This window comes from Durio zibethinus, chromosome 11 (genome assembly GCF_047325235.1).
Source record: "Durio zibethinus cultivar Kanyao isolate XHJ-2024 chromosome 11, ASM4732523v1, whole genome shotgun sequence".
In the NCBI taxonomy this organism is placed as follows: Eukaryota; Viridiplantae; Streptophyta; class Magnoliopsida; order Malvales; family Malvaceae; genus Durio; species Durio zibethinus.
The window spans coordinates 4,393,022-4,453,969 of NC_143172.1; the positions used below are offsets into that span (position 1 = coordinate 4,393,022).

At 33.9% G+C, this 60,948-nt stretch overlaps 9 protein-coding genes across 19 annotated transcripts in view; 6 read left to right on the forward strand and 3 right to left on the reverse strand.

The window, feature by feature from the left end:
• The window catches only part of LOC111289731 (hydroxyproline O-galactosyltransferase HPGT1-like), a 5,259-nt gene extending 2,566 nt beyond the window's left edge, over nt 1-2,693 (forward strand). For both annotated transcript variants that reach the window (XM_022881004.2, XM_089767789.1), the window contains exons 8-12: nt 1,136-1,223; nt 1,349-1,399; nt 1,680-1,751; nt 1,822-1,934; nt 2,308-2,693. In XM_022881004.2, coding sequence (XP_022736739.1) covers nt 1,136-1,223; nt 1,349-1,399; nt 1,680-1,751; nt 1,822-1,934; nt 2,308-2,330 — 347 coding nt within the window. In that variant the 3' untranslated portion in view covers nt 2,331-2,693. The remainder of the gene's footprint in view (nt 1-1,135; nt 1,224-1,348; nt 1,400-1,679; nt 1,752-1,821; nt 1,935-2,307) is intronic.
• A 1,101-nt stretch (nt 2,694-3,794) lies between these two features.
• Nucleotides 3,795-7,119, forward strand: LOC111289729 (BTB/POZ domain-containing protein At1g63850-like). The gene is made up of 2 exons (XM_022881003.2): nt 3,795-5,640; nt 5,919-7,119. The coding sequence occupies exons 1-2, from the start codon at nt 4,612-4,614 to the stop codon at nt 6,858-6,860; spliced, it is 1,971 nt and encodes a 656-aa protein (XP_022736738.2). The 5' UTR covers nt 3,795-4,611; the 3' UTR covers nt 6,861-7,119.
• A 2,000-nt stretch (nt 7,120-9,119) lies between these two features.
• Nucleotides 9,120-11,730, reverse strand: LOC111290877 (phosphoglycerate mutase-like protein AT74H). Of its 4 annotated transcripts, none has more exons than XM_089767790.1 (5): nt 10,942-11,730; nt 10,151-10,270; nt 9,847-10,060; nt 9,667-9,747; nt 9,120-9,594 (listed from the first exon to the last, which is right to left on the reverse strand). In XM_089767790.1, the coding sequence occupies exons 1-5, from the start codon at nt 11,435-11,437 to the stop codon at nt 9,585-9,587; spliced, it is 921 nt and encodes a 306-aa protein (XP_089623916.1). In that variant the 5' UTR covers nt 11,438-11,730; the 3' UTR covers nt 9,120-9,584. The 4 variants fall into 4 exon arrangements, with proteins under 4 accessions (XP_089623916.1, XP_089623918.1, XP_022738113.2 ...); XM_089767792.1 differs by having other exon boundaries at nt 9,120-9,591; nt 10,942-11,729; XM_022882378.2 differs by having other exon boundaries at nt 9,120-9,520; nt 10,942-11,698.
• Nucleotides 11,731-25,304: 13,574 nt separating this feature from the next.
• On the forward strand, nt 25,305-29,324 carry LOC111290634 (homeobox protein BEL1 homolog). 3 transcript variants are annotated; one of them, XM_022882027.2, is made up of 5 exons: nt 25,305-25,571; nt 25,751-26,835; nt 27,245-27,627; nt 28,084-28,144; nt 28,362-29,324. In XM_022882027.2, exons 2-5 carry the CDS (start codon nt 25,912-25,914, stop codon nt 28,986-28,988), a joined length of 1,995 nt encoding a protein of 664 aa, XP_022737762.1. In that variant the 5' UTR covers nt 25,305-25,571; nt 25,751-25,911; the 3' UTR covers nt 28,989-29,324. The 3 variants fall into 3 exon arrangements, with proteins under 3 accessions (XP_022737762.1, XP_022737763.1, XP_022737764.1); XM_022882028.2 differs by having other exon boundaries at nt 25,802-26,835; XM_022882029.2 differs by having other exon boundaries at nt 25,808-26,835.
• Nucleotides 29,325-35,055: 5,731 nt separating this feature from the next.
• Nucleotides 35,056-39,623, reverse strand: LOC111289493 (uncharacterized). The gene is made up of 3 exons (XM_022880586.2): nt 38,314-39,623; nt 35,606-36,148; nt 35,056-35,362 (listed from the first exon to the last, which is right to left on the reverse strand). The coding sequence occupies exons 1-3, from the start codon at nt 39,298-39,300 to the stop codon at nt 35,261-35,263; spliced, it is 1,632 nt and encodes a 543-aa protein (XP_022736321.2). The 5' UTR covers nt 39,301-39,623; the 3' UTR covers nt 35,056-35,260.
• A 4,401-nt stretch (nt 39,624-44,024) lies between these two features.
• Nucleotides 44,025-48,107, forward strand: LOC111289491 (pentatricopeptide repeat-containing protein At3g09040, mitochondrial-like). 5 transcript variants are annotated; one of them, XM_022880584.2, is made up of 3 exons: nt 44,048-46,017; nt 46,123-47,069; nt 47,376-48,107. In XM_022880584.2, the coding sequence occupies exons 1-2, from the start codon at nt 44,238-44,240 to the stop codon at nt 46,656-46,658; spliced, it is 2,316 nt and encodes a 771-aa protein (XP_022736319.2). In that variant the 5' UTR covers nt 44,048-44,237; the 3' UTR covers nt 46,659-47,069; nt 47,376-48,107. The 5 variants fall into 5 exon arrangements, with proteins under 5 accessions (XP_022736316.2, XP_022736319.2, XP_022736318.2 ...); XM_022880583.2 differs by having other exon boundaries at nt 44,053-45,114; nt 45,208-47,069; XM_022880585.2 differs by having other exon boundaries at nt 44,056-45,416; nt 45,540-47,069.
• Nucleotides 48,108-49,588: 1,481 nt separating this feature from the next.
• LOC111290428 (uncharacterized) lies at nt 49,589-51,281 on the forward strand. The gene is made up of 6 exons (XM_022881728.2): nt 49,589-50,343; nt 50,420-50,534; nt 50,630-50,711; nt 50,793-50,844; nt 50,943-50,997; nt 51,103-51,281. The coding sequence occupies exons 1-6, from the start codon at nt 49,972-49,974 to the stop codon at nt 51,279-51,281; spliced, it is 855 nt and encodes a 284-aa protein (XP_022737463.1). The 5' UTR covers nt 49,589-49,971.
• Nucleotides 50,999-52,593, reverse strand: LOC111290429 (uncharacterized). Its single transcript, XM_022881729.2, has 2 exons — nt 52,454-52,593; nt 50,999-51,540 (listed from the first exon to the last, which is right to left on the reverse strand). Exons 1-2 carry the CDS (start codon nt 52,488-52,490, stop codon nt 51,350-51,352), a joined length of 228 nt encoding a protein of 75 aa, XP_022737464.2. The 5' UTR covers nt 52,491-52,593; the 3' UTR covers nt 50,999-51,349.
• A 6,785-nt stretch (nt 52,594-59,378) lies between these two features.
• LOC111290724 (protein SPIRAL1-like 5) lies at nt 59,379-60,192 on the forward strand. Its single transcript, XM_022882172.2, has 2 exons — nt 59,379-59,685; nt 59,779-60,192. The coding sequence occupies exons 1-2, from the start codon at nt 59,449-59,451 to the stop codon at nt 59,851-59,853; spliced, it is 312 nt and encodes a 103-aa protein (XP_022737907.1). The 5' UTR covers nt 59,379-59,448; the 3' UTR covers nt 59,854-60,192.
• Nucleotides 60,193-60,948: the final 756 nt, after the last annotated feature.

Sequence of the window (60,948 nt, forward strand, 5' to 3'; positions counted from 1 at the left end):
TGGATTGAGGGGAGAGGAAGGAAAGGAAAGTAAAGTAAAGGAATGTAAAGGAAACAAAACCCCCCTTCCCTTGTTTGGAAAAATTTTTAATTTAAAGAAAGGGAAAGAAGTGGAAACCAAATAACCTTTGGTTTCCCTTGCAAACCTAATTTTTTTAATACCTCAATTTGGAGGAAAAGCTATGGAAAGGAAAGTTGAAATTTTTTTTTTATAAAAGGACTATTATGTCCATCTTTTTATTAATATTAAAAACCTAATAAAAAAAACCTAAGTAGATCACAATCATCTTGTCATTTTTTTAAAGCCATTTCTTTTTTCAAGTAAGTTTCACATATCTTTTCCAATATAAAAATTTTTTATAATTTTTTGGTGATTTGATTTTGATGAATGGTTGAATATGAATAGATATATTTTTTGGGTTTAAGAGATGTCAGATTAGCTCAAAATCCATCAATGCATATTTGTAAAACATCTTCCTGTTTCACCTGATTAAAAACCATTGATATAGCAGTAATTGTGAGGTCGGACAAGATAGCAAATATATCATAGTCCAAAAATGTTCTAAAATCACAGGCAATGAAAGGTTAAAATTGAAAAAAATTATTATAATGAATCATTTCTTTTCTTTTTTCACTCTTTATCAAAACAATGGTTGTTAGAATTCTTTTCTTTTTTTTTCATTTATTAATTTTAATTATCCAAACAAGGGTTACATGTATTCTTTCTTTTCCTTTAAAATTTTTTCCTTTCCTTTCCTTTCCTTTATTTATATTTACCCAAACATAGCGTTAGGTAGTGTATTAGGTACCACCATGTGAATATATTGATATGATTTCTTAATATGGAAATTTGCTTTCTCCCTCTTTCTCTAGAATTTTCTCTTGTAATATTTACTAGTATCAATTTCAAAAGGCCTTAAATCCCAAAATAATTGTTCAGAGTTGTATCTAGTCATAAATACGAAGAATTGTTTAAGAAAATATGACAGTTATTGATGCTCAGAAAAAAAGTGTTGTGGTGCAAGAGTTGTCTTACTTGGTTCATTCAGAATACATATTGCTATGGAACTAAATAATTAGTTGCAGCCTTTACTGATATAGCGATATTTATAGTTAGTCCTTTGATTCTTTTACAGATGCCCTAGGAGCAGCACTTTCTACTCATTTGGATAAGCCTCGTGTTTATATGGGGTGTATGAAATCAGGAGAAGTTTTCTCTGAACCGTGAGTATACTGTGATTGTTTTCATTTGATGATAACTTATGTATGGAGATTGTGATCACCTCCTTCCGGACATTCCTTTCCATAGATTTATGAGCCCTTATATTTATGTGTTATACATTTTATAGGACTCACAAATGGTATGAACCAGACTGGTGGAAATTTGGCGATGCAAAATCGTGAGTAACAAAGAATCTTGTTTTTTTTTCCTCATATACTTCATGGAATTTAAGTAATGATTTAATAGTCTTGTTTAAATACACACATGTTCAAACTCCTAGTTTTTTATAAACTATAAATACAATGACAATTGGGCAAATGCTCAGTGTTTAGTTCTTGAAAGTCATTATATAATCTTCATGTATTTTGTATTCTAGTGTTTTTGCAGCTTCTTGTTCCTGATATCATAAGTTGGTGTATATTTTCATTTGCATCTTAGAATTCTTGTGTGTGGTGCAGATATTTTCGGCATGCCTCAGGTGAAATATATGCCATTTCACGAGCTTTAGCACAGTTTATCTCAATTAATAGGTAAGTCTTAACACCTTTCACCTTGGCTTTTAGATTGCTCTGAGTTGACCTTAAATTTTCCTCTATGCAGGTCTATTCTACGGATATATGCCCATGATGATGTGAGTGCTGGGTCATGGTTTATTGGGCTTGATGTGAAACATGTTAATGAGGGAAAGTTTTGCTGTTCCACCTGGTCTACAGGTCCGTCCTCCTCTCCTTTTTGCATATACACAAAGATGCAGGCATGCTTGCACTTACATGTGTCCACACATGTATCATGCAGAAGCAAGCCACACATCTTTTAAATAAATCATATGGTGCTAATGTGATTGATTGGTTAAGATGAGGTGAAAGTATTGTACACGTGCATCCATCCCTTCTTAACATTGTCCTCTTTGCATGTTACATACTTGACTCTTTATATTTGGCATATGATGCCATCAAATTGATTGATAATGTTCTGTCGAAGTACCTAGTATTGTTATATCTTTTTCATATTTGAACTAGATGAACTTTCTATTAAACTTGGAGTCAGGTACATCATATTCATAAAATTTTTTCCCTTGTGTGTCAGGTTCGATATGCGCAGCTGTCTGATCTGACAAACCAGGTTTATATAGCAATGCCATTCGAATCCTGCATCATCATTTATGTTGTTCTGCTACCAACCCAGAGCTCAAACATTACCCCCCAGACAATGATCTCTGTTGTGCCTGGAGTGTGGAATTGCCGAATTGTTGACATAAAGATTTCAGTCAGAATTGATTCTTTTGATTGAATTCTGGTTCTTCCGAGTTCCAACAGCTGCAGATGCAGGCATCATATTCTTAACTCTTAAAGGCACAAGAATTTTTCACGTCGCTGATGTATTATAGCTCTGTATATTCCAAATTCATTCTTATATTTGATTGATAAATTTTCCAATATTTCAGATGAAATGAAGGATTTTTTTCAGCACTATTTCATGACTCAGCTTTCAGCATCCACCATTCACTCTTCACCACTCAGTTTGCAGTCTCCAAAATGATTTAGCTGGTGGAATCTCTTTAAAAGCAAAGGTGTTAAAATAAGAGTTTAATTAAAGAATCAGAACTTTGACAAACTTGCAAGTTTTGCTTCTGGATTGTGGTTGGTTTGAGCAAAATGAGAGGGATACGAATTATGATGACTACTAGATCAGGCTGATTTCATATGTGCCCAAGCTTTTAAATCAAATCCACTAAAATGGGAAATTTGCAGGCCAAATATTGATGATTTGAAAGGATGATTTTGCCTCTATAAACAATGGTTCTCTCTCAGTTCCTTCATTCTTGATTTTGCCTCTTTAAAAAAATTTCACTTTTTTGGCTCTAATGTCTTTTATTATATCCATACATTTCTACTACCTAATCAAAATTTGGATTCTATCGTTAAATCAAGGATAGGCTGTCCTCAGCAGTAGTACAGCCAAAAAGAGGGGGAAAAAAAACTAAGAAAATAATATTAAATAAATCAAATTCACATGGTAACCACAGGGTAAAGTTCTGTGTTTCTTTTTAACTTTATATATATATATATATATATATATATATACATATTTATTTCTTCAGTGGAGTGGAGAAAGGCAGAAGGGATAAGAAAAAGTGAAATGGAAGGAAAAAAAAAAAAAAAAAGACAAGCTGTGATAAAAAAAGAATTTATATAAAATAAAATATTATGCAACACCTCATTTGTTCTCCTTTAGGGTATAGATATGTTCATTAAATTCAAAATTTGCCATGTACTTTTCTCCTCCACATTTCAATTAGTCAAGCACAAATCTACACTTTTCCATCTTGGCTTGGAATTCTAAAATTTGGGAACAGCTGGTCCATAATTGTCATAGGGTAGTGGAAAGCAATGGCAATCTTGATTTATTTGTTTTGAAAGAGAAGATTATTAGGTTCACACATAAATTTAATTTGTCATAAAACATGAGAATTTGGGTTTGGTTGGATCAAAAACAAAATGAAGTTGAACGAAATCAAGAGGTAACATAATGTCATGTGCAGTCATAAATTGAAGTAATAATAATAGTACATTGCCTTGAGTGCAAGCTTCCTGAGTCAGTGATTACTCACTGCTAAGAGAAAACCTCAATAAAATCACAAAGGATCATTCATGGTTAATATTATGATTGATGTTTCGTCCAGGTGGGGGATAGTGTCCCAAGGAGAATAATACCAAAAAGAATCACAAAAATCCCAAATCAAAGTCACAACTTAGCACAATACCAATCCTGCCAAGTGAAGCAATGACTGTAATTGAGAAACAAAAGACACTCACTCTTCCCATCCCTATGCATAATAACATTATAAAAGGAGTTAAACCATAACAATGGTGGCCCCCCTTTTGGTGGGGTTTGCCCCTGCTAGCTTTTGCCTCTCTGTACTCTTTGCTTTACCTCTCTCCCCCTCTTTTTTAATCTCTATAACAACGACAATAACAACTCTAAAAAAGCCCCCATCCATTGCCCCCAACACCAGGTTTGTTTATTTCATTTTCTCCCAATCAAATCCCAATTCCCCTTCTATCCAATAGCAACTTATTTGGAAAGAAAGAAGGTAAAAAGGAAGTCCTGAGCGGCTGAACCTTCCCAAGGCCAAAAACGCAAAACAAAACAGAACCGACGATAATTTGTTCTTTCTCTCTCTTCTGTTGCATTAAATGCCCCATTCAGACAGACTCAGGTCTTTTACTTGAATGGTATTCCTACTTAACTGGCCAGCTCTAATTTTTTTTCTCGTATCCACCGCCATTTTTAATGGTACAATCGCTGATGCCAATGCTGCATGCTAAAAGACAATAAAACACAGGCAAAAATATAAAACTATAGAGGGGACGCATTCAATACCATTTCATGGCAACAGCAACAACCACAACAACATCAATTTCTACAAAACCATCATCTGCTCAGCTTAAAGTCCAAGTCCAACCCATCAAGCCCAAACGCCGCAAGTGTAAAGAAACCACCATATCTTCCTCTGCTTCCACGGCTGCTGCTCCTGCTGCTACCACTGCCACTATAAACAACTACTCAGAGTCGGATTTTTCTGGTGTTTTGGCCCGGAAAGTTGACCGACCCACCATTGTTTCCCCTGATAGCTCTTGGTGCTGTCCTGCTTCCAAACCCCTTCCAACTCCCCCACCTCCCCCTCCTTCTCCTCCTCCGCTTCCTCCGCAAGCCCGCCTTGTTACGCATAAGGGTTTAACGGATTCTTTACCGGGTTTCAAGATCCGATATTCTCCAGGCAGTGTGTCACCCGTCATGGACTTTACGGGCGGGATAACGCTCTCCAATGGTCACTCTCCTTCGAGTTTCACCAAGTTCAACTCTGCCCTCACGGCGGGTCTTTTAAACCCGATGTCCCCGCCGCCTCCAATGGACAAGATACGATCCAGCCCGACCCTTTTCGAAATGATGGCCAACGAGCCCGATATTCACCCAAGAACCCAAACCCAGAACCAAGTTCAAACCCAAGTACCCATTTCAGCTCCAAGACAGAATCAACCCCCGCCTGTCATTGATAAGCAGGCATTGGCCATGCAACGAATTTCGGATCTTTTGTCGACCCGGAGCCCTGGGAACCAGTTTAACGATCCGGGTTCGAGTGATATAAAGCTGACTTTGAGTTCCAAAGATGGGATTAGTGTGTCAATGAACGTGCATAGGCAAATACTGCTGGCTCACAGTAGGTTTTTCGCAGTAAAGTTATCTGATCGATGGGCAAAGCAGCAACGGAATGGATCAGGTGGGCCGTACATTGTGGAAATAGCAGACTGTGATGACGTGGAGGTTTACATAGAGACCTTGAGATTGATGTATTGTAAAGATTTGAGGAAGAAGTTAATGAGGGAGGATGTTTCTAAGGTTCTTGGAATTTTGAAGGTGAAGTTTTAGTTTTTTTTTTTTTTTTAATTTTAATTTTCTTAATGTTTTTAAATATTTATGATTTTTTGGTTACTTGGATACTTGAGAATTGGCATGATAATTAGTGGTAACAGTTTCAATTATCCATTGAAACTGAGTTTGTGACATAGATTGAAAGAAGTTGAAAAAGTGTGTTTTGCATTCTTTTGTTTCATAGCAACTAAAGCAAGGATTAGGGCTTTGAGTATTTTTAAAGTGTTGAAGTGGTTGTTATTCTGGTGTTTTTGCTTTGTCAGGTTTCAGCTGCAATTGGATTTGATGCTGGGGTTCTGTCTTGTTTGGAGTACTTGGAAGCCGCTCCTTGGGCTGAGGATGAAGAAGAGAAGGTGGCTGCTTTATTGGCAGAGCTCCGCCTTGAAAATGTTGGAGCTGGGGAAGTTTTGAAGAGGGTTTCTGTTGAAGTTACTAATGGAACTGATGAGGGTGGCGATAATGAAGAAGTGCTTCTCAAGCTTTTGCATGTGGTTCTTGAAGGCAAAGATGAGAAGGCAAGGCGTGAAATGAAAGAATTGGTCTCCAAGATGCTTCATGAGAATTCATCTCAGAATGATCTTCGGAAAGAGTCCTTGTATTTAGCCTGCGATGGCTGTCTGGAACTGCTTCAACAGCATTTTCTCCGAGCAGCTTCATCTGATTTGAAGGATGTGAGTCAGATTGCAAGGCAAGCAGATAATTTGCACTGGATTTTGGACATTTTGATTGATAGGCAGATTGCTGAGGATTTTCTAAAATCATGGGCTTCTCAATCTCAATTATCTGATGCTCACTCTAAAGTCCCAGCTGTCCATAGGTATGAGGTCAGCAGAGTTACTGCACGGCTATTTGTGGGAATTGGAAAGGGGCAGTTATTGGCATCAAAGGAAGTGAGGTTCCTGCTTTTACAAACATGGTTGGTGCCATTTTATGATGATTTTAGGTGGATGAGGAGGGCATCAAAAGGCCTTGATAAACATTTAATTGAGGATGGTCTTAGTAACACAATTCTCACTTTGCCTCTGGCTTGGCAACAGGAAATTTTGCTTGCTTGGTTTGATAGATTCTTGAACTCTGGTGAAGATTGTCCTAACATTCGAAGAGGTTTTGAAGTTTGGTGGAGGAGGGCTTTCTGGCGACGCAGTAATGAACAAGAACTACCAAGGCAATTACAAGTTACAACTGCAACCGTTGAGAACCAATAAAGTTCCTATTTCCATGGTGCAGAATCGGTACTTTAATGGTTCTGTTTCTTGTTCTGTTTTCGGAATGCTTTGGTCTTCATTCTACACTGATGGCTTATTCATCTTCTTCCTCTCTAAACCGGGCTCACAATTGTTTGTGGAGGAATTGAGTTCTCATAGGTTGATAATGTGTTTGTTTAACAGATCACAACATCCTTTCGGTGAAACTTTCTTATATTGAAATTGAAAATAAACCATATAGAAAGCAGTTTTTATGTTATCTCTTTCACCGAGGTATCTGTTTGGTTTCTCTTTGTATTGGAGGGTCATATAGATATGAACTAGGAAACTAGAATCAACCAAAAGAAGACAATTTTTTTAGCCAGGTTCGTGGTACATGCCTTGGATCGGAGAGGATTTACTTTTCTAATTGCATCATCAAGGTAGAGAAACTTCAAAATCTTTTTGGATGGTAGTTAATGTGGATATGGTTTCACTGTTAATTTGTTAGTTATAATAGCCAGTTCTCCCAATATAGGGGACAATGAGGAAATTATGCAACTGTATGTAATAGATCAAGTAGAATAACATAGTGTAATTTGACAGATAGGACATTCAATTTCAACAAAATGCTTTCAGCAGGCATGTTGTCGAGATATACATGCTGTCGGTTGGCAATTTTTCACAGTTCATAACAGTAGAAATGTTGATAGAATTGGGGAATGGTTTTGGGGTTTTTTTTTTTTCCCCCTTTTGTTAACCAAATGAGGAATGTGAAAGCCATTTAGCAACTAAATGAAACGCAGAATGTCTCACTTGGAATATTTAGGGTGTGGAACCGAAACTCAGTACTGGCTTATTGCTAGGACTTGTATAATTCGGGTGATGATTGAGAGCCTTGTGTTCTCCTTCAATCCTTGTCCCATTCAATGAACATTTATTATTTCAACGAATGCTGTATAATTCTTATCCTGATTTTGTCCCTGTATAGATTTCTAATCAGTCAAGATACTGAAATCGGCCTTTCCATTACTTCATGTGGCTTATTTTAACAGTGTCATTTTCAAAGCTGCTGGTTGTGGAACCAAAGATCTATGCCACCTTTTGTTCAAATTTTTGTAGAGCTTCAGAGACAAGTAGGCCTTTTTGCTCTCGTAATTAAACATTAAAGAATGAGGCTTTTAATTTTAGCCAGATACACTAGCCAAGATGGTGTATTCATATGGCTTTCTGATCTTAGACTAATGTGAAAATCTTGGTTGTAGAATGCAGTGCATCTTCTAAGATGACTACTTTTGGTGGCTTGCTGACACTTATTTAAGAGGTGAAAGCTGAAACGTGAGCCCAACTCTTTTATCATTATTCTAGGGAAAAAAATGATGCTGGGGAATGACCTATTTAATGGTTTTCCTGTGGGAATAACCTAGGAAATGGTTTGGAATAACTTCTCTTGTGGGAACAATATTAATGTTCTTTCCTTCTTTGTCGAGGATTTTGGTTTGAACTTACTAGAAGACATTGGCTTTTAGATTCCGAAACCTGGTAGATGCTGTTGAAAAATATATATTTCATGTGATTCTAAGGGATCTTTAATTGCCTTTGAAGAGTTAACTTCACACAGTTTTCTGAGCAAGCGTATATGCAAATGTAAGACTGTGATCCATCCTTTTTCAGCCCTTTGGCCGTTTGTCTATGAAAGCACTTGTCTCTACTGGGGAGGGGACAGATTGAGAAAAGGCTTATCATTTATCTGCTCTAAAAATGCCACATCCATTCTCATTTGAAGCAAATGGAAATCAAAAGAAGTGGAAAAGTTATCGTCTGGGACGTGCTCCACTTCCATCATTTCATAACTGCAGCTCTTCTCTCGATCCAGTGAGAACCAGCTTTCCAAGATCTTGTTTCTCAAACAAAAGTTTGTCAGCGCAATTATTGATTAAAAACAAGTTTTTTTGAATCTAATATTATTAATCCAATAATTCTATTTTCTTTATATCTTGCGGTGTGTCTTCACCTATGACAGCTAGTTAACTTGAAAAGGAAATTAGAAGGTGTATCGAAGGAGGCTCCAAAGACTCTTCAGCACCATTTTGGGCCCTATCACATATACTATACGCATAATGCTGTTTTCCTCTTTGTTAATTGAAAATTGTTCATAATTCAAATAATAGACCAAACAGATACACCCAGGATAACTATTTGTTAACCATGAGTCCCAATTTTCAATGGACAACCACAGTTTTATTCTAAATTGCTACTCATTTTAGGGACAAATCAGCATGTAAAATTTCTCTTTTGTTGATTCAATGTCCTTCCTGCCAAGGCCTTTTGCTACATTGTCCTAAGAATAATGGCTATAGCACGCTGGCATTGCCTCTCATTTCATCAAAATCCCTGCAAGAATGACTAATATAACATTACAATCATCCCTTGGCAGAATCATGATGTTCATGAAGCAAAACCCTCCGCAGGCTTAAGGTCTTTTGCTCAGATTGTCTGGCCTTTAGTCTGTCTAGTAATAATCTTCAGCTGCTTCCCGTTGTATGGTGAAAATTTGAATGCTAATAATTATATGTCTTCCCTTTAGTCATGTTGTGCAGCCCTCATCTTCAAAGTGAGTGAAGAAAGAATTTACCACTGGACAGTCATAATTCAGTTCTCCTGGTCTTGCAGTCTTTTGCCTAAATTATCATAAACCAAGGAACTTCGAAGATCAGCATTTCAAGGTTAAGGACCCCACACTTTCTATCTTCTGCTGAAAAGTTTAACATCATTATAACTTTAGAAACACCAACATTTGAGAGTGAGACATCCTCTTAGGACTTACCATTCTTGATCAATCAGCATTTCATCTGTCAATCCAAACTCTCTTAGCTCTTCTTCACTGCGATGCATTAACAAGCTGTATCTGAAGATTTTAGAAAGTGCCAAAAAGTCAGATTGTTTCCCAACTCAACAATGGCTTGAATTTTTTTTTTTCAATTTCGACCAAAAAACAGACGATTACCTTCCACCATAACCTTTTTCCATGACAATTAAGTTACCATTGCCCATGTTATTGAGTCTTTCAAATTGTTCCACAGTCCATTTATACCACCTCATCAGAAACACACGCAAAGCTAGGCCATGTGACACAATAATCACGTTCATGTTTGGGCTTCGCTCGCCTGGTGGCTGAAAGCGTCCAATGTCAATATCTGCCCTAAGTGTTTCTCTGAATCCTGTTTCATTAATACCATCAGTTACACAAAATTCCTTTTTGGTTTAAGTTAGCAGATCACTTTATCAATGAACAAGGGTATTAGTATTACCTGTAATTCTGTCATAAACATCTGCTGCAGATTCTCCATTGGGAAAGCGGTAAAAGAAACGACCATAACGCAGACGAAGAGCTTTGTCAACTCTCATTTTCTCTCTATCCTGAAAATTCCCTTTCCACGAAAGACATAATTAAACAGGACACATTTTGTTAAAAAGAAAAATACAAAGGGACAAACTCTATCCTGCTCGATTGATATGCCAAATAAACTTGGAGCTTCAAACAAAAATGAAATAGCATACAAACTTTAATCTTAAGCAGGTTAATAGTCTCGAATTAACGTTCTTTTGCCTTTTTTTTTTTCCTATTAAAAGCCAAGTTTCTTCGAAGATGCAATAAAGAAATTAATCTGATCTGCTAAAGATTTTCTTCTTAAGTAGTTGAGTTCCAAAGGAGGACAGTAGAAATGATTGAATAGTACAAGTGAATTAAAAACAATTCAAACATCCCAGGGCGGAGTGGAAGTGCTTAAAAATTTCCATCATTTATACGTAATGTTATTCTCTCAATGCTTCACGTGCCATTAGTGGTTGCAACTTTATCTGATATATATGGATGTGTGGTGCAAATGAAGAGGGGACCCTTCAATTCTTTCTTTTGATATGTTTGAATAAGTCCAACAGTAGAAACAAAACGAAATAATGCAATGTATCGAAGTTAGGTGCATACCTTACTCCACAATGTTCATGGTGAAAATGAGTGAGTAAACATTTATGGCAGTTATCTAGGGGAGAAATCAGAGTTGAGACTATCAGAGAATATATAGAGAAGAGAGTAACCTACCAAAGTCCTGCTCGCGGATACGAGGCTCTTCTCTCATGCCAGCAATTCTCGAACGCTCAAATACACGACCCAAGTGCTGAAGTGTTTCAAGTGTTCGTTTATATGGTGACACATAGAAATAGACCTTCCAATCAGCAGCTCCATCTTTCTGAATCATTTCCTTTATTCTCCAACCACATTCCTCAGCCTCAGCCTTGCCTTTCTCGGTCAACGAAATCTTTGGATCAGCAACTCTTGTGTAGACACTCTCATCCACGTTCCCTTCACTCTGTCCATGCCTTACCAAGATTATCCGACGAGGCCTAGGAGGAGGTGATGATGTCACCGGGCGTGTTAAAAGACCCTTTTCAGGAAAACTAGTGGCATGTCCATTACTAGAGATCTGAATGGCCTCTTTTGGAGTCCCAAGGCATTGAATAGGATTGAAACTAGGTAGTTTTCTTTGCGAACGATGGAGATATGATGCTGGGGATGGTGCGAAAGTAAGAGTGGCCATACTTACCAATATGGAGGAGAATTATAGCTTTTTCAAACGCGATTTAAGTGTTATAAAGTTGTGGTCAAAAACTCACAATCTAATTTAGGTGAACTTGGCAAATTTGATCAGCTCGTTTGGCAAAGAGGACCATAGAAATTTATTGGAAACGTTGATGAAAAAAACGGTGGCCTAGCCAGGCAGCTTGGAGTGTACAATTCAAAACTTGTCCAGGCTCCTGGACGGAGCTCCTGTATTCTTCCATCATTTTCAGAGGATATGCCATTCATATTCAAGGCTTTAACTCCACGTGCCCGCATGCTGCTACCATTTCCATCTCGTGGCTATAAATATGTTCGGTACAATTAGGAAGAGACTTTTCTAGTCTCTTATGTAAATTTTAGTGATGAATTGTATGTATCACTGAGAGAGAAAAGAAAAATCAAATGCAATGAATCAATCAAATGAGTCGAGGTGCCTTCCCTTTGGTAAATTTTTATTTTCATTCGCAAGGCGGCTGGATCAATTGGTTTGTGAATATTCAACATCCGAATCAAGTTGTAGTGCCTTTCTTCCGCAAAAAAATTGAAAATTTCCTTTATAAACCCTAATATTCTAACATTAGTAAGATTGCTTGGCTTACCATTTTTAATGGTTATTGATGGTAGGAGCGAGCAGCATTTTGTTTAAAGTGTGGGTGCAAATTTCTTTCTGATTTTCACTAGAAATTGGCCCCGCCAGGTAGGGGTTGATTTTTTTTTTTTAATATATTTATTATTATTTTAATATAAAAATAAAAAAACTTAATTCACTCTAAATTTTATAAAAAAAATTTAAAAATTAAATATAATATTTAATATGTTGTGATTATTATTTTTATTCTTGACTTTTCGTGTTATATTAGGAGCATTATAATTTTTAATTATTGGATCAATTGTATGATAGTTTCAATTTATCGCATATTACAAATTTAAAAATAAAAAATAAAAAAATACAAATAGTAAAAATATATGAATTTTAATAAAAATTTTTTTATGTATTTTTATATTTTTACTTATTAATATATTTTATAGATTTTAATTTTTTATTTATTATAAAAAATAAACAAAATCTTTATGATTTGATTTTTTTAATCAATTGGGTATTTCAATTGGGAATTGCCCTTAATTGTTATTATTATTATTATTATTATTATTATTATTATTATTATTAATTCATTGGTGATTATTAATCGTTGATATTTTTTATTTATTTATTTTTATATTTTTTATGAAAAATATTTATTTAAAAAATTAAATGAGAGAAAATTAAAAATCTCAAATATTTCTTTTTTTAATTTTATCTTTTCCTTTCCTATTTTTGAAACTTTTTTATAAAAAAATTCTAAGAAAATGAAAGAAAAAATTTTAAAAATCATTAATTTTCCTTTTTCTCTTTTCCCTATATTTTCTATTTTTTTTAAAACCACCCCAATACTTTAAAAAATAAAAAAAATATATGTACGACTGATTGAATGAAAAATATCATTCAATTAAATTCCAATTAATCCCAAATTTGAAAACGGGCATGAAGCGATTAACATACCCCTAAAAACATGATTTTAATAGTAAGAATATTGATTTAAAAGAAAGAAATTGGGCTTACTAATTGTTTGAGTTAGAGACGAGGTTGCAGCCCATTGGCCGACACTTGGACCCTCTCTTTAGTCGTTATTAATTGGTAAAAGTTTTTGATGGGCTCAGCTCGAAGATCGATCAACTACAAATTACAAGTTGACTCTGAAAAAATCTGTAAAGACAGTAACTCTTTCTTATAGCCCTCATTAATGCCATTGTTCAACGGTTCGCTAGTGCTTGTTTTGTTGGCTCAACGAAATCCATAAATTTTCAATAGGCAGAAAGACATGCCACAGCCACACCCACACCCACAATTTTTGCCCTAAATTCAGATCATGTTTTTCAATCTCAAGTCATTAATGAACTTGGGTCATACATACTTTAATACTGCTCTTTTATTTTCCATGCGAGATTTGGGATCTATATATGAACAATTTTGTTTCTATATATCCTGTAAACCTCTGAAGAATGATACCACAAGACTTGATATATACACTTGGTTTTGAGTCGGCCTAGCTGTCTCATGGTTAGAAGGAAACTGCATGGAAAGTGTTGAATTGTAGCCTTCTGGGTTGTGATGAACCTCACTAGGAAACCATTGTTGGATATTAAGTTATCTTTTCCAACCAGTTTTCATCCATTTTTTTGTCATCATCCAACATGCCATAGGCTGCCATGTGTTTAAATCACATTGGCTTAAAGGTATATCTTTACCCCTTCCATAGATAATAAAAAGAATAGAGGAAAACATTTAAAAACTCCAATTTGATTACTTAAAGGTCAAGGGAATATGTCCACAGAGATGATTAAGAAACACTTTAAGAAGATAAACTATGAAGGAATGATCATTATCTAAGATTAAACAAGGTTTCTGACAAAAGAATGTCAATGACTTTGAGGATTAATGGTTAATTAGGGGACCCTTGTGAAAATGATCGACCGCTGCAATTACCTATGGCCTAAAGCCACCTCATGGGAATCATAATCTCCTCAGCTTTGGGTTTATGGATTCTCTGAGAGTAGTAGCTTAAGGGTAATTACTCTCTAGGTTGACCTCAAAAGCAAGTTCTTTTAAGATTCTTGTGAATCAATGAACCGACTATTCAGTTGGAATTTCGGAAATGTGCAGCAGGAATCAGAGTTAAAAATACATGGCAGAGTCGTGTAGATTTTATGTTTGAGAAAACATCAAGGAAAGAAATTTCCGGAGGATAATGAAAGTAGCACAAAACAATCTGTCATCAACCATATGTAAAGTACCAATATATATACTTGTTATCAGCTGTCTTTGTTGTAGTGCTTCGCTGAAAATTCTAACCATACAAAGTAACAATGATTTTTTCAAACAGGCATTTGAATAGTCTCTTGCAGCATAATTATACCATGAACGATCAAATTGTAGTCTTAAGCAGCTTGAGCTATCAGCAGATGTCCTTTCCTCCAGATACCGCTATATATCGGCCATAACTAATTGGATTAATTCCCAACAATTTAGATTTAGATTATAACTATTTAAAGATATGTATTTACCAATTAAAAAAAAAAAGGAATTCGGGTTTTCTCATGAAAAATGAATTAATCGTTGAGAAAGCTCAACTTGGCCTCATGGGATGAGGCTTAAAGTCGTATCATAATGGAAACCCTAGAAAAACACAATAAAACCAAACTAACCTTTACAAAGCTACCGTATAATAATGGAAGTGAATGAATGCTTAGATGTAAAGCCTTATTTGGTCCCCGGTGTGAATTAAAGTACCATGGAAATTGGGGGTAATTTGTTTTTCTTGCTGGTACCGACCATACATGTTCTCTTTCTCTCTCTTTTATTTTTGTCATTTAGTTCTTCCTATTTTAAGCCACCAAGACCCGTCTTCAAGCAGTTTTCTTATTAGTAAATTAAGATTATATATATTAACATTAATTAGATAGAAAAAAATAATAATAGAGTAGCTTTCAATTGATTTGTCTCTTATTGAAAAGGGTTTGTTAATCATTAACCAATGAAAATGCTGCTAGCCTTTTTTGAAAAAACTTCTTGTGATTGACAATGCAAGAGATTATTTTTTTATATTAAGCATACGTGCAAGCCTAGGGTTCATATTTGAAAAAAAAAATGTGAAAGAAAGTGTCAGGAAACTAGTTAATTGATCTTTATTCAAAGGTCCCAACCTGGGGCAAAAAATTTAAGGCCAATACATGTTATTTGTTTTTTCTGCTCTTGTCATTTGCATTGACTTTAGTCATTTCGGTGACATTTTTTGCGTGGGTGAAGGAGAAGATGATCAATCGTCCAACATACTTACAGAATAATACACTATAATTTTGATTCATTAATTAAATAACACTAATTACATGGCTAAATCTCCCTCTTTGGATTATTTGATTTATTTACATTATTATGATTGTCTATAATGAAGTCATGATAGAAAATATACTCATCATTATCATGAGAAAAATTGATATGGAATTTTGATTAATCAAAAAGCAAAATTTATGAGACTATTACATGATGCTGTTTCAATCTTTTGCCATTTTTCTTTCAGGCACCTATTTTCTGCAATTCTGATGATGAAGTTTGATATTCCTTTGGGTGTTGTAATTAACATATATAAATAGCAAAGAGACAATTTATTACTCAAGAATACATCATATCCTGATGTTCTCTCTAGTAAACAAGTTGAAGATTTTTTAGAAGTTCCCTTCGATCATTTCAAAACCTAAAACATGGCCACTCGTTTGTGAAACTTGACAAAAAGGAAAACAAAAATCAGTGTGGTTGTTGAGATTCATGACATATTATTCCAAAAACCATGTCTCCCTCAAATGGCCCCTCCATTTGGAAAAATTGGTCTTACCATTAGAATTTTTCAAGGTCCTCTACACCATTAATTCTATCTTGTCTCATTATTAAATTAATAGTTTGAATGTTAATATCTTTGGTAGTTATGGAGATCATGAAACTAGTAAGAACGATAAACATGTACAATTTATAAGCCATATGAACATAAATAATTAATTTACTGATTATTCAAACTCTCAAGCTGATTAAAAGTCATGAGAACATACTAGCTCGCTTTGCTAATTGGTTGGAAATTGGATTAGAAATCAACGCACATGCTTGTTTAATTTAAAAGAGAAAAAAAATATGTGAATGAAATCCAATATCATATGAATTTGAATTAATTTGGTCTCAAATTCCACCATTTTGACATTGGAGGACTGGGAAAAAAAAAGCAACTACCCCGGTCAATTAAACAGTTATAAAGGACACAATTTAAATCACAAGTTTGGAATTAGTTGAAGAACTTGTCAATCAAGTGGTCTGATTTAATTTGCAAGGGATGCTGCTAGTGGTGAACCACGAATTATTTTTTGTTTCTGTTTGAATCTTGTCTTCATCAGTTCATTAGAGTCAAGTTGCACATTGACTTAGATGTTTGGAAATGAGAGATGATGATCAGATTGTACCGTGTACGTACAAGCCACAACAATTAATTTAATTATAGCACTATTAGTTAATATTGTGTGATTAATTCTCATCCACAACACGAATTATAAGAGCAAATAATTTTTGTTTTTGGTTGCGGAAGGAGTGGTTAGGTCGAAAGCGACAATGAACTAAACAAAACCATGGGTAGAAACACAAAGCACTGAGTCTGTGTCATGAATCACTACATTGGGTGTTTTTGCCTGTGAAAAGTTTGTATCAAATTCAAGGTGCATGGGATATGGGATATGCACGGATGGTATCTTTTGTCTCACTATTTTTACGATTATGAATTTCAACATCTTGGTAGGTGTTGTTCTTGCTTTCTGCAAGAAAATCTGATCGATGTTCAATCTCAAGTATATGTAGTGTCGAAACAACAAAAATAAACTTTTGAATCGTTCAAATCATCGTCCATTAAGATAATACTCAATGAATTAATAAAGCAAATCAACTGTTTAATTTACATGAATTATTAACTTTGCCATTTGTTGCAATATTTCCTTATAGTTATTAACCCTCTTTGCAACTGTACTTGAAGTGTGCTTGCACTTTTTTATTAATCCACTTAATTGCATATAGAGGTGGTAAAATGAATTTGAACAAAATTTATCGAAAAAGTTTAAATCTGGTCGAATCTAATTTAACAAAATAATAATAATAATAAAAATTCAAATTTAAAATGATCCAAACTTAGACTCAAAAAGCATGATACAATTATTACATTTTTCATAAAATATAAAAAAAATAATTTTGACTTATTCAAACTCAAATTCCAAAAGGATTCAAATTAAATTTGAAGTGATTTAAACCTTAAATGATTCGAATTTAAAAATTCTAAACCTGAAATGATTTGATTCTAAAATAGCTAAAACCCAAAACAATTTGAACTTGATATAATCTAAACCTAAAATGTCTAAATACAAATTTAACCCATTTGTCACCTCTAGTTGCATACTTGCTAATTAGAAATGCGAAAACGATAACTATGTACACTCAAGAAAAAATCTTCTAAGTCTCCTTTGACAGCTAATGCAAAAAAATTAGAACAAAAAAGAAAAGAAAAGAGAGAACGGATGTGTTTTAAATTCAGATTCCATATTTTTCAACTTAACTACCGAAAGGAAAAATATGACATATATGGTTGCCATATATGTGGACGGTGAAATTAAATTTATTGAATGGTCAATGTTGCTATTACATACATGATGGAAAAAGGTTATCAAATGGTATGAAAAAGTGGAGTTTGATTTTGTGTGGGGGAAGATATGTGAATAAGAATTAATGGAAGGTGGAAGACAATGGCAACAAAAATTAAGGGGGGGCAGGACCACCAGAGTCGCGGGTAGTTTTGATTAATTTCATGTGTGTCCAAGGAGGCAAAGCCAACTGTGGAACTTAACTTTTGCTTGGTTTGATAAGTAGAGTAGTTTTGATCCAATTGCCGCGTGAAGAAACGTCATCTTTACACACATGTTTGCCCAACACACTTAACTTATAGCTTCCAGCGGAGGAGCGAGGATTAAAATCTCCCCAACATGCACACTATGTACATACTTAGTACACTAGAATGGACATGAAGATGGGGAGGAGGCACACTTTCACATGGACAGGCAGTGGAAGTGTGTTAGGCAAACATGTATGAAGGAATTAGAGGGCACAAAACGAAAAATCTCAATGTTCCCACAGAAAATGTTTGACTCAATGATTAATGCGTAATTTTTTTTATTTAAAATATAAGATTCAAAAATTTTCTTCTCTAAATTAAAAAAAAAAAAAAAAAGAAGAGCATCTTAGAAAGCATAACAAACTCTTTCCTACAAGGAAGTTATGACAAAACTAGGGCTAGCTATAGCAAGCAATAGAATTAATGGAAAAATTACCGAAAATGATAGTATCGGTGAAGCCGCTATGCCCAATAACATTCCTATGCAAAATACCAAAAAAGTGACTCAGATTAAATCATTTAAAAACAAAATTTTGAAACTTACACATAAAAATTTATTTAATATTAATCCCTTGGAAGCAAAAATGCCTTCCAAAAGCTTGCAAACAGATAACTTGAGAATCAAACAAAAAGCCTTTTTGTGATTCTTTTATCACCAAACCGCGTCCATTGTTTTGTATTATCTACACTTTGATTGATGTAATGAATTATATTTTAACTTTGCCCTTGGGGAAAAAGGATAACAAAATTTTTATGGTCATGACTCAAGATTATGTAACCAAATCAAACTCTTTGATGTCTCAATTTTCCGAATTGGATGACTTGAGAATGATGGGGTTTTCATTCTAAATATCATGTCATTGGTGTCAACGCCGCACCATATATATTTTAGTGATTAAGTGCATATATATATATATATATATATATATGTATGTATGCCAACATAAAAGGTAAAGTAGCTAGAGTTGAAAGAGATCACATTATAGGATAGAATGATGTTGATAATCTGCAAATGTCATTTTCCTTTTCTCTTTTAGCACACTAGCTAGATTTTAATCCAATTCTTTTGTCTTCCATAAACTTTGGGATAACAAACTATACCCTCTATTATTATTTAATCTTTAGTTTTCCCTACTTAATTAATACATAGGATATGGTAATTTGAATAATTAACAGAATATTTGAAATTCCAAAAGAGTCTTATTTCATATATCTTTTTTCGGTACAATTATTTCATACATCTTTATTATTGCCATATTGTTAAATATTCATAAAAATGAAATTTAAAATTCATGATGCTTCAAGAATAATAATATCATGCCAATAACCATGTGATCTATTAATAAAGTGTTAAAATTTTAATTCTAATGACGAGAGTGTGATTTCAGATAATTTTAAATATAAAATAAAAATAATAATACCATATTATAATTGAAAACAAAACTTTGAGTTTTGAATTTTTGATATAATAACTAATTATAGCTAGGAAACTTACAATTGGTTACAATAAGAGTCATGTTGAATATTATCAAATGCATGGAAACAAAGTCCAAAATAAAGAGATTAAATGGTAGGGTATAGCTTAGCATTGGAAAAAAAAGTACTTTATAAACATCACATGAACTAAAATATATGATGAATTTTTAGATTAAGAAATGAAGAAGGACTTTTTGCATCATTGAAGAAACAAATTAAGCCCTAGATGGAACTAGCTACGTTTTCTAAAGACACACAATAGAAAAACAGTCTTTGGATTGAGATACCAAATCCCATCTTTCATTTTCACTTACATTTTTAAAGAAGGGGGTTAAGTTCTTTTTTTGTCTCTTAACTGCCTGCTCCCTCAAAAAAAAAAATTTTTTTTTTTGCATATATATATATATATATTTATACTTGATCTCTCGACAGCAGATTGATCAAGACCGTTGGGGTTTGATGGATGACAAGGTTGTTTAGAGAAAGTATGATCCATGACAGTCCATTCCAAGAACAAAAATGGGGTGAAGATTTTGATGTTGTTTTTAACGGCCACGAAAACAAAAACAACCTTATTTAACCCGTATAATAATTCATAAATTGGCCCACCAAAGAACAAAATAAAATTTTTTTCCATGTGGGCCGTCTTTGTGGTCTATTATAAGAACACACTTGTCGTGACAAATTGCAATTGTTCCCAGCAAAAATGGGAATAAAAAAGAAAGGAATAAAGATATGGTTACACTTGAAAGCATGAAAAGTTAACACTTCACACTCCTAAGTCATATTTTGACCATGTGGTCCAATGATAATTTTAGGTCATAATACACTATGCAAATAGATTAATAAAGTAGTGATAATAACAAAAGAACAGTTAAATTAATTTATAATACATATAAATTGTGCTCTATTTTGTCAATACCTTTTTTTTTTTAGTTGGCTCTTTCAATTCTTCTAAACCCTTCAAAACATGTCCATTCAAATTTAAAAAGTGATACTTAAAGTATTATTTTAGACTAAGGTTGCATTTTGAAGTTTGGTAGAAACCCCTTTCATACAATGTTTGAATGTTTTTATAATACCAAGTCCATATGAATCTTATGTCATTTTGGTATTACAAATTGGAAAGGAATTTTCACCATGTTTCTAAATGCACCTCAAATATTTAATTTTTATTTTCAAGATTGTCAAGGGAGGAGAATATCAATTTACGATGTTAAGAAATACCTTAATTCTAAAAAAAAAAAAACAAAGAGCTAATTAAAAGGAATATCGAAAATAACTTTTTTTTCATGTTTATATTACCATTATTTGGAGGACTTAAATATAATCAAATAATACTTAATCTTTTGGAAAGATTGTAGGATGGTTTCACTACTTCAACAACTTGAATTAATTAGAGGATGTAGATTAGTCTTATTCAGCTAACCTTTCTCTAGCGACGAATGTCTCCCATTGGCTTAATTGTGCAAGAAGGTATGTTTCAAAATATATACGGTGGAAAATGAATGTGTGATAGGTCATGCTAAAATTTTCTCCTCCTTGAATATTAAATGAGCATGTATTGCAATTGTCGTGACTGTGGAGGTCCGATTTCGAAGCTCGACCCTACCCATTTCCAAGGTATAAATTACTACAAAATGTACCACCGATCGGAAAAGGAAAATATGGCCGAGGTCCAAAGCCAATCTGTTCTTACTGCTGCAAGAATTGACTAATGTCGGCTGCCAATGCTTCATGTTCCTCTCCGAATTTGAAAATACAATACAATAGCCTTAAAAAACCTGGTCATCGATCTGATTGGAAAAAAAATTATAACGTTTCTGATTGGTTACCAGTCAACAACACATAAATAGCTTCACAAATAGCTCAAGTCTTTTCTTCATAATTTGAATGTCGGCTTTTTCTCTGCCCAATCGTTTATTTGAATGTTCATTGTGCAAGTTACATGAGCCGAAAATTTTGGTCTGAAAACAGGTCGACTACTTATAATATATAGTTGTAAGAAAGAATGTAGAATTAATTTAAAATTTAAAGCACAAAGCTTGGCATCATTTTCAAACCAGATCTTTCGTTCCATTTAATATTATGGAGAAAACAATGTATGTTCATTCTAAAATCTAGAGAGACACTTCTCATCAAATGTTCATTAAAATTCATCGAATTATAACAAATTGATCTGAAATATTCAAAATGATATCAGTCCTTAAACAAGTTGAAAGATTATTATGTGTTTAAAGGATTCATTTCTCAATCAAAGTCAAGGATTTTTGGAGTAGATGATCATATTGAAACCAAGAGAAGCCTATCGATTGGGTTTCTTTTTTACATATGGTCCAAGATTAGAAGAGCTTGATGCCAAACCCCATACTCCAAGCACCGTACTGTCCCAAAGTACGCTTCATTCTCAACAAAAAGACCCTACCACCCATAATGACATACCATACTCATCACCAATCAACTGGCATTTTGGCCCCAAACAATAATTAAAAACTCATCTGATTGTCAGCTTAAAAACAAACTCCCCTGTTTGATGATGCCTGAAAACTCCTTGATCACGGTCAAGAAAACTGAAGAAAAAACAAAGTAAAAACCATCTGCATGCAGCCAGATGATGGTCAGACGACCCTGTCTATCCACAGCGGTCAGCCAGCCAGCCACTGAAACCCTATTTTATATATAGAACTTGAATTTAGCTATGAGTAGCTTAGGTAGGATGGTCCATTTTTAATTACACTAAAAAGAAATTGGGAAAAGGGTCAAAAGGTTCATGAGTGAAGTGAATGGACCACCCTATAAAGCCTAAGGATTTACAAGTTTCAAAAAGAAACCAATATCAAAAGTGTGCTCTGCCTCAGATGTGCACCCAGGGGTCTCGCAGGTCATCTTTTTTACAAACCCTTTTCTTCCATTGGCTTTAATCATCTCTCCCCCGTCTTTTCTGGGCTTCTCCTTCAATCATCCGTGCAATTTTCTTGCTTTGTGTGTAAAATAATAGTTAAAAACAAAACAGGGTAGCATATTTCGTCATCTTCGCTGTTGTTGAGGATCTACTGAAAGTTACGTAAGGCATAGGAAGCTGAAGTTTCGTTGGTTTTAGTCTTTTACTGTGGGAACTGGGAAGTGGCAATGTGTGATGAAGTAAGCAAGTCAGTGACTACTGAATACGGGAGAAGTCACTAACATGCGCTGGGAGTGATGGCAAAGTACAAGCAAATAAAGCACAAGAAAGGATGACGTTGGCAATGGGGGTAGGGGGAGGGGCTTAGCGTAAGAGAAATTTGGCAAGCGGCGGGAGAAAGCTTCCTCCTAGGACCACCTGCTTTAAACGGACAAAAATTAAAGCCCTTTCTAAATCCCCCCACTCTCCTCCTCCTGCGCGTTTTTGCCTTCCTTCCCAATACTTAGGCCCTAAGGCCTAATGCGGGCTTAGCTCATAAGCTGTTATTAAATACTCTCATTTTTAATTATTCAGATGTTATTGATTTTTATAAAATTTAAAACTATTAAGTTTAATATATTTAATATTAAGATTTAAATATTTTTATAAAATTAAATTTTTATGATTTTTAGTATTAGAAAATTAAAATTTTTAAAATATAATTTTAAAATCTAAAAAATAAAAAATTTAAATCTAAAAAAATAATTTTGAAATGTACCAAAAAATAAAAAAGACGAAAAATGTATATGTTTTTTAAGTTTATTTTCTTATACAAATGGATAAATGGAAAATGATGAAAAAAAAAAAGCTTGTGAGGTCAATTTTGATCACAAATTCTATACTTTTTTTATATATTGACAGTGCCTTTTTTTTTAAATGCCGGTTCTTGCTATTTGGGAATTATGATTAAATAGTGAAAACAACTCTAAAATGAAACATTTTGAATAATTGAGTTCTTATTAACCTTTTTATAGCATATTATTAAAAAAATTATCAAATATATTGATAATAAAAATTTTAAATGAAATTAAAAAAAATAATATATATCTCTTAAGATATATTTACGAAATAATTTTTTTTTTAAGTTCTTAATCTATTTTTAAACTCTTATCTTATTACATATCTGATTAAAAATGACATTATGTACTTAAGCTCTCTCAAATCTATAATATCTAAATATCAAATTCAATGACATATTAATTAATCAGATGATGATAGTGAGAAAAAAAAAGAATTAATTAAAAATAAAAATAAAACATATATTAATCTCTTAATATCACTTATAAAATTAAAATTTATATTGATAATATATTAAATATTAATTTATTATTAATATTGTTTTAAGATATTGTAAACTAATACTCAAATAATTCAAAAACCATATAAGAAAAAAAATCTAATTTCTAGAAATTGATAATTATTTTATCAGATAGATCAAATGTATACTGATGCTAGTTTATCTCTCAAGCAAAATTGTGCTAAAAAATAACATAATAACAATAATAAAAAGAAGCTGAGATAACATAGTAATAATAATAATAATAATAATAATAATAATAATATATGAAATGAGAATTTGAAGAAAATTTCACAAAGAAAGTAAAGAACAAAAAAAAAAAGGCTATAAAATGGTGGGCTAATATTGAGTGAAGGTGACAAGCCAGAGGGTGCGCGTGGATTAAAAGCATATTTTCATCATCATAATAAAAAAAAAAAAAGATAAAACAAAAAAGAAAGGAAGAAAAAGATGCGGTCCCATTGGCTATGGAGAGAGAAAGGGGGGGGGGGGGGGGAAGAAGATGGGTGGAGCACTTTAATAGAGCAATAAATTAGAATTAGATGGAGAAAACATTGGACCACTTCTTCACTCATCTCCATCTCTCTTACGGTCCTTTGTTTTGGGAACATTTTAGCACAAAATGCAAAAACACCACCCAGGCCAAGCCAGGGGCAATGGGGCATCTATCTATTCTCTTTATCAGTCCCTTCCTCTCCTTACCTTACCTCTATCATATACACACAATATGATTGAAAAAAATAAAAAATAAAAATTTATATATAAATCAAATAAGTAAACCTGTGAGTAAATATTAAAATATATTTTTGGTTCACAACAGCCCCAACCCCTCTACCCTCCCAAAAATGGAAGCTTCGCTCAAATTCATCTGAAAAAGCCTGGATTCAACTCCTACTTTGAATGATATTTTGGGATTCGTGCCCTCTACAAAGATCTCTCCTTCGGTTAGGGTCTTAGGGTATTGTTTTTTTCTCTCTGTTTTTTTTTAATCTTTTACTACTATTAACGTGGTACTCCATTTGTTGGTATCAGTATTAGTTTTTTTCGTAGGTAGTTTTGGCCTTTTGGGTGGCTAATTCTCTTCTCTTCTCTAGTATTGGATATTGGGATTATTCTTAGGATTAGAATTAGGATTAGGAGTAAGGGTTTGATTGAGATAAGAAGATAGGCTGGTCATGTGGCGGCTTGTTGTTTGTGTAGCAGGCAAAGGACGATCATTACTTTCTGTTGTTGTCCAGGGAGCTGCTGCATCAGTACTTTGGAAAGCCGGGGTTTTTATCTTTTTAATCATTATTTTAGGTCTTTAAAATAATAACATTAATTAATATATGGTAGCATTGTTAAATGGTATTTAACTAGTACTATTTTTTTCTGGATTATAAGTATATTTTATTGTTGGTTATGAAATAATTGAGGGGGGATTTTCCTGGTTTTCTTACTTGGAAGTCTATTTTGTATGTATTGTACGTACAAAATGCATTGACCCACTTGAGCTAGAGAGAGAGGAAAGGGAGAGAAAAGAAAAGGCAAATCATGTGGAGAAAAGGAGAGAGGGAGAGAGAGAAACTATGATCAGGGGTATATAGAAAGGTCTATATAGAAGGTCATCATCACCTCTGTCTCTGATCTTCTATTTCTAAGGAAGATATATCTGATCTTTCTGCCTGGCTTGTATTTCTATGGCACACCATGTTGGCTATTTAACAGAACAAATTTGAGAGAAAAAAAAAACGCCAAAGAGGAACCCTTTGCTTCGCTTTTCTCATCACCATCATCATCTCCTTCTTCACCATCTAATTTTTCTAATTCTTTTTCTTCTTCATCAATCCACCACTAAGAAAAGTCCATTTCTGTTGATTTTTGAACTTAGTTTCAACTTGTTCCATAACTGGTAAGGCCTCTCTTTTCTCTCTCTTATATTAAGTTCGGTCTAAAAGAAGAAATGAAACCAAAGTTTTCTCTTTTTGTTTATTTGTATGATCAAAAGGGTACTTTTAAAGTCTCATAATTTTGTTAACAAAAATTGATCTTTGTTTATGAGCTAATTCATAACTGTGCTTTTAATACTAGCTGGTTTATGGCTTCCCTTTCTTCCTGGAGTGAATCTTGATGGAATTGTAGTTGCAGAATCAGCATCAACTTTTGATCAGTATCTGAGACGCTAGTGTGCAGGAGAAGCATAAACATAAAGGAAGAAAAGGAAGAGAAAAAAAAATTTTAATTTGGATTACATGGCTAGAGAACTGTGTGAAGATAAATCAAGGAATATTGTCTCATCAACTGGTTTTTGTTACTCAGATGTTTCATCTGGTAACTCAACCATGCAATCCCATCTGGTGAATCAGATCCAAGGCTTTGAAACCAACCCAGAGATCTTCAATTTGACAACAGGCATGGAAATGATAGGGTTTTCAAAGAATCTACAGCAACAAGGTGACAGCAACACGGTCATGTGGAAAGGGTTCTTCAACAAACATGGAAGCAACCCTGGTCCTTCTTCTTCGAAGACAATCAACGAGTCAACGAGCGATTTCTATCAACATGAATTCCACAAACCTGAGTTCACAACTGGGATATCTGAAACTAGTACAGAGAATCTAATAGTTGGACCTGAGTCAGGCCCTTGGCAAGAGAACAGGTTGCTTGTTGATGATTCTTCTTTGAGGTGTGTTTTTCCTTGTGAAGGAAACGAGAGGCCCAGTCAAGGTCTTTCACTCTCTCTTTCATCAAGTAATCCTACTAGCATCGGGCTACAGTCTTTTGAACTCAGACAAACGGCCAGTCACAGTAATCATGATCAGCAAGATGATATGAGGTTTATTGGTTCAAGTTCTAGAGATGGTTTCTTTGGAAAGCCTGCTAATATTCAACAGCAACAACAAATGATCCAAGACGGATTTCTGGGAAAAGCTGCAAATCTACAGCAGTTTCAACTCAGGAGTTCAAAGTACTTGGGTCCTGCACAGGAACTTTTGAATGAGTTTTGCAGCCTGGGAACAAAGCAAATTGATGCATCAAAGCAAAAGCAGACCCATAAGACCAAACAGTGGGATGATGAGAATGAAGCTAGCTCTTCAAGGAAGCAAACCCTTTATTCCCTTGACTTCATGGAGTTACAGAAAAGAAAAACCAAGCTGCTTTCAATGCTGGAAGAGGTTTGATATATGTGTTTCGATTTCAACTCTTAGTCCTCAAAGATCGTTTCTTTCCCATCTTTTCAACAAAAGGAACATTTTTTTTTTAATATCCAAATTATGAAAAATAAAGTCTTGAAATTTTACTGGGTGGTTGATTGAAATGGGGGTCTCCAAATATCTTTTCTTGAACTAATTTAGCGACTTGGGGCCTCCCCATAAATGCCCACATCGTGACAATTCTTGCTTTTCATTTACTTTCAGAAATCTCTATTCCTTTTCTTTTCATGTCAGCTTAATTTTCATCTTATTACTCTGCCTTTGTATGTATTCCATGCTGTAACTCTCATTTCTTTTCGTTAACATGTATTAACAGAAAATTAAACTCTCTTTCACTCCTATCCCTTTCTATCTTCTCATTTATCTTTAGGTGGATAGAAGATACAGGCACTACTGTGATCAAATGAAAGCCGTGGTATCTTCCTTCGAAGCTGTGGCTGGCACCGGGGCAGCATCAGTGTATTCAGCTTTAGCCTCCAAGGCCATGTCAAGGCATTTTAGATGTTTAAGGGATGGGATTGTTAGTCAGATTCAGGCTACAAGGAAGGCCATGGGAGAAAAAGACCCAGTTGCACCGGGCACAACGAGAGGCGAAACACCAAGTCTAAGGATCCTTGATCAAGCTTTGAGGCAACAAAGGGCTTTTCAACAGATGAGCATGATGGAGAGCCACCCATGGCGACCCCAAAGAGGCCTGCCGGAAAGATCTGTTTCTGTTCTTCGAGCTTGGTTGTTTGAGCATTTCCTTCACCCGTAAATATCTCTTCTGTCTCTCTCCCCTTCTCAACTCTCTTTACAAAGATTCAAGGTTTTTTATACGTAAAATACAAAGTAGATTTTGTGATAGTACCAATTTTTTCTACTAAGAATAAGAAAACAACTCTTGCAGTTGTTACAATAGTGTGAGTTTTCTCTTATGTTGAGTCTCAATCATTTTTCTTGCAAAAGCAATGCAATCTTTGTTAGTTTCTACCCATCACCATTCAGATTCCACATTTCATTTTGTCATCTTATTTCAATCATTTAGCTTCTTTCCCCCTATATATTTGCTTAGGTCAGCTTCTCTCTGTTATTTTTTTGTGGATTTGATTCTGTTGACATATACATCTAGGGCCCATCTTTCCCTCACAAACAAGTCATCGAAGTACTATCCATGGCTGCTAAGTTTCAATTATAACTTTTTTATTTCCTTGAATAAAACCTTTGCAGGTATCCAAGCGATGTTGATAAACATATCTTAGCCCGCCAAACCGGTCTCTCAAGAAGCCAGGCATGTCCACATCCGTCTATAATCTATATTTATTTTTGGAGTCCCCTTGAATTAATTTATATTATCGATGGAGCATATTTTGTTGGGATCTTAAGTTATTATAATCATAATCAATTATTGTATTTTTATCATACCATAATATTATACTACTATATTTGATCATATTATATATAAATATGTATATATGATTCCTTTTGGTTGTCTCGTGTTCCAATAGGTATCCAATTGGTTCATTAATGCTAGAGTGAGACTATGGAAACCAATGGTGGAAGAAATGTACTTGGAAGAAACGAAGGAGCACGAAAACAACATGGCCTCCCCAGATGGAGTTACTGATGGTGATGATAATATTAGCCGGCTTAATCAAAATATTCCTCCCACAGATCAGAAACCCACCCCGGACCAGCTCGTTCGAGTTGATTCGGAATGTCTGTCTTCCATTATCACTAATACAGATAAAAATGATGCAAAAAGTAGTGCCAAAGCCCTTCAAAACCAGCACTTGCATCAGCAGCAACAAAATTTTGGAACTTATGGTGCCATGGAATTGGACTTCTCTTCCTACGGTCACCACACAACGGGTGGGGTATCTTATGGAAGTGATCACAATGCTAATCAAAGTTTCAATGGTGGAGGCGTGTCATTGACGTTAGGGTTGCAACAACATGGTGGGACTGGGGTGAGCTTAGCCTTCTCGCCGGCATCACAAAGTTCTCTCTTTTACCCTAGAGACCACATTGAAGATTGTCAACCAGTTCAGTACTCACTTTTGGATGGTGAGGGACAGCATTTGCCTTACAGGAACTTGATGGGAGCACAGTTGCTTCACGATTTGGCAGGATAACAAGGAAGGGGAAAAAGGGCTAAATCAGATTTGTTGGTGGGGTTCATTTAGTTCTCATCAAAGGATGGAAATGGCAGATAAATAGTTTAGGTGGCACAGATAGATACTGAATACATATATATACATAAAGCTACACTTGTTATTTTGGATATATACTATGAACATTAGTTCACTGGCTGGTAGCTCTTTTCAATTGGAAGAACATGTTTATTTACTGCAAGGCTATTGGAATTTGCCACTTACTGATGCAAGGTTATACAGATATTTCTATACTCTTTTAGGTGGAATCTGTTTTTGATAAAAACTTTAATCTATTATATCAGTTTTTAAGGCCTCTCTCTCTCTCTCTCTCTCTCTCTCTCTCTCTCTCTCTCTCTCTCTCTCTCTCTCTTTGCCCAAGCTAAGTGATTGAATCGTTTGTGGTTCTTGTTTCAATTGAACTTTCAAAATTTGTTTGGGGCTCATCTAGATATTTTTTATTTTTTTTCCTTTTCTATAAAGACAAATTAATTTAGCAACATAATTTGGTTGGGGGTCCTTAGTTTTGGAGATTAAGACAATTCCCCACAAGAATTACAGGATATCGTGATCGTTTCAATTGTTGTGGTCCCTAATTCATCTCCATGAAGCTGAAATTTTATGTCCATAAGAATTGCCTGCTTTATGATTTGTCAACTTTGGCATGGTTTATGCTATTGCTTTTGCCAATGAAAAGGTGCCTTTACTAACTTCCTCTTTAGATATATAGTGTGAAAATGCTATTACGCTTTTCCACAAGATTGATTGATTGATTTCTTCCATTGTTTAAGGTACAAGTTTTACATTAAAACATCAATAAAAGAAACCAAATATTATTCCCAACAAAAATTATAACTACCTAGTTCCACATCTAGAAACAAAGATGGTTTTGTATTTATAAGTGATGATCTTTATTCAGTTAATTGATATGTTTTTTGGATTAAAAACATGAGTTCATGACAAATGGTATCAAAATCTATCAATTTTTCATTGATGTGGACCCTTATGAGAAATACTAGGGTCGCGGTAGGCCAGGATTAAAATAGATCTCTCTCCCTTGCAGGTAATAGAGCCGGTACAACGAAGGTGTTGCACAATTAGATGGAAGAAAATGCCACGACTCCAACATCGAGAAGAGATGGGGACGATGTTGTTTCTAACCTAATAAAGACATTTTGTGTTTAAAACATGAGCCCTAACACCTACACGGCAAATAAACCCAAATTGCAGGTTCTATTTTTAGCTGTGGTCTACAGTTCATAGCTAGATATCTAAAAACGGTTTTATTAAAGGGAGAAGTTATTGCATGAAGATTGTGCCCTAGTAAGTACACCCTTCAATCTTGCTTAGCATTGCCTTAAACACAATAGGCAAAATAATCTACTAAAAGCATGGGAGATTAACCTTGAATTACTAGTTGCATTAAATGATCCAATGCATGACATAAATGCTTATTTAATTTGCTTCAAAATTCAAGTGAGAAAACAAAGAAGACAAAAAAAAAAAAAGGCTTAGTAATTGCATGCATTGCAATAATGACTGCAATAATATTGACATATATAATGTTTTAATCATTCTTCTTAAAAACCCCTTTCAAATATTATTAAAATGTTTTAATCATTCTTGTAACTTGTGAACAAAAAAAAAAAAAAGTTATCAAAAAAATGCATGCCTAACTTGCCTTTTCATCTGAAGTTGACATCCTGAAAAAAAGCATTATTCTCTCGCATGGTTGTTTTGGAAGAAAACAAAAAGGCGTAAACATCACTGTATTAAACCATCGATCTATGACTCCATGTTTTCTTTTCTTAACCTTCAAATGGTCATATGGCAGTTGCTGGGATTTGAAGTAAGGAATAAATCTTGATTTTTGACATGTTTTTTATTTTCTGGAGCTGAAAATTTTAATGGTCTATAAAAAAAATGTATCATATATGTGTTATAATTTCTGCAGGGATATTTGGAACTGAAAAAAAACAGACTTGAATTCCATTTTTTGCCGAAAGAATATTCTTGCTAGCTTTTGTCAAAATTTAAAGGAATACTTCGAATTCACTCTGAGAGGGAATAATAATAATTATGTGATATAAATCCATAGCTATCTGTTAATATCACAATACAAAAGGCATGCATGCCAGACCACATCCTCCTTTCTGTCTCTCTCATGAATGAGTAAAATGAAGATCATTTTAAGTGCAGATATGGTTGAAGTATATAATATATATATATATATATATATATATATATTTAGTTAATGGTTGAGTTGATAAGAATCAAATACTTTATTTGTAAAGTTTAAATTTGATTTTTGTTATTAGAAATCTTTCTTGATGAATGATGTGTAAGTTAAATACAAGTCTTTGCTGAACATGCTAGACTAAGAATGTGATAGTTTCCCCTCAACTAAACTTTTAAATATCAAAAATAGATATAGAATATATTTTGGTATTATTTAAGAATTTGAATTTATGCCCCAGTTCTTTTGTCAAATTTCTTATAGTAATATTTCCTACACGTATATGCAATTCCATGCATGTCCGATACATACAATCTAAGTAGGTTAAACTAAGAGATGATAACCTTGATTTTTTTCTCTTTCCAAGGCAAATCTCTATAGTAATTGATGGTTCAGAGAATTAAATGCACTATTTTCTTGAATATTATGTGTTAAATTCTTAAATATTATATTTTAAAAAAATTATATGAATCAATTAAATTAAATTTTAAATTTATTTTTTTTTTATTTTGCATTCTCGTATTCTTTCAACTTAGCAATGGCCCGACAACCAATTTGATATATATTCATATTGTTTCGAATGTTTTTCATAATGAAATTTTGTATTATGTTTTTTTATTTTATTTTATCAGTGTGCATACGTATTTACCATGTTAAGTTAAATAATTTATTAATTTTAGTTCTAAAAAATTATTTTTTTTCACACACTAATTTTAATTAGGTATAACATGATTCTTTTTTCATGAATTATAATTAAGTACGTAATTACCATTCATTTGGTAGCTAGAAATCAAAGTTGAGGAATATACGGTTCATAATGTAAAATTAATCTTCCCTTCTCTAAAGCGAAAGGAAAAAAAGCACTTAGAAATTGAGACATAACTTGGCCAATAATTAAGCCAATATTAATTAATAGATTAATCAGAAACTTTATTTTATGAATTATTATAATCTCTTATGCATGCAATCTAGAGCTCAACTAAGCCATATTAATTTGTTGAGTGTGTTGTACTAGAAAAAAAGTTTTTAGGTATGATACTATTGGGTCCTCCACTTTTATGTCCTGGGCTTGTCAACTGGACCACATTGATCAAAGAAACACAAAAGTTTCAGTTTCAGGAAAAGGAAAAGACAGAAACTGCAACTTTGCCCTGATAGAACAATATTCCAAAATGACTGACACTCAACTGGTTAGTTCAGTTTGTCATTTCATTTGTCGTTTACCTTTAATAAATTTAGCAGAACAATTTGCAAATTGCAATTTCCAAGTTTCTGAAGAACCCCAAAGCAAAAGCTTGTAGGCATTGGGCCTTTGTGGCATGAGCACAATGCTTCATGGGTTTGTGTTTTATAGATCCCAACATGAAAGAGATGGGCCTTCCGAGCAGAGAATCCCACAATAAATCCATTGGTCCTTGAAATTATTTTTCACTTTTTTTGTAGAGTTTTTTTTTTTTGGTTGAAAGTTTGTAATAGTAATTTCCATTTCATTCACGTGTAGAAAAGCAACATTAATGAGGAAAGGAAATTTCCAACATATTTCGTGCATGCTTATGCCTTATAGAGCGCGAATCTCCACATTATTTAGAAGAAAATGAAAGTGATCGATTTCTTCTGTTCCTTATCTCTTAAATTATGAGAATGTAATTAGTGTTCGGATGAGAAATTTTGAAATATATTTTAAAATGTGTTAATTAAAAATGTTAATATTTGTAATTATTTTATTTCATTTCACATAGGAAAAGAAATAAATAAAATAATAAGAACCAATAAAATAAATTCTCCATATGGGTAAGTGCACATTTTAAATGATCTTATCCACGGGTCAAAAGATAGGTATGATCTTGAAGAAATAATTCAGAAGCTTGATGACGAGGCATTCGGTGATGTGGTGGACCCAGTGTAATGGCACCTCGATTTACGATACATCCTTTTCTGTCTGTCCATTCGAAATCCAACAATCTGCACTGCAGCCAGCAGGTGGATGGGACCCCATTCCATACGGTTTGGCTGGTTTGTTTCCGTGGATTTGCTTTTAATATCATCTTCTGATTGGACGGTGTTGTAAAACTTGGAGCAGGGTTACACCGTTACACGCGCTTGCCGTTACTGACCGACACGTTTTTAAAGCCTAATAATTCAACACTGCTTGAAAGTTGAAAAGCCAACCACTCCCTTCGGCTCACTTGACCCTACATCATTTATCAATTAGTGATTACTGCAAACAAAGAAATTATATTCATATTTTTTATATCATATAATATAATTTTATTATTTTTATATTATATTTGCGTACCATATTTAAAATTAATATATATAATAACTGTTTTCAAACAGAAAGGCTAATGATTTACGTGCTTCGAATTTTACTAAATAAATATATCGGTGCACGTTGTTGTTTATTGTACTCTCCACTTTCTGCTTGCCATACTGAAAGAACTTACATCTTACGATTTCGTTCGAATTAAAATAAATTAATTAATAATATTTTTTTCATAAAAGAGCAAAATTTTTACAAAAAAAAAAAAAAGACGATGGAATTATAATTTAGCTTTCTTCAAAATCTCTTAACCAATAAATCATAGATCAAGAGGTGAATATAATATCAAACATAATAAAAAAAATTTTCTTTAAAAAGAACTTACAAAAAAATTTTACAAATATTATAAATTGAATTTTAATTTTACAAAAATCCACTTAAGAGATGAATGATTGATTTAGATTAAAACTTAGTTCTCAAACATAAAAGTTTAGTAGTTTGGCTCTTAATTTGAGTAAAACCCGGTAGGCCAATACAATGAGACAATCAATTGATCATCCTAATTGCTAAGATGTAGTTCTTAATATTTATTGTATTTTAAAATCATAACAAAACCTATACTTATCCTCCGAAAAAGGAGCACTAGAGATTCTTTGGGAAAGATCATCATTAAATGTACATTAACCTCACTAGACCAAATCCTGATCCTGAGCTAGTAAGAATGTAAGCTTTTCTTGGATCAAGGATCTAGCATTGGTGATCCACTATTAATTTAACACATCGTGGACCCACTTTCAGGTTCCAGTAGTACCCTGCCTTGATTCGCTTCCACTTCCGCTTCTTCACTTGCTAGTGGCAGCAAAAATTTATCTGATAGTGTTACATTCCATGAACCATATTCTTTCCCTAACTGTTATTTTGCTCTTTAACCCCCCTTTAGGATTCAGAAAAAGTACTGTACAACCACCCATAAAAACTTTAATAAAAGAAAATTATATCTATACTCTCAACGACGGTGAATTTCTGCCAGAAACTCCCACAAACACCGGACTTAAGCAGGTGTGGGTCTCATCTCAGGGAATCAACCGCGATGGAACAGACAACAAGTAAATACCAAGGCATGCAAACGTGTATGTAATGCTACACTGCTTTTGACTTCTGAGTGACAAGATTACCGGCCAGTAAAATCCTTTTTAATTGAAGTTTCCTTTGACATCTTCTTTGGTCTCTTCCCCTTTTAGCATGACCATTCTCCATCAAGTACTTACTAGAAAAATAAAGAAGAAAATAGAAGAACATAATTAAATTGATTCAAAACCTTTTCTTAAAGCAATAGACAAATTTATCACTTTTCTTCTTTGTTTTTACATGACTTGTTCCTTTCATAAAAGAAATGATTCTGGTCGCTAGATGCTTTAGCAATGTATGCTGTTGCCCTATTATCAGAGCGATGCACATAGATCCGTCTGATGAGAAATTCGGTATTCCCATTGAGAAAGAAACAAAAGACTGATAGCCTGATACCAGACTTCTTTCTAGTACCAAAAGAGAAGTATAAAAGTTGTATGGGCTAGTTCAATTTTTTATACAACATACATTTTTTGTTTGTTTCCTTAATGACAATGTCTCTACTCTTGCAGACAGATACAAAATTGGAGACTTTGGGGATAAATTAAGAAAAAGAATAGGACAAGACAGTGATTATGGATGAAAGAAGAAAAACAAGATGCTAACACCTAAAACAATCAACTTTAATCACTATATTTCACTAATCTCACCATCCTTACATACACCCACATCCACCACCATGGTTCCTGGCTCCTTGGATTCCATGACCCTGCAACAGTTTCTTCTCGGTGACTGCCAAAAGAAAAAAAACCAAGCCTATGTCACTTATTTTGTACTTAAACAAATTGGTTCACCTTGGTTTCTTTTAATTAAGTTCAGAAGTAGAAAGCTCCTGGGAAGATCCCTAGGAACAGCCTTCCCTAGATAAAACTATATGAATGAGTTTTTGGTGCATGACTGACTAGAGATTACATTGATCTTTTGATGCAGAATTGCAAATAAAACAACAAAGAGTGTGATGCTAAAGCAACTTACTCTATCCCATAGATGTGGGTCCGGTTTCTTGTTGACGATCACCATTTGAAGCTCAGCAGGATCAGCCATCTTCCATTTGCAAAGAGGATGAGGAACACGGTGCCGCTCATACTCACTCACAGTTTTATTCAGTTTAGAATCCATTCTCACCCTTGACATGTAAAACACAAAAGGTTTTTGGCATGGATTTCGGCTAACAGGTCGGGTGTTGAATGCATATGCTGTGTAATCTGCTCTTCTATACCAATTCAAGAATGTTCTTGAAGGCATTTCCATCTCCCGTGGAGAAAAGATTCCTCTAAAAACTTGAACAGCAAAACCCCATGAAACTGAAATGGTCCAACTCCTTGTTTTGTCATAGCAAATTGACTGCTGCATGATCCCTGCTGAATCCAGCTTTGCAGGCAACATAAGCCGCTGAAGGGCTTCAACCCTGGTCACATTGGGGAAAATAGGCTCAACAACATCAAGGTGATGCAGTGACACCAATGGCGTGACAGGATGCGCAGCAAGGAGTCCAAACAAGTTCCCATACACATCATACTGATTCCCATTAACAAACAAGAAACACTTAGGATTAGATATTATTTTCAATGACAAAATCTCAAGTACAGCTGTCATAGCATTAATGTTAGTGGAAAAGTTGTTCCTGTAATGAATATCCAGCTTCAGTATTAACAATGAACATCTAAGTGGAATTGAAAAATAGCCAGGAAGGCCACTTTCCTCATTGATAAAGAAACCTAACCTACAAATGCAAACACAGCAAGACTTGCGTGCTCCTCCTCTATATGGGGGTTGGTGTGAAGGCCTCATACTTAATCAAGAAATTTAATTCCTCATACCAACTTAAACCAATTACTAATACATCAGGATAAAACAATATCATTCCTTAACTCGTAATTTAGTCTAATGACATTGTTAATCTAGTGAAGTAATGAGCTAAACCTGTGTTACCATAATTCACTCTCCCCCTACAGTTTTTGAATTGGTTATTGCAATACCAATCGCAGACTGTTTGCAATCCAATTCACTAAATCTGCTGAATACATTTATTTATAGAAGATCATAGAAATTGAAGAATAAAACAAAGATAAGCTAACCAGGAAAAACATAAATGAAAGAATCTAAAATTGAAAGACACTTTAACACATCATCTGGTTTTGGTGAGGTTTTGGTTTTTTCTCTTTTTCTCCTTGTTGCTGTTGCTGCTGCTGCAGCTTATGAATTTCTTCAGCACGTCTTTCCATCAAGGATGAGGAAATTATCTCAACAATTTTGACTCTCAAACACATTTTTCAATCAAGAATTAGGTTGATGATGAAAACAATAAGAGAGAAGACATAACAGAGAAGCCAGCCTAAAACAATAAAAGAAATCTTGCGTGAAAGAGATTATTAAAGTTTAGCTTTATATATATATATATATATATATTTATTTTCTTCATTTAAGAGTTCATCATTATTGATGAAGAAGGTGACTGGTAGAGTTTTTTTGGTAATTTTATTTACTAGCAATTTCTATCTCTAAAAAACACTAACACTAATACTATCATCTAAAATTTAATAATCTTATCATACAATTTTTTACCATTGATATCATGTAAGTTGATTAATACTTGATATTTCTACATTATATTAATTAAATTGAACTATATATACAAACATAAAATTCAGAACAATAATATAATAAATATATGTACATAAAACAATCCAAAAAAAGTCCGATTAATTGTATTTCATTTCTATTAAATGAACTGAAGAACACTACCCCTCTCGACCCACTTTTCGAGTAAGTCTTTGTGTTCTGGTTCCCGTATCAATCACTTTCCGGGTAACATAGAGCTTAACATTTAACTAGTGGTTAACAAGATCAATAAGGGTTGTCACAAGTAGTTAAGGTTTAAGATCTAGATGCAAAACACCCAAATTTGAATTCTCATGATCTTTTATTGACAGGTGATTTATAACTCTTACTTCTCTCTTGCTCCTAAACTTTTGTCGACCAAAAAAAAAAAAAAACTAGTGGTTAACAAAGACTTTATCCCGAACAACTAGTGTAGCAATAATTAGCATGATTTATTGGGGGAAAAAATCATCAGGCCAGGGCAGAAAACATTGCACTAATACAATTGGCTCCACCAGTTACAAACACCCAAGACGTCTCTCCCACCCAAAAGGGCCACAAACCTGCTCCATCCTCCAGTCAAAAGATCGTGGAACCACGTACCAGAATTAGCGCTTGAACAAAAGACGACAAACATGTGAGAAAACAAAATCACGTCAAAACCCTACCAACGCGTGGGTCCCACATCGTCACCAACGTCTCCTAACCCCGGGTGCGGACGATGAACAAGCATTGAGCTAATCACCCAGACAAAGATTCATACTTGATACACCAAAATTACTTGCAAAAAGCCAGAACTTGACCGCCCAACGTGGCGGTGCCCATTAATCTTCGCCTTGAATTTTCCCCAAAGCCAAATGTAAGATCTCGGGAAATGAAAATCCACTCTCACTAATAACTTCATTAATTCCCCTAGCATTAAATTCAGACAAGTAACCTAACCTAAATCATAATTAGAGATACTGATACAAACATTTTTAAGTTACCAAAATTAAATTGCACGAAACTCATATCAGAAAAGTCTAGAAACCCTAAAATAATGCACTTTAACAGCTCAAAAGTGACAAAACTGAGTCACCGACCTGGTGGAAACCGAGTTCCTTAGTGAGTGGGACACCGAGTTCAGCCATACAAGCTTGCATTCGATCATCGGAACCATACAAACCGGGGTATCTCTGAATACACCGATCTTGCATCTTTGACAAAGCCTTGGCCAGTGGGTAGCTAATGGCAAAGCCTCCGCCGCCATAAGCCATGCCGTAGGAGAAAAAAATGTTTTGAATATGAGATTCTGACAAGCTCCCAATGTAATAATACTGAGTATGATCATATTTCCTCAAAATCCTAACCAGATTATCCGTGATAAAAACGGTGTCGTCATCACCCATCACGAACCACCTGACATTATCCATCTTCATCCTTAACGTCTCCGTCACGATCCGCGAGATCCGAATCGCCGACCGGTGACCGTGCCGGTTCTTGTAAGCGAAGTTGGAAGTGTTGCTGGAGACTCGAACTGGTGGAAGGGTTTGCCTGTCTTCGGGAGAGTATTTCACGCGATTGTCGAGCCAAACTACGCCTCGCATTTGGTTTGGCTTGTACCAAATCTTGATGTAATCTTTTCTCTGCTGCCATAGCTTGGAAGAAGCTGCGATTCCAAAAACCACGTCGTGAATTTCCGTCGGTTTCGGTTTCGGTGGAGCCTGTTGCATTTGTACTACTACCACTTGTTTTTCTCGGACATCTCGATGGCGATGATGGAATGGCGTTGTCTCACCCGTTTGATTGGAAACCAACGGTGAAGATGTCAAGCTTGTTTTGTTGGGATGTAGTAAAGAGCGATGAAGAGCTGAAGTAAATGGGGAATCGTCGCAGGTTTGTTGAGCAGAGGTTGTTAAGAGCTTGAGAGTGTAGATAACGTAGGTAACTGAAACGAAGAGGATTAACCAGACCATGAGCTTAGGAAGGGGTCGGGTCGACGGTCCGGGAACAAGTGGGTTGCCTGATGGGCTTCTCATCTGAATCTGATCCCACACTACTTTCTCTGAATCTTTCTTCGAGTCTTTCATTTTGCTTTCCTTTTTTTTCTTTGTTTTTTTAGTTTGGTTCAAAAATTAGAGATTTTTTTAGGGGGTTTTGCATGTACTATTAGATTTTGTTTGGCGAATCTAAAAATGGGAAGAAGTTTGTAGATTTGGTAAGAGAATAAGGAAATGCTTCTGGTTTGAGAGATGAGAATGTACCCAGAAAGGAAAATCAAATGAAATTGGGGTATAAGAGAAAATGGAGGACAAACAAGTGAGGAAGATGGAGATTATGAAAAGAAACAGGGGGTGTTTCTTGTTGCAGACAAGCAAAGTTGATAGCTTGCATTGTTGCCAGGTTGCAGGCCACTCCTGAACGGGCACTTCAACCAGCAAATAAATACTATATTTATTTTTATTTTTATTTTTATTTTTTGGTTTTTTGGGTGTGATTCGGTAGGATTTATAGAACCGAGTGAGCGAGTTAGTCTGTGGCAATGTGGTCCAAGATTTTGCCGGTGACCGCCCTTGATTTCTATGAGAAATTTTAGATGAATTTGTTAAAGTAAAATTTACGATTTTTTTTTAATTAATAAAATTTAATATAAAATAAAAAATTATAAAAAATTATTATTTATAATTTAAATTTAAATTATATTTATTTAATGATAAAAATTTTATTAATATTTTTAATAAAAATATTTATTTATAAATATTTATATCAAAATTTATTAATTTTTTTTAATTTTACTTATTTAATTTATATAACGATATTTTTTAATTTATTTATTTTTATTTTTACTTTTTATTTAATATTTTTTATAAAAAATTTCATAAATTTCGTCTTAAAAGTTTTATCTAAATTTTTTCCGTTTACCAAAGGGCGGGAAATAACATGTATCAGCCGACAATTGGCTACAGAAAAAACAAGGGAAATTTATGTAGTAAAACACGGGTAATTACTTTTTATTTAATTATTTTTTATAAAAATTTTCACAAATTGCATCTAAAAAAATTTTTATCTAAATTTTTTCCGTTTTCGAAAGGGCGGGAAATAAAATGTATCAGCCGACAATTGGCTACAAAAAAAACAAGGGAAATTTATGTACTAAAACACGGGTAATTCTGCAGAGTTTGTTTCTTCAGTAATCAACTTCCATCTCAGGCCAAAAATGAAAAGCTAAGAACAAAGATTGAATTTTCAGTGATTGGGAATTGCTTGATAAAGATGAGAAGGGATTGAAGGGAAAGAGATGAATTCCAAAAGAGAAAAGTATTTCTGTTTAAGAAAAGGGTAGGGTTGAATTAGTATTTTTTTTCATTTATAATTGGGGATAATTAAAATGTGACGGTATGCTGTGAAGGGCCAAGAAACCCTAATCCTATAACTTAGCATTCAAATTTATATTGACTAATAATTGACGTATACTGTAGACCTTTTCATTATTTTTCGGGATTCCTATGTATTCATGCACGATCGTAAAGGCAATGATTTCTTGATCCCGCGTGAAGGAGTGAGGAGGTCCATTTGGATTTAAATTTCATCATTTTTTGCTGCTTTGTTAAGCTAATCAGTTTGCTTTTTAGATTTAATATCAATATGTTGTCCCACACACTCCAATTAAGTATATTTATGCTAATTGAACATTAATTTATAGATTTGAAAAGATTTTGATGCGAATTATTAATTTTATATAAATTAAATAAATTGGGATCAATAAACTTACTGCATTAATCTAAAACAGCAAGATATCTAAATAAAATAGGGCAGAATAATAGTTGGTATACTTCAACACGATACTAATGCATAAAAGTTCGCTTGGGAGCAAAATTTATTCTGCATCGATGCCTAAAAAATAATGAGATTTAGTGTAATTTTAGAATATGGTGAGAAGTCGTAAAATCATCATCAAATCTTTAATTTAATAGTTAAAAATATTTAAAAAAATATCAAGAGTTTGATTTTGAATTAATTTTTTTTTGTATTTATATTAAGATTTTATTTTTATAATGTAAAAAAAAAAAGTCACAAAATCATCATTTTTTGAGTAAAAAGAAGAAATGAAAATATTGGAGGATTATAATTTACATGAAGTAAGCTGGTGGAGGATGAAACTCAAGCTCTATCTATATTCTATAATCATAATGTTTTTATTTATCCGAATTTGGCCATTTTAATGAAAATCATTAATTGACTAGACTGGACTATGGTCCTACTCCAACTGCAACTAATCAAAAATTATTGGGAAACCAACCTTTCACTTCAATTGTCTTTTTCTTATCAACTAACCAGTCCATAATTTCTACATCTGGACCAGCTCAAATTCCACTAAGCCTTTTTTGCTTAAAATTGTAAATATTTAATTTCGGGAGAAGTGTTGGTTCTGTGTTTTGGCTATTGTTAGGGGTTAATCAAAGAATCAAATTAAGTGATAGAGTTTATTGGACTAAACTTGACCAAAAAAAAAAAAGACTTCAAATAAAAGGAACATTCTCTTTAGATGAGGTAAGGAGATGTAAACACCAATTAAAACCACATCCCAAGCAACAATTAATCTCGCTCTTAAGTAAGGCAAAAATTTTGAGCTTAGTTAGATTTGCGATGCGCTTGGAAGTCTAGTTAGTAATGAAAGAGATGGAAGAAATTTTTATTTTAGGCTCAATTTAAGTGATGGATGGAGATATTTTTATTGTACAGAAAATTGTATTTTATAATTAAAATTTAAAATTTTATATCAAAACCCCTTCATTTAACATTTTGTATTTTCATAATTAAAATGATAAAAAAAAAAAAAAAAGCTAAGTGATTTAATCCTATCTATAGTGAAAGTTCGTCGTATTTTAAGTTGTGCAAATTTTAAATCATATAATTTAAAAAATATAAATTGAAATTGATAAAATAATTATAAAACAAAATTTCAAATGGGCCAAATTAAAATAAAGACTTGCATCAAGGCTTGAAAACAGGAACTTTTTTTACCTTACAGAGGCTGGCAAAGGCCAGAAAGAAACCGGTGCCTGCATGGTAGGGGCCCTTTGCTCTTGGATACGGGCATACGGCGCACGTGAACTGGCCCGAGTGCTTTGGGTATGGCTCCCACCTTAAGATAATGGATAAATCTGGACCGTCCATCGAGGTGGGTTGTTTATTTATAGGGTGAAACTTTTGCCGTTGTTCTTTGATGATGATTGTACGTCGATTGGGATGGTTGTTGGGGGTATGGGGTCCTCTGACAGAAACTGCCACGTGGATTATCAGATTGATGAAATCTCACATCTCAGCCGACAACAGTTGCTAACAGGAAAAAGTTGATTAGTTGTATTAATAAAACAAAAACTTTGTTGACTAATGAATTAATGAAAACAACATGTGATACAGAGACAATTATGATATATTTTCTTAAAAGCTATTTTTTTTAATAATTTGAGCATGACAGATTTTACTTATGAGATGAAATTTTAATTTTAATTTATTTAATAAATTAATAAAAAATATAATAATTTTATTAAAATTAAATAATAACAATTTTATATCGTATATTAATAAATTTACGATAAATTTTGTACAAATTTTTTTTTCATATGATCATAATATATTATAATTGCCACAAAAAAGTATGATAAAACTAATAAAATATTTTATATTTTATGATGAAATATAACTAAAAATAGTGATAAAATTAATAATAGTAATTCACATAAATAATAAAAATTTGTGATAAATTTAATGATAATATATAAAATTTGTGATAGAATATGATAATAGAATTTTTTAATATTATGATAGAATATTACAATAAAATATTACAGTAATTTTTAAATTTTAATATTTTTAAAAATATTATTAAAATATTTAAAATATTTTTTATTAAGATTAAATATAAAAAATTGTGTAAGTTTATGAACTAAATTTTAAGTTTTGTGTAAGTTCAAAAATTATTTACATAATTTAATAATTAATTTCATTAATTCTAATTATTATATCAATAAATTAATGTCACATCATCAAAATTAATATTCATATCATAAAGTCAATGACTATATTAGCATGTTTAATGACAAAAAATTAATCGAATTAGTAATTAAATTAAAATTATTAAATTAAAATAATAGAAAAATTAAATTTATATAAATTATAATATTGATATTAAATTATAAATTTTCAAAGAGTATAAGGATTTATAGTATAATTTGACTGATTTTTAATAATACAAAATAAAATGATCTTTAATTATTAAAAATTAATAATTATTGATCAAACAAATTAATTTTAAATTACAAATTATAAAATTATCTTAATAATAAAACACCTTAATAATTATATTATTATAATAATTTTGAAAATGATAGCGAATGCTATGTTAAGGCGATGTTTTACCTAAAAGTTATGCCCAATTAACTTTTTTTGAGAATGTGTTCTTTGACTGCGACCTGGCTCTCTCAAGTCTTATATATGGTTATTAAGTCAACGAAAATTATTTAAGTTGGTGAAAATAAAATATTTTATTTATAAAATTTAAATTTGATTTTCGTTACTAATAATCACCATAGGTTGGTAAGTTCTCAATCCTTACAACATGCTCGAGTAACCCAACCCTGAAAGCTGGAATGAATGGTCTTCTATGGTCTAAATTTGAATGTAAATCAAAGTCATGATTACTAAAAAGTTTCAATATTTCATTTAAAGTTTTTATTTTTCAATGATAAATGTATTAGATCAGAAATGAAAAAGTAAAGCAATGTTGCACGATTACATCCAAAACTACACAAACAACAATTCCCAAGTCTCATTTAATATTATTTCCTCCCAAGTCTCATTGGCTTTAATGTTGGTTTTTTTTTTTGTAATTAAAAGAAATTATGAGAAAAAAAAAATTCCATTTTTAAGGAAATTTTTAGGTCTTCTTTAAACCTCTGATAAACCCCAAAAGCACTGGCTCAAAAATCTCTCAACGCGATTCACAATCCATTTCCAAACATGAATGAGGAAACCAACTCTAACTCTCTCCATCAAAGGTCTGATAACCCAAAACCTTCATCCACAAGCTCTCAGAACTTCCCTCTCTCTACACTCTCCGCTCCTCACAGATCAAATCTACTCTCATTTCATCAAATCAGGCCATTCTCTAAACCCCATTCTCTCCACCACTCTCATCTCCCACTTTGCCAAACATGCTGACTTTTCACGCGCCCTTTCCTTCTTTCTCGACACCTCAAAACCTGATACAATCTCTTTCAACTCCCTCATTTCTGGCTTCGCTCGGTTTGGCCGAACCGGACCCATTTTTGAGTTGTTTAATGAATTGAGGCAATTGGGTTTGAAGCCTGACGTGTTCACATTGAGTGGTTTAGTTAAAGGATGTGAGAGGTCAGACGAAAACGAGATTGTTCATGGCGTTTGTTTGAGATTGGGGTTTGGAAATGGGGCTTTTGTAGTTAGTGGGTTGATTGGGAATTATGCGAAAAGTGGGAACTTGGTTTCAGCCGAGAAATGTTTTAGGGAATGTTTGGATGTTGATAATGTTGTTCTTACGGCTATGACTTGTGGGTATTTTTGGAATGGGGAATTTGTTAAGGGTAGAGAAGTTTTTGTGGAAATGAGGGATTTGGGGTTTGAATTGAATGAATTTAGCTTGACTGGTTTGATCAGTGGATTGTTTGATGTAAAAGAAGGGCAACAGATACATGGGATTGGCTTAAAGATGGGATTTTTATGTGGTGGTTCAATTCATTTTAACAATGCTATTATGAGCATGTATTCTAGGTGTGGAATTAAAGTGGAAGCTGCTAAGATGTTTGATGAAATTACTGATCCAGATATTGTCTCATGGACTGAAAGGATAGGAGCTGCTTTTGATGGTTTGGAGGCTTTTGGGTTGTTTAAAAGTTTATGCCGGAAAGGTTTGGGTGTGAATGAATATACAATGATCAATGTTTTATCTGCTGTTGCAGGAGAGGGGATAATATGTTTAGGGTGCCAAATCCAAGCAGTTTGTCAAAAGGAAGGACTTTTGAAAGTGGTTTTTGTTGGCAATGCATTGATTTCTATGTATGGTAAGTGCGGGAAAATGAATGATGCAAGGTGCATTTTTGATGATATGGCTTTTCAGGATTCTGTTTCTTGGAATTCACTGATTGCTGGATATTCGGACAATGGATTTGTTAGTCTTGCTCTTAAGATGTTCTGTAATATGCGTGCTTTTAATGTAGAAGTGAATTGTTATACAATTGCTAGCATTCTTGAAGCGGTATATGACTCAAATTCTTTGCACCTTGCAATGCAGATACATTCACATATGGTTAAATGTGGATTCATGTTGGATGATTATGTGGTGTCTTGCTTGATAACAACATATGGGAGTTGTGGCAGCAGTGATGAATCAAGAAGGGTATTTTCTGACATTGATAAGATAAGTGTCATGCATCTTAATGCAATGTTGAGTTCTTTGGTCAATGCTGATTTTCATGCTGATAGTGTAGATTTCTTCCGAAACGCAGTGGCTTCAAGCCTTGAACTAGACAGCAAAACTTTTAACATCATTCTTAAAACTTGCAGTGCTACGACAGATCTGGAACAGGGAAGAGGGATTCACTCCCTGGCTCTTAAATCTGGATTCAATTACAATTGCTTTGTTGAGACTGCTGTTATTGACCTTTACTGCAAGTGTGGAAGCATAGGTGATGCGGAGAAGGCCTTTAGATATGCATCTTCAGACAACTTGGCTGCTTGGAATGCAATGATAACAGGATATGCTCAACATGGTTGCTATAATGAGGCTTTTGAACTTTATGATAGAATGACTGAATGTAGAATTGAACCAGATGAGATAACTTATCTTGGACTTCTTACTTCATGCTGCCATTCAGGGCTAGTGCAAGAAGCACGTACTTACATGAACTCTATGGTTGAATGTCATGGTTTAATCCCACATTTAGAACATTACGCTTGCATGATTGATCTGCTTGGCCGAGCAGGACTCCTCGAAGATGCCTGGAGGACCATAGATCAAATGCCTATCGAACCAGATGCTCGTATTTGGCAGATTCTGCTATCTGCTTGCAGCATCCATGGAAAGGTTGAAATGGGAAGAGTTGCAGCCAGCAAACTTCTGGAAGTGCAGCCTGATAATGAATCTGCCTATATTCTTCTTTCAAATCTCTGTGCTTCAGCTGGAATGTGGAACGCTGTCAGAAAAGTGAGAAGAGAAATGAAGGAAAAACTACTCTGCAAGGAACCTGGTTCTAGTTGGATTCAAGTAAGAGGATCCATGCATTACTTTTTTGCTGATGACCTGTTGCACCCTGAGCATAGAGAAATATTTTTGGAGCTGAAAAAGTTGTATGAACATATACGAGCTTCAAAGATAATGGAACATGATGGCACTTTTTTCTGGGATTTATGACCATTGAAGAGGATTCATGATCATTTCTTTTGCAACCGAGAATATAGGTGCACTTGTTCTGTGCCTTCTATTTCCTGCTCTACATAAGCTCCAATGCTCATTCTCCAATCAGAGGCTGGTTTATGAAATTTGTACACTTTATTCAATTTGACTTAAGCATGCTATTTGAACCATGGAAGACAAAATAAGTGGTTCCAGTAAATGAGCAAACAACTGAGTTAAAGCTTTTATGCTGTTCTCTGTTTTCTCTGCTCATTTGTGGGGAAGGTCTTTTCTTTTAATACGTTGCCTGCTGAAGGAGCAGGCTGTTGTCAATCGCATTGTTGTGGAGGTATGGGCAAAAATTTTGACTTGGTTTAATACCAGGTTTTGCTCTTAAGAGAATCAAGATTGTTCTTTTTGGGAAATGAGGTGAGTGGGAAGGGTTTGAATTTTTTTTTTTTGAAAAATAAATTTTGATGTTATATTCTAATCCATCACCCATATCTGTCATGGAATTTGAGTGGATGAATTCTCATGTTATCTTTTGGTGTATGTTATGAGCTTTTGGATTTTGGTAAGTGAATACCATTGAATGGAAACAAACAATTTAGCTAAAAACTTACTACATTCAAGAAAAGATGAAGGAGAAGAAGAAAATTGCTTTAATACATAATAAGTTAATTGTAATACAATGGTTAAAGTGATCACTAATTATAATGTTCTGGTCTCTTTCAGGTATGTTTTCCTACAGAAATGATGGCGATTTGGACTGGCTTTAGATAGCACAGAGACAATGGAGTGAAAAGCATTTGCTGCTATTCTTGACTTTATCTGGCCCCTCTTTGGGATAGGTCTTGTGCCCCTGGGGCTCCTGCCAACTGCACTGGCTTGAACATCTCCCACCTTGTTGTTCATGATGCTTACCGGGGTTTCTTTACCTTCTTTAAGCGGCTCCTACTTTAGAAGTTTGATGAATGAGGATTGCCGATGCCTGCTTGACTTGCTGTGGTTGCTAGTTTATATAGCACTGCTATAACTCATCGCAATACCAGGGGTGAGGATTTGATTAATATGGAAGAGGGAAGAAGTTTAGAAGTAGACTTTTGCAGATTGTTGGGAATTGGGTGACATGCCAGCCAATTTGTCAGGCTGTAAAAGATTCCTTGCGGCTCAACTTGAGACAGGATTAATTCATGATATGATTTGGTGACTGGCCGAATTAGTTATTGCATCAGTTTAATATGCATGATGATTTTGAACCTGTCTGATCAACACGTGTGGGTTTCAAAAATATCTAGGTGCTCTGCTATGAATCTTGGTGCTGGTTTTTGGTATTTTTTAGTGGATAAGTAGAGCGCATATGGGGGAAATGTTGAATTAATATAGAGTTATGTTTCAATGTTCTGTTTCTAATTCATCATTTTGGCTGACAGATTTGTTTATTTAAATGCAATTTACCCAGGTTTTATGAAGCATGGATCTGTATGGGTGTATGTTAAATGGTTGTCCATGTTTCCAGGGAGGCCTTTGTAATGTCATATTGTTGTGCAATAGCCTACAGGTCAAGCCGCCTTGTTATAATATGTCTACTTGATTCTGCATCACATGGTCAAGCAGTTGATTCTGCCGGCAGAATATCATATGCTGTGTGTGAGAGAGAGAATGACGAACGTGATGTTCTTATTGGTTATTCATACATCTTCATCCGTTTCTCTTCATTTCTTTGTTTGTGAATTACTACTACCTTAATGCATGAAGCAGGATAAATATGTTAAAGCTGTCAATTTCTCAGATCTATCCTTTCGACAATTTGATAATTTCCAAGAGACTAATCTTCATTATCGTAAAGCTTCAAAACTGAGTTCTGCTTTTGTAAAGCCTTAACCAGCCTTTTTTTTAATCATATGAAAGCCTCTGACCGATATTAGTATCTTGTATCAATTTCACTGATTTAAGAAGCCTGGTTTGTCCCGTCCTGTTGATATTGAAAACCTTGTCTCAGTCTCTCTTAAAACCATGTGCAGCTGAATCAATTTACGCAGACAATTTTGAGTTTCTTTCATCCGTAGCCCTCAATGCAATCGTTCAGCAATCTTAGCTTTGAAAAGTGTGGTCATCCCCATCCATACTCTATACTCATATAAAATTATTAGCTCAATAATTCTGATTTACGCACCCTGAAGATAACACAATTCCAATGTTCTTCGACAGAATTGGTATACTAGATTCCATTAATAAAATAAACGAAGAAAACACCCTTGTTTAAGTCTATAGGCTCTAGGGTAAAGCTCTACAATACAACATGGACAAAAGACTTAGCTGGCATTGCCTCCTACTCTAGGTGCATCACTCAATCGGCCCTATCCCTGATTTCCAGGTTTATTTACAATGAATTTAAAAATCATCACGGTATTTGACTTCATTCAGAATTGGCTATAGCAAGTATATCCTTTGAAATTTGCCCTAAAAGTAACAAATTTGATTGAAGTCGAGTAATGCTCTTAACAAGAAATTATGGAGCATGTCTTGAAGTTGGCTCACAGCTTCAGATCGTTAAAATTTGTGGCACTGGCGTGGGAACTTCCTATTAGCAGTTAATTAATAAGTTCCCACAGTTCGTGTCACCCATATCCTGTGATGTGACATCCCTACCGTTAAAGCGGTCCATTAATTGACATCTCATAGCAAATAACTGATCTCCGGTTGAAATGATAAAAAAGACTGGCATTTGGAATTGGATTTTTCTTGATTATTACCCATAACATTTATACCTTTTTATCTAACATGAAAATTTCAAAAGAAATGCATCACAATATAATCAAAGCTGGAAGTATGCATGGTAATCAGATTAGATTTTGCATGAGTTAGAAGATTCTCTCGTCTAACCATCGCAAACTAATGCATTGAAAAACTTCATTTTGAAGGAAGGAAAAAGCGTCCCAAATCTAATCCCAGAGGCAGTATCTCCATGTTAACTTAAGGCAGCATCATGGAGGGGTCCGATGTATCCTTAAGTGCAGAGTTGGGAATGGAATCAATTTAGCCCATGTTCAGTGCAATACTTAGGTGTCCAGGAACCCCTTTCTGGTTCCTCGAGGAGAGTTCTAGTTAAGTTAACCTAGGCAAGCAGAACGCAGCCTAAACCTCCCTAATAGAGATTCCTTGATTTCATGTCAAAATATGAAAAAAAGCCTTTTCTTGGTGTCAAAGTTACAAAATTGTTACTTTATTCCTTGCTCTACCATGTAATAAAATGGCACGAGTCTTAGCTACTTTAACTACAAGTTTAATATATACCTGAATCACATTGCAAATTTCATCCTGTTAGGCCATGGCTATTGCTGTTAATTTCTCTGAGCAAGCCCTGCGGCATAGGACATATCTCAGGCTAATAGCAGGCCTTGATCCTTTGCCTTTTCAAAAGTCATGTCAACTTGAGCAAAAGAGAATGAAGAAGCAGCCGCATGGCATAGCCATTAGCAGACAGGAAAAAAACAAATTAACCAACAACCGTGGGGTCTCTTTGATCATGTCATCAAACAATAATAGTGATTCAATTTTGGGTGCACCTTCAGCAGCTGATACGATCAAGCATTTCTACTTGTGTATCAATGAGAAGAATTTGGAAAAACTTGGGGGTTTAATCTCAGAAGACTGCCACATCGAGGACTGCTCTTTTATCAACCCATTTTATGGGAAAAAGGTTACCTCTCTGTCTCTTTCCATTTATTTAAGTTACAACATGTAATGCTATAGTCTAAAACAAAAATTTGTTGCAGGAGGTTCTGCATTTCTTCGATCTGCTAATAAGAAGCATGGGTCAGAATGTGAAATTCATCATCGAACATGTTTGTGAAGCAGATGACTTTACAGCAGGAGTAAATTGGCACTTGGGTAACTATCATCTACCATTTTCAACGATCTCTAACTCCCATGTTTTTAAAAAATGTAACTTGTTTAACACGAGAGAATATTTTCTGATGTTGCAGAATGGAACCAGAAGCAGGTTCCCTTCACAAGAGGATGCAGCTTCTATGAATGCTCGGAAGAAGGGGAAAAATTAGTTATAAAGTAATAGCACTTGTTTAAGTCATATGTATTATCAAGAAAGAAGAGTCCAATCGAATTGACAGGACCTTTGTTTACGTGCAGGAAAGCTCTGATTGTTATTGAGTCACCTATCAAACCAGGGGGAGTGGTGCTGGTAATCAACTTGAGCACTATTTATTTCTAATTAAGCTACCTGTTTCTAATTATTTGGTTCTCTGATCATCTTGTTGGTTTATATGTGGATTGCTTTAGGTCCTGTTGAAGAATGTAACTACAATATTTGATGAGTTCCCGCGTGCTGCTGAATGTATGAAACACTTAAAACTGGCATTATAGAACATGAAACATACAGACAGCCTACTCTAGCATCATATTGAAATGCCCCCTATAATTTATTTTTTTAATCCTGCAGGGTTCCTGAAGAGTCCATATGTCATACTACAATTCCTACTGAAGATTTACACCATATTTTTGGGACCTTTCATAAGCCCACTAGTGGCAGGCTACGTTAGAATTTGGGAATTCATGGCTCGATTGCTTGCCTTGGCAATCAAAATCGTGATCTACATCTCAAAGATATTTTTCAGGTAGTTCACACTGACAAAAGGTTGCTTTGTACATAAAATAAAAAGCCTTCAGCCACGGCTTCATAATGCCAGTCAGTTTTCATCACCATCGCGGCGAGACCATGTTTCTAAGAGTGAGAGAGCACCTAAAGGTCCAAGAAGAGGTGGCTGTGGTGGAGGCTTGCTGAAGGCAACAATAGGCTCAGTCTGGTCGTTACTGAAAGGCCTTCCTCCCTTAGGATCATTGTTCTCCGATTTCCTTGGTGTTGAAGTAGCCACAGTTCCTGGTGACAATGACATGTTATTGTTATAAAGTCAGTCTGGTTCTAAAAATATAAACAAAATAAAAACATTAATGAGACTCAGTGGGGCATAATCCCATGATCCACCGTAGGAGAGATTTATTTAAATTTGTATTTTGAAGGCAACAATGCAGTAGTTCCACGCATGTAGAATTTATATTCTTGAGCTCTTCTGGGGGTAAAGCAACAGCTAAATATTAAGAAACTAGCAGCCCTCGCAGAAAATCAGAAAACATAGCAAAAAAACATTAAGGAAAATCAGCCAGGTGAGCAGTTGGGTAGAAGGGTTTAAGGTTGATTAGAAACTTAAAAAAAAAAAAAAAAAGAATTCTTCAATTTTTTAAACTTGACGAGCTTAAAGTGCACTTGGAATGTTTAAAAAAAAAAGTTGCAATTCAATTCCAATTTATAACTATAAAAGAAAAATCAAACAATGAAAAGACAGAGTTTAGTAGCAACAATGTCAAAAACCAATACTATTATCTCTAGAAACCAATCACAAAGGTTCATGCTTGTCCTACTTGGCGAAATTAATTTCCATTTATCCAATTCCAAAACAAAACATGAAAAGAGAAAACGAACTGCTGACACCCAAAACACCAAAATCTTAATATCAGACTGCAAAAGCTCAACGTGAACTCTGTTTTACACCAAAAAAAAAAAAATCAAACATCTTCAATATGATAAAGTAGTCAAGAATTTAAGGAAAACAAATAGTTACAGTAATCTGTAAAAAAAAATTTGATCAACAACACGTTCCTGAAAAAGTGTTTGAATCGGAAGACTGAAACATGCCAACAACGTTGCTAAGTTCCGAGTTCCGAGTTCCGACCGAAATGGGGAAAAGAGGAAAGTTTCCAGAATTTTCTCAGTTCTTGGTTATTCGAATGCTTACGTGGTATTGATCTGGGCCTTTGAATGCTTTGTCCCATGTTCCCTGCCGTTTGATGTATTCTAAAAGATTCCACGATTTATAAAATAAACTGCATAGTTAACACGCGTAACAACAAACGTCATCATTTCAGACTGTGATTGACCATACATTAACCAAACCCTTTTAAATATAAAGGCCAAACAAGCCCACCATGACATCTTATCGTTAGCCCATGCTACCATGCCCATCAAATAAGAAAACAGCCTTCCTTCTTCTTTTTTTGGATAAATGAACATTAACATCCCTCATGTCTATTTCAAACATGATGCAACCTTAAATTTAGTTTAATTTGATTATTTTTTAAATTGAATTAACCGACCGATTTTGTTAATTGATTAGTCGATTAATGCATACAAATTATGCGTAGAATTCGATCGATTTGACTAAAAAAAATATAAATTTAATTAATTATATATAATATGTATGATGATTATGAGATATTGTAATTCAAATGTAAACTTAATTATATATAATATATGTAAGCTGTTTTTATTTCTATTGATAAATGAAAAATTTTAGCCTCATCTGTTGTGGGTTATGAACTCTGATTAAGAATTATTTAATTATTATTTTAATAGTTAATATTGTTCCAATGCTAACCGTCTAAATTCTCTCTTTTTTTTTTTTATGTTATTATTATTATTTTTCGTTTGCAGTGAAATTAACCGATCGTATTATTCCGAAGCAGTTGTCAAAATTTTAAACATTTTTTGGATTATTTAATTAGGATACATTTAACAGCTTAAGAAATATTATGGAGTGTTCATAATTCAATTTTAATTAAATTAATCGATCGAATTGGTTTTATTTAATTAATTAATTTATTATTAAATTAATTTTTATCTATTAATAAAAATAATTTTAACAAAATTTTGATTTTTGATTAATTTGATTCGAAAATTGAATTAATTGAAATATAATATAATCCAAATACAAAATAAAAAATATATAAAATATATCATTTAATTTTATAAGTCGTTAGAGTTTTTAACATAATATTTTGATATTTAAATATTTTATTAGATAATTTTATTTAATTTATTTAAATTATGAGAAATTAAATTTTTAAAATATGATTTAATTTAAATATATTTATTATTTGGTTAATCGAAAAAATTAGCCGAATAGACCACATTAAATTTGATCAGTTAATTTTTAAAATTCATAAATTCGATTTGATTAACGAAAATAAAATAATATAATTCGATTAATTTAATTTTAAATAATTTGATTCGAAATTAACTTGTGACCGAATGAACTCTCTTAATTTGACTATTTATTAAAAGAAATTATATGTTGATTTCTTATCTATCTTTATCCTTACCTAATTTCATGTCATTTACAAGTCAATTGTTTTTTTTTTATAGTTGCATGCACTACAATATTGAAGGATGGTGACGCACATTAATTTTTTAAAATAGATAAAAGGATAATTAAACCAAATTAAATATTTTCCTGACCCTATATACGTATAAGATATAAATGAAATAGATTATTTCTAATTACATATTACTTACATATATATAGAAATAATACAACTATAGGTTTTGGCATATATAAAATCAATAAAAGAAATTCCTTAGTTATAGAATATCAATATTTTGCGACAGTTTAGTTCTTTTCTTGATCTATTTTTCCAGTTCCTCCGTTATACAAGGCCTCTGTTGAAGAAACTTTAAGAGAGCAAAGCAATGGCAGGGACTGCATTGATGGTCCTTCTCTTGGTCTATGGTGAGACTACAAAAATTCCATATTAATTAATAAGATAACTCATGATTTTAACATTTCAATCTTGAGTCAATGTTAGTTAATAAGAAGGGTAAAATATGCATGTCATTAATTATTTTTAGTACAAGATATCTGCTTGTTTAATTTAATGTATAATTCTCTATTCTATTTAAAGAGAACAGAAGGGTCCAAATCTCTCTTTTCTACACGATAAAATAAAAATTCTTATGGAATTAGGAGTACTTTGTAACTAACCTAATGAAGCATGTCATAGTGCTCTATGAGCCCACCTTGGCCAAAATTCCTCCCTACCTGAAAATTCAAGCATACCCCAAATCAGTTCAACTTCCATTTTAGAAAACCATTAATCTTTTTTTTTCCAAGTCAGATGAAGTTAGAAGGATTATAAGCTTACAGAGCACCAACAGAGAGAGCAAATGTACTGAACATCTCCAGCAGTGGAAATTCTCCACCCTGTAATTGGTCAAAACCAAAATTCAGAATGAAAACGAAATATTTCCACCTAACCAAAATCATGAAAAAAGAAAAAAGGAAAGTATTGTTGCTTACCTCCATTTGCCAAGAAAACCTGTAATAAACAGCCGTAGCCGCCATTGAAGAGATGCCTAAACTAGACAACTTAGCAGCAAGCCGGTAAGTTGTTCTCTCTAATTTCTTCCTAGCTAATCTCTCCTCAGCCCTGGAAAGTGACATGATTGTTGTCTTTCGTGCTATCAGAAATTTTCACCGTGTCACTCTTGTTAACCTCGTCGTCACTCTCATTTCTTCTCTGCTGCCTCACCATGCATATATTCAAGCCCTTCCTTTCCTCAAAACATGACTACCCTTGCCCAACAACTTGGTTTCTCGAGCCAAAACTGATAAGCAAAACGCAATCGAGTTGGGTTTTGTCGTTGGAGCAGCAGGGGCGTAGCTAGGGGGCAAGCAAGGGCGATGGCCCCCCAAAAATTTTAACACCCTTATATGTATAGTACTCTTTCTCATGAAACATGTGACCCTCTTCTCCCGTTGAATTTACTATACCTGGCTTCTCCTCTGTGGAGCAGTGTTACGTCCGAACTGGTAGATTGCAGTGCTTGAGGTCGCCAAACTTCCTGTCGCCACGGATGTGAATATACACTCTTAGCCCTAAAGCTAACACAAAATTGATATGAATATATATTTTTGGCCAAAAACAAGACAATTAAGCCAAAGGCCAAAGGAAATTTTTATGGGAAGGAAGAAGAGAAGCATTTTTTAAAGTTTCGGGTTACAGCAGGTTGATGTTGTATGAAAGTTTTGCTTCTACTGAGGAATGAAAGTTTCGGGGGGGGGGGGGGGGGGGGGGGGGGATTTTGTTACCATGAATTCATTTTGACATTATTCAAATTATAATTTAAATAGAATTTAACTATTTCATGATAAGTTTATGCCGAATTTCATGAATACCTTGAAATTGAATTATAGATGATGGTGATGATGATGAATATAGTTCAATTAATTCAATAGCCAATAGGCGCCTATAGGATGGGACAAAATGTATGACAAGTACTGTGTATAGATACCAGCCTGTTTTTGGCATGCAAACAGTACATGTAGCATTAGGCATTAACATTTAAAGCAAAGAAGTTACTACTTGTTCTTACTTTTTGATTTCTTCTTAATCAAAGGAAGAGTCCTTTCTTCTCTATTTTATAGTATTTCAATCATATCTCGGGTCCATTTCTAATTAATTGAAGTAAATATGCGTAATTTTATTTTTTACGGAATATGTTATATTGAATTACACAAAAATAAATAATTTTTTCATAATTTGTAAATCTCATCTCTTCCATCTCAAAATTCGAATTCAATAAAGTTTTAATTAAACTTTAACCATTAAGGTGTACCGTGAAGCGAAATGTTCGTAATTGCTAGAATTACTTTTGCATTTTCTTTCACATGCTCTAGATTGACTTGGTTTCAATTTACATCTTTTCATGCCTTCTTTAAGCTTTTTGTCACTGAACTAAGAAGTGAAGGAAAAAAATCTCTTTCAAAATAGAAACTAGTTTGAAACTGTGGACTGAAAGAAATTCCTCTTTTTTTTTCATTTTTTAATTGATTCATTGACTGATCATTGATCAAACTTCAAGTTCAAATTACCAATTGTAAACTGACAGAAGCTAGCTACAAACTACTTTCTGTTGATCAGTTTTTTGGGTTCATTTTTTTAATTAAAGAATTGGGGCCTTGCACGGGGGGCAATTCCCATGGTGGGTCCATTGAAATATTTGTTGGTAGGATTGGATCCTTTAATAACATTTACATGACATATATGTCTGTGTCCAATAAAGAGGTTAGAAATGGAGGTCTTAAGTGTGATTCCTCGTCATATCTAGTCTCTTTTTCTGATAGATTTAACCTATCTAAGCTAGACTTCATCATCATCCATTGTCTCCACCACTTCACTTTATGCCAAGCAAATCACATATTATATCCTCTCCCATTAATATGAGATTCCTGCACCTATGTCATATTGGTCATCATCACAAACAACTGTATACGTACTGATATATATGCTAGTAATAAGAAAAAGAGCTGATGCATATTTGATTTACATTCTATTGGTTGAAGACTTCCAATTACATTCATAAAAAATAATGTAATTTGACACGAATAGATTGAGAAAAGCGACTAGTAATTTTTAGTTTTGGATGAAGAATATTACCTCAAACTAGAAGAAATTAAGAAGCCAGATTCAAACAGATCAGAACTCGTCCCATGCCTTATGGTGATGGAATTAAATAAAACCTCGATTTTTCCCCGGTCAATGGATGACACAGGCCTCAAATCTCGTACCTGTTAGCGAGATTGTTGTATTATTAATTTGTTGGTAAAATAATAACTCATGGCCATTAGTTGAGGCTTCAGGAGAGGCAACAATCAAATCATGCTATTGCATTTGAATTGAGCCACCTTGCCCCAGTAGATTTTTTTGTGGGTTAAAATCGGTATATATCCTCCAGCTTTTGTGATCATTCCTTCTTGCCAAACTAATGCAACTGATGCAATTCCTCTCTGCTATATGTCTGATTCTCAGCCATTATCATCTAAGAATATTGATGATAGCAAAGTACTTGAGGTCATCATGAAGTGCTATATTTTTAATTTATGAGTGTTCATGCTTAAGAAGTTAAGATACAATATGAAATGAAAGAAACGGATATCTTTACTTCTAAATTTAGCATAATATATGTATATATTACCAAATTATACAGAAAATGACATATGTATGGCCAAATCTTTGGTTGGTTTCTCGTACAGGGTTTATGATGCCTTAAAACTTAAGAAAATCAGAAAGCTTTTTCTAGTAGAACTAGAAACTATTCTAAATTTCTTTTGAAATTGATATCAATGCAAAAAATACAGTTATAGCCAGTGATCAGAAAAGCTTAGCTGGCAGAGGATATTTATCATTTCAAATAAGAGCATATGCTAGACAGATTATTGTTAAAGGCCATTCCATTTTCAGGTTTAGCCCCATTTCTGAGCTTTTCAATGTCATCAAGATTTAGTGGTTGACGTTTAGATATCTTTTTTGGGCTATAGACATCATAGTTTTGATCCATCACCTGTTGAAGGATATATATGGGCAATAATATCTGGCTAGACCTTGACAAGCTGATCATGACCAAGTTCAATCTCTGTCAACTTTCCAAGTTTTTAATGATGCAAAATTAGATAGGTTCTCATATTACCCTTATTGCATAGCAATTGATTTCATCAGAATCATCTTTATTCGTGGTGCAATTCTGTAGTAATTAGCCATTAGCTGAAAGCTGGATTCCTTTGGCCTACAAGCTTCCTTCCTACCGAACCTTACCATCTGAATCAAACTAGCTTAGTTCCTTTTCCTATTCTTACTTTTTTTTTTCCTGAGGAATACAAGTCATTAATGGGCCCTATTGCAACACTATATGGCACCAATCATATTATCATTTCCCTTTATATATGTTCTGTTAGTCACCCATTATCTTGATTTAACCCCATTTACACACCCCTTTAGCGCTTAAACGATGTGCTTTATGCTCAAACCGCATAAACGTGTCATGAAATTCATGATTGATGACAAATTTATCTTAGGTTACAGTAAAATCCCAGTGCAAAGTGTGGTATCATTCACCTTTTTACGCTGACTTTGATTGGTTGATTAGACTGTAAGTTGCAAAGATCGGCAAGTCCTAGCTAGATGCCTCAGCAGTCCACCGTCAATGGACCCAATTTAACCACGTATTAAATAATGATCTGTGGCCTGAGCAATCCTAAAATCAATTATGTGTCAACAGTATTGAACTAAAAAACAATCCTAATAATTATGGTTTATTATATTGGTTTCAATGGCTGATAGAGCCCACTGATTTGAACCCTTAACCAATTGATCTCTACTACTTTGCAGAGCGACAGTTCTAGAGTCATTTTTGTGCTAACTTGCATGGTATGGTTGTTGGGTTATGTTTTTGTCACATAAACTTGTACTGCATATATGTACGACACATCTTGCAATATTCACAGATATAAACATCAGAAACAAGTATCCCAATATGATTAAGGACGTTTCTGAATGCCTTTAAATGATATAATTTCTTTCTGAAATGCTTAATTTCACATCTTTAATTAAGCTCCCGTAAAGAGGTTTGGTGCACAATTTTAAAGGTCACAACAATATACTATTTGAATCAAATCTTGCTTTAGTATCATATGTGGCATTCAGATCATACTAACTGGTATATAGGATGGAAATTAATCACTGTAAATTTTTTTTTCTTGTGCCAGCTGATGAAAGAAATATGATTAGGTTTTCATTATTCATGTAATTAAGCATTACACATCTATATATCCTGGAACTTAATGGCATACGAACATACACGCAAGGGTACGTCAACGCTAAAGAAACCACTGGATCCCCTTTTCCAGCACAGCTATATTGCAATTTGCAACATTGCACCATGCTTTAGTTTGATTCTTTTAACCGTTTATTGCTGATTAATGTACATAATTGGCCTAGCAGGTATGGTGCATTATCATCAGTATATTTCCAGAGATAACATGCATGTACATATATACATAAGCCCATCCATACATAAACAGTCCCTAAACACATTATATATTAGGGTTTTTTTTCCCTTTCTTTCCCCTTGTTTGAAACTTACTTGTTAACTAAATCTTGCAGCACTGATCCACTTGCCATGAGTAGAGGTGGGAGCTACGGCGGCGGGCAAAGTTCCTTGGGCTACCTCTTTGGTGCTGATAAGCAACCAAGTGCACCAGCTGTAACACCACCGATCCAGCCACCATATGGTATAGATATTACCCCAGAGATGCCTCCGGCTCCAAAAAAACCAAGTTCAGAGAAACGGACAGAGAAAAACGTCAGCAACAACTATCATAGGGCTCAAGGACAGAACTCGGGGAACTTCATAACTGTGAGTTATTACCACATTTAAGTTGAAAACCTCTTTGCACTTCATCTAGCTGTGCATAGTTTTTAATCTACGTACTGTATTGCGAAATTTCAGGATCGCCCATCAACAAAAGTTAAATCAGTTCCGGGTGGAGATTCCTCTCTTGGGTACCTCTTTGGAGACAAGTGATGCTTCCTTCTTACAAGTTTAAGTATTTTACTTGATTGCTTCCAAAAAAGGGATTGAAGTTAACATATAAGTGGGTTTTAAATATTATATACATCTGCTGTTCTTGCCAAATAAGGGATTCAGTTCCCATATCATTGTTGAATTTGCAAGGGTCCTTTCTATTATATTAGCATCGTGTGGTGTTTAAGTTTTCATAACTCTGTAAAAAAAGAAAGAAAAAAAATGGTTTTCAGTCATGAAGAAATCTATAAGTCGAATGTATGTGTTCCCTGCAGAAGTTCAGGTTCATGTCAATGTGTGGCTTTTTGATGAGCAATAATTGATGAGGTTTGTTTTTTACATTCAGTTCCCAAAATTTGGAAAGTGGAACTTTTCCATTTTGGATTTCATATATATATATATATATATATATATATATATATATTGATATTGTTATATACCTCTTTGAAACAAGTTGTTAAGTAATATTAAAACTTGGTAGTGCTCCCTTGCTTTGTTCCCTTCTGAATTCTTGTACTAAAGATTTGTGAATTAAAAATTCTCAAAGAGATTTGTCTGTGGATCTGCCCCAATAACGCATGTCTGTTCATGATTCAGTTTGACCAAAATTTCTGAATTATTCCAACTAGTTTATTATTATATAGGACGATATAGGGGACATATGTTCTTGTTTACTTTTCTTGGCGACCATCAGGAGGCAATAAATTGAACACTTGCCTAAATATTTTAGTAATCACCGGCCCTACTTGTCTAATTGCAACTTTTTTCAGCATCTACACCAACTGAATTAAACTGGAAGTTAGAACTCATCTTTCCTTCTTTAATAATCTTCTTCTTATTATAGAAACTGGTTTCCATAAGGACTCAAATCCCATCATATATATATATATATATATATATATATATATATATATTCGTTCTTTCTTTTGAGAACCAAACCTTTTTTTTTTCTGGCCAGAAGAACCAAACCTTTAACCCGTGTGTCCTAACATTTAGATCAATGTTTATTGTATGATATATTTTCTTACTAAAAGAATTGAACTTGAATCCCATCATGTCAATGTTAAAGAAGAAACCCTTCAATCTGCTTTCCTC

What these genes read in the sequence shown, in the direction of transcription:
- LOC111290428 (XM_022881728.2), top strand. Translation starts at nt 49,972, where the DNA reads ATGGCTATTGCTGTTAATTTCTCTGAGCAAGCCCTGCGGCATAGGACA. An exon ending in GGGGAAAAATTAGTTATAAA is followed by an intron (nt 50,712 to 50,792) that starts GTAATAGCACTT and finishes GTTTACGTGCAG; the next exon opens with GAAAGCTCTGATTGTTATTG. An exon ending in AACCAGGGGGAGTGGTGCTG is followed by an intron (nt 50,845 to 50,942) that starts GTAATCAACTTG and finishes GGATTGCTTTAG; the next exon opens with GTCCTGTTGAAGAATGTAAC.
- LOC111289493 (XM_022880586.2), bottom strand. Translation starts at nt 39,300, where the DNA reads ATGAAAGACTCGAAGAAAGATTCAGAGAAAGTAGTGTGGGATCAGATT. An exon ending in AGGAACTCGGTTTCCACCAG is followed by an intron (nt 36,149 to 38,313) that starts GTCGGTGACTCA and finishes AATGGGAATCAG; the next exon opens with TATGATGTGTATGGGAACTT. An exon ending in ACCCACATCTATGGGATAGA is followed by an intron (nt 35,363 to 35,605) that starts GTAAGTTGCTTT and finishes TTCTTTTGGCAG; the next exon opens with TCACCGAGAAGAAACTGTTG.
- LOC111290877 (XM_022882378.2), bottom strand. Translation starts at nt 11,437, where the DNA reads ATGGCCACTCTTACTTTCGCACCATCCCCAGCATCATATCTCCATCGT. An exon ending in TGTTTATGACAGAATTACAG is followed by an intron (nt 10,061 to 10,150) that starts GTAATACTAATA and finishes TTAATGAAACAG; the next exon opens with GATTCAGAGAAACACTTAGG. An exon ending in ATGCTGATTGATCAAGAATG is followed by an intron (nt 9,521 to 9,666) that starts GTAAGTCCTAAG and finishes ATGATAATTTAG; the next exon opens with GCAAAAGACTGCAAGACCAG.
- LOC111290429 (XM_022881729.2), bottom strand. Translation starts at nt 52,490, where the DNA reads ATGGGACAAAGCATTCAAAGGCCCAGATCAATACCAC. An exon ending in AAGGCCCAGATCAATACCAC is followed by an intron (nt 51,541 to 52,453) that starts GTAAGCATTCGA and finishes CATTGTCACCAG; the next exon opens with GAACTGTGGCTACTTCAACA.
- LOC111290724 (XM_022882172.2), top strand. Translation starts at nt 59,449, where the DNA reads ATGAGTAGAGGTGGGAGCTACGGCGGCGGGCAAAGTTCCTTGGGCTAC. An exon ending in ACTCGGGGAACTTCATAACT is followed by an intron (nt 59,686 to 59,778) that starts GTGAGTTATTAC and finishes GCGAAATTTCAG; the next exon opens with GATCGCCCATCAACAAAAGT.
- LOC111289491 (XM_022880581.2), top strand. Translation starts at nt 44,238, where the DNA reads ATGAGGAAACCAACTCTAACTCTCTCCATCAAAGGTCTGATAACCCAA.
- LOC111289729 (XM_022881003.2), top strand. Translation starts at nt 4,612, where the DNA reads ATGGCAACAGCAACAACCACAACAACATCAATTTCTACAAAACCATCA. An exon ending in AGGTTCTTGGAATTTTGAAG is followed by an intron (nt 5,641 to 5,918) that starts GTGAAGTTTTAG and finishes TTGCTTTGTCAG; the next exon opens with GTTTCAGCTGCAATTGGATT.
- LOC111290634 (XM_022882027.2), top strand. Translation starts at nt 25,912, where the DNA reads ATGGCTAGAGAACTGTGTGAAGATAAATCAAGGAATATTGTCTCATCA. An exon ending in TTTGAGCATTTCCTTCACCC is followed by an intron (nt 27,628 to 28,083) that starts GTAAATATCTCT and finishes AAACCTTTGCAG; the next exon opens with GTATCCAAGCGATGTTGATA. An exon ending in CCGGTCTCTCAAGAAGCCAG is followed by an intron (nt 28,145 to 28,361) that starts GCATGTCCACAT and finishes GTGTTCCAATAG; the next exon opens with GTATCCAATTGGTTCATTAA.